The sequence below is a fragment of the Hevea brasiliensis genome, chromosome 16 (genome assembly GCF_030052815.1).
Source record: "Hevea brasiliensis isolate MT/VB/25A 57/8 chromosome 16, ASM3005281v1, whole genome shotgun sequence".
Taxonomy (NCBI): domain Eukaryota; kingdom Viridiplantae; phylum Streptophyta; class Magnoliopsida; order Malpighiales; family Euphorbiaceae; genus Hevea; species Hevea brasiliensis.
The window spans coordinates 70,921,429-70,991,041 of NC_079508.1; the positions used below are offsets into that span (position 1 = coordinate 70,921,429).

The 69,613-nt window shown below is 31.8% G+C and overlaps 3 protein-coding genes across 3 annotated transcripts in view; all 3 read left to right on the forward strand.

Moving 5' to 3' along the window:
- Positions 1–4,534: 4,534 nt before the first annotated feature.
- Positions 4,535–6,947, forward strand: LOC110649796 (cellulose synthase-like protein G3). The gene is made up of 5 exons (XM_058137526.1): positions 4,535–4,702; positions 5,059–5,184; positions 5,272–5,715; positions 5,790–6,137; positions 6,278–6,947. Exons 1-5 carry the CDS (start codon positions 4,553–4,555, stop codon positions 6,821–6,823), a joined length of 1,614 nt encoding a protein of 537 aa, XP_057993509.1. The 5' UTR covers positions 4,535–4,552; the 3' UTR covers positions 6,824–6,947.
- A 25,002-nt stretch (positions 6,948–31,949) lies between these two features.
- Positions 31,950–45,496, forward strand: LOC131174468 (cellulose synthase-like protein G3). The gene is made up of 6 exons (XM_058137921.1): positions 31,950–32,082; positions 43,087–43,210; positions 43,604–43,729; positions 43,821–44,264; positions 44,339–44,686; positions 44,827–45,496. Exons 3-6 carry the CDS (start codon positions 43,649–43,651, stop codon positions 45,370–45,372), a joined length of 1,419 nt encoding a protein of 472 aa, XP_057993904.1. The 5' UTR covers positions 31,950–32,082; positions 43,087–43,210; positions 43,604–43,648; the 3' UTR covers positions 45,373–45,496.
- Positions 45,497–61,509: 16,013 nt separating this feature from the next.
- The window catches only part of LOC110664800 (cellulose synthase-like protein G3), an 8,753-nt gene continuing 649 nt past the window's right edge, over positions 61,510–69,613 (forward strand). Inside the window, exons 1-7 of the mRNA XM_058138511.1 lie at positions 61,510–61,522; positions 61,920–62,575; positions 67,715–67,864; positions 68,259–68,384; positions 68,474–68,917; positions 68,992–69,339; positions 69,480–69,613. The exon at positions 69,480–69,613 is cut by the window's right edge and continues 649 nt beyond it. Of these exons, the coding sequence (XP_057994494.1) occupies positions 61,510–61,522; positions 61,920–62,575; positions 67,715–67,864; positions 68,259–68,384; positions 68,474–68,917; positions 68,992–69,339; positions 69,480–69,613 (1,871 nt within the window). The remainder of the gene's footprint in view (positions 61,523–61,919; positions 62,576–67,714; positions 67,865–68,258; positions 68,385–68,473; positions 68,918–68,991; positions 69,340–69,479) is intronic.

Consider the following 69,613-nt stretch of genomic DNA (forward strand, 5'->3'; position numbering starts at 1 on the left):
AAACCATACCTTGTGATCTACCCCTACATCTCAAGAAAAGTCACCAGACCATCTATACTTTCTCCTAGGCCTGTGCTAAGAAAAAACTTCATCCCTTTCTTCATAGTAGCCACCTTTAGATCCATCTAGTTTTTATAGATCCCAACAACTTGAAAATCAAACACTAGTGGAACTGAACCATCTAGTTGTAATGCAAGTACCTCCTCTTCAAAATTGATCAAAATGTCTAAAGGACCCTCATCATAGCTAGAATTATCACAAATGTCAACAACCATTATAGACTGAGGTTCATTGGGCTTTTGGATGGGTTGGATAGGTTCACTGGGCTTTTGGATGGGTTGGATAAGTTCATTGGGCTTTTGGATGGATTGGATAAAGTTAATAATTCTGTTAGGGTTATTTGGGGTGATGGAGATCATGTAGAGACCTGGTATAGGTGGAAATTTTGGCTAGGCATGGGCCTTTTGGGTTGATCTTCTGGGTCAATTATCCTTTTGGCATCAATTAGGTCTTAGATATAATGCTTAAGTTGAAAGAATCAGTCAGGATCATGACTGTGGGCATGGTAGGACCGGCAACATTGGTTGATATCATAGCTAGGTGAGAGTGAATTTGGTAATGGTCTGGGTGCTAAGAGTTGTAGGAGGTCTTGAGCTTTAAGACGCTCTAAAACTTTGGATAAGGGTTGGCTGAATTGGAAAAATCCCCTTGGGGTGTGACACAATTTGAACCTCAATAACTTTAATACCATTTAATTGGCCTACCTAGGGGCCTCTTTCTATAGTTGACCACAATTTTCTCTTCTAGCTCAAACATCTTGGTGTTCAATATTTCATCAAGCACAACTATAGTTTCTTCCATCTTAAGTAGTGCAGGTGAAATCCTTACTAATCTTTTCCCTTGCATAACCTAAGTGACCTGATAGGAAGTCTTTTTGGTGTGTTTCGAGGCTATGTTTTCTCAAAAAAATAGGATTTTAGGGTTAACCTAAACATGCTATGTACATGAGTGCAAGGCATGAATGGACCATTTTTTCTTTTTTTCTTTTTTTTTTTCTTTTTTTTTTCCATTAATTTTACAAAATCAAAACCGAACCATACCAATATAACCAAAATTGAACCAAAACTAGACCATATAAACTGAACTAAAATCGGACCAAAAACTGAATCAAAACCGAAAAAAAAAAAATCTCCAGAACTGAATCTTCGCCCCCTTATACCTTCAACTCTCACGTGCAGGAAGAAAAAATTCTATCCTAGGCTATGGTACACTGGACACACCAACAAGGGGTGGTCCAGGGCGATCCTTCCCTCACAAACAAAGGATTTATATCCTTAAAGTTTAACCATAAGTAAGCATCCTCTTGCTTAACATGGGTTTTGAAATGGACTTGGGCCTATACACACATTGAGTTTATGCATAGGCCTAGGTTCATCTCAACTACCACTAGAACTTATGGTTTGAACAATAAGGATACGAATCCAGCACAACAAAAATCTACGGGGTACCTAGGGTTGAAATCTATGGCTCATGGGCTTTATTGGGTAGGAAAAGGGTCACCCATGCAAGAGCTTGTCCATTAAGCACAACGGTCGGAGCTGTGGCTCTTTTATATACTCAAGGGTACGGGCATGGGGTGCTAGTATTCACCAATTCGTCATTGCTCAAGTAGAACCATGGTCTCCTTGGCTAGTACTAACGGGCTAAAAGGGTAAGGGTGATCCGTGTGATAGTGTAGTGCAATGCAAAAAAGTTTAACAGAGGAATAATATTAGACTAATAGAAACATGTTGGAGTAACTATCCATTTAGTCCCCAGTGGAGTCGCCAAACTATAGGGCAAGAGGGAGCGTGAGGTGAAATATCATCCATTAGAATTACATAAAATGCACCAGGTAATGCCCAGGAAAGATGGTGGAGTCACAATGGTCTCACTTAAGTACCACCTCCTTAGACAACATTTCCTAGACATGCACTTCATACAATCCTAATAGAATCAAACCACTGGTAAGTACCGTCTTCTCATAACACTATCACGGTACTAAGGATTTATGCCACGAAGGCATAGATAGACAGAGTCGCCACCCGGGTAATAACCGGGACATATTCAGTGTTTCTTCCAAGGGTCATGGATGGCAACTTACTCCTTGCAGAGTTTCCACAACTGTCATTACCATAGCCCAATGTCTAGGTTCGGGATAGTGGGTACGTAAGGGGAAGGTGTTAGGCACCCCTTACGCCTGGTCTAACCTCGTTAATTCGAGTGCCAGTCCTCTACTAATGTTTCTAGAAGTCTTGTTTATTATTCCTTTATTAAACTTTATCCTAAAAAATGCAATTCTAATCCTACACACGCAAGTAATTCATAAAAGGGTTGTTGTTTACACACAATTTTCATGCAAAAGTAATTCCTATCTATGGGGTTGCTAATTATTTAAATGATATTTACCAGATGACTAAAATTAATTTATTATTGGGAATTTAATTTACAAACAAATTCAATTTCAAATAACCCTACGTTTTTATTTAACCTAATTAATTAATTTTCACTAAGTTACCCTAAGGATAATTGAACTAAGTTAATTATGTACATGTGTAATTTATTCTAATATCACATAAGGCCCAAACAATCACAACCTAATAAAGATTTCTAACATGCAAATTTATTTTACAATTACCAAGTATTAAATTAAATTTATTTACATGCCAATGTTAGTTTAATTTACAAACAAGATTAATTTTAATTTATAAAGTATTTATTTAAATTAATTACATGCAAAAGTTAGTTAAATTAAAAACAAAGTTAATTTTAATTTACCAAATAAAAGTTCTATTATTACTACAATTTCATGCCAATGGTTATTCGATAAGTTTAGAGTTACTTACCTATTGGTAAATGCACATTGCCATTAGCAAGCTACCCTTAAAAAAGGGTCTTCTCTTCTAGTATGGCAATGATATCCCTGGCTTACTCCCGTTTAGCTCCATATAAGCTTCGCGCAAATGCCCTCTTTGGTACTTACCTTAGGGCTACTTACCAATTTTTATTTGTAATAAAAAATAAAGAAAACAAAGAAAAATAATAAAAGTACGAGAGACAGAAACTAAATATGTGCAGAGTTGTGTATCCCCTCAAATTAAACATGATTATATAATCTATATGAACATATAAAATAAATTGAAGACAAAGAGCATAGAATTAAAATATTGTGTGGCATAGATCTTGAAAAGAAAACAATAAAAACTGACCTTTCAGAAATCTTGTATGAAAATCTTCTTGAAGAAAAGAAAAAATATGGAAAACTCAAAGAGTCTTGAATATCTCTAAATTTCCTATATCTCTAAATTTTCTCTTCCTCTTTCCTCCCATCCTTTTCTTCCCTTCTCTAGTAGGGTATTTATAGGGTTTTGGAAGAGAGTTGTGATAGAGTTTGGAGTCTTAGGGTGATAGAGTTTAGATGACTTAAACAACTATGATTGCAGAATTCGAATAAGACTGGGATATGGGTGAGGTGTTTCAACCAATAGTAAGACAGGAAAAAATGGAAGGCACCAATAGGGAGTGACGAAGATGTGTGGTAGGGTTTAGAGTCCTAGTTTGATAAAGTTCAGATAACTTAAATGACTGGGATTGATGAATTTGGATGAGACTGGAATATAGGTGAGGTGTTCTAACCAATAGGAAGAGAGGAAAATGGGATGACACCAATAGGGAGTGAGGAAGAAAGTGGGGCCAAGGAGGAGAGAGATATTTTGTTATTTTAATTTTCAGAAAATAATTAAATGGGTCCCATTTAAAATTCCTAACTAGGTTTTCTTAGGCCCATGGAGCCCAATTAAACTTAATTAGATCCATTTAAGAACTACCCATATTAAATTTAAACAAAATAAAATTTTATTTAAATTTAATTAAATTAATTTCCTCAAAACTTTATTATTATTATTATTATTATTTTTCAAGATCATGCCACGAAATTAATAATTCAGCTCCATACCTCCAATTACATCTTACAGTCATATAATTTTTCATCATCGAGTTTCCCACAGCCTCAATACACATACTCATCACAAAATAAGGGTCTATATATATATATATATATATATATATATATATATATATATATATATATATATATATATATATATATTGTTATGAAAATATTAATTTAACACAATGAATGAGATAGAAATAAATAAATAGTCTAATTAAAAAAATATTTTATATAAAAAAATCTGATTGTTACATAAAAATATTAATTAGAGAGTATTAGGAATTAATTAAAAGTTAAATTAGCAATAAAAAATTTAAAACAGTTAAACAACTTTATCTAAACTACTTTTTTTCTAATACTTTTCTAAAAACCACTTTTTCTAGCCTCCAACTACAATTCCAAATAGGTCTTAAATGAGTTTGGGAATGAATATTTTATATAGTATTACATATTTAATAGTGAGTCGTTAATGTTTTTTCCCTTTGCATTGAATAAAAAAAAAATTGGTATTTTGAGTTAGCATGTAGATGATAAAAAAAGAGGATTTTTCTCACATCACAGATGATGTATGAGAGCATGAAAATCAGAGTGGAGCATGTTATGGAGAAAGGAAAGATAGGCGGTGAGTATATCACTAGCGATGAAGAGCGCCAAGCTTTCAATCAATGGACTCATAACTTCACGAGCCAAGATCATCCTACTGTTATTCAGGTTCGTATTTTCTCCACTATCAATATTCTTGCTCATAATTAGTCATGGTCACCGATTTATTCTGTGTCTATTTTAGATTTAAATCAATGTTTTAGTTTAATGTTTCAAGAAAATTAGAATCAAACTGTAAGATATCATCAACTATTAAATTTAATAATTAAAATTTTTTAATTTTTTAGTGAAAAAAAATGACTTTAAATTCAAAATCGATTTAAAGCGATTTCTATCTGACTTTAATTTTAGATTAAATCTACTTGATTTTGAGTCAATAACGGTCTGTTTTCATGACTACTTGTCACTATGATTTATTTGAATAATTTTAAATACACTAACAATTACATTATTCTTAAGCACAGGTTTTATTGGCAAATAACAGGAGCAAGGACGTTACCGGAAATTTTATGCCTAATCTTATTTATGTTTCTAGAGAGAAAAGCAGCACTTCACATCATCACTTCAAGGCTGGTGCCTTGAATGTTTTGGTATGCTATCCCACATTTTCAATTAGATTTAAAAAAAAAAAATTGGACTTGATAATTTAATATTATTTTGATTATATTATTTTGAAGCTACGAGTATCAGCTGTGATGACCAATGCACCCATAATCTTGACACTAGACTGTGACATGTATTCCAACGATCCACAGACACTTCTTCGAGTTTTGTGTTACTATTCGGATCCTGAAATTCGTTCCAAATATTCATATGTTCAATTTCCTCAGCATTTTCATGGGATCAACAAAAATGACATATATGCTTGTCAATTTAAACGATTGTTCGTAATTCAACCTATGGGGTTTGATGGGCTAGGGGGTTCCAATAATGTTGGAACCAACTTATTCTTCTCCAGGAGAGCATTCTTTGGTAGCCCATCCAATTTTATATCACCAGAAATTCCTGAGTTGAGCCCAGATCATTTGGTAGACAAGCCCATACAGTCCCCAGAAGTCTTGGCATTGGCTTATCATGTGGCAGGTTGCAATTATGAGAACCAAACTCCCTGGGGCTACAGGGTAAGTTTATTACCCGAGTTATTTGGTTTTCGAACCCAAAAATAAATCTTTGCCTAATTTAATTGTGGATGTAGATGGGCTTTCGATATGGTTCGTTGATTGAGGACTATTTTACGGGTTATCAACTACGTTGTGAGGGTTGGAGATCCATGTTTTGCAATCCAGATAGGCCAGCGTTTCTGGGGAATGCCCCCATAAGCTTGGTGGATTTGTTGACTCAACAGAAGCGGTGGGCTGTTGGCGACTTTGACGTGGCCTTCTCAAAATACAGCCCAATGATATATGGCATCAGACGTTTGGGTCTTCTCATGACGCTACTTTATTCACAGTATGCATTCTGGCCTATTTGGTCAATTCCGATAACCACATACGCTTTTCTCCCCCAGCTAGCTCTCATCAATCAAGTTCGCGTCTTCCCAAAGGTAGGCAACGTTTAAAATCATTAGGAAAAGTTCCAGAGCATATTTAATCGAAAAGAACATCTCCAAATGTCAAATTAAACACAATTTCATTGATTTAACCCTTCTGCAAGTTTCTTAGGGAATTGAAAAATGCATTGCAGGTCTCAGAACCATGGTTTCTGCTGTATCCATTTCTTTTCCTGGGGGCCTATTGGCAGGATTATTTCGACTTTGTCTCGGCTAATGGAACATTCCAAATGTGGTGGAATGATCAAAGGATTTGGACCATAAGAGGACTCACAAGTTTATGGTTTGGATCACTTGAATTCTTGCTCAAATCCTTGGGCATTTTGACACATGACTTCAGTTTGACCAGCAAAGTGGTTGATGATGAGCAAAGTAAAAGATACGACCAAGGGATCTTTGATTTTGGGGTTCCATCGCCCATGTTTGTGCCCCTAACAATGGCAGCATTGATAAACTTAGTGTCATTTATTATGGGGCTGGCAGAAGTTGTCAAAAGCAGCAATTTGGAGGGACTTCTAATCCAAATGTTCATAGCGGGATTTGGGGTTGTGAATTGTTGGCCAATCTATGAAGCAATGGTCTTCAGAAAGGATAAAGGAAAATTGCCTACCAAGATCACTCTCACTGCAGCATTTCTGACTTTGGCTCTTTACATTGCAGCTTCTTTCATTTTTAAGTAACAAAGGTTTGCTAATGTGATTTGCATATTTCCTTAATGATTCTGCTTTGTATTGCATCAGAAAGACAAATAAGATGGTAAAAAGCATACTGTCACTAGCTAATATATCCTTTTTGAAAACGAAATTAGTTCAAGTGCTTGTATTTGTAAAATCTAAGACGTATATTATCTGTATTAAAAAAAATCTTTATTTGATAATTTTAAAAAATAATAGAAGCATATATAAAAATAAATATATTTTTTTTTATTTGACTCTCTATTAAATTTTATTAAAATGAAAACTTTTTTTTTATTACTTGTTGAGTTTTAGAAAATTTGATAGTATTGAAATTATTTTTAGCAGTATATGATCTCAATTGAAACTAAATGAATTTAAAATATTATATTTTATAAAAAAAATTTTTAATCACTCTCTATTGTATGTATGTCTAATTATTATTGGGTTGTTATTTTATGTCAAATATTAATATGAAATAACTGATTTATTATATAATTTTTTTTTACCCTTAATTACAAGTTATTAAAGTTAATTAATCTGACAAGCTAATGATTAACTTATAATAAAAGCGTCTTTTTCTACCCCTTACAAGTAGGGATGGCAACGAATCGGATTTTTGTAGGTACCCGATTCGATCGAACCCTAATAGAATGAGTTTGGATAGTATATAATCGGGTTTGAGACGGGTCCAAATTTGAAATTTAATACCCGTGACGGATTGGGATTTGAAATTTAATACCCGTGACGGGTTCGAGTTTTATATATTGGGTATCCGTTACCTAAACCCGTTTATATAAATTTTTAATTAAAGAAAAAATATATTTTTTAATAATATTTATAAATATTTATATTTTATATTTTATATAAAAATAAAATTGAAATATTTTATGAAATTATTAAAATTTTAAAATATAAATTACTAATAAAAATAATATTTTATATAAAATATTAATTAAATATATAAAATTAAATGGATTCAAGTATTTTTAGGGTAATAAAATTTAGTAATCTTTATCGTGATTCTTGTCCTTCTCCAGCACCTCATCAGGGCGAACCATATTTTTTTAAAGAGTTAAAATTTAAATATATTATTATTTTAAAAATAAAATTACATATTCAATGATGGATTCACTTATTTGTGAAAAATATATTTTTTTAAAATTGAATTAAATTTAAACATGTTAAAACTTATTTAAAATTATAAGTTGATCATTAATAAACTTATATTAATCTTATATATATTATTAATAAAATTACACATACAAATAACTTATATTATTTCATAAATTAATCATTTAATATTTATTTAAATAATAAATAATCAATTAAATATTTAACTTTATCTAATAAATTAAATCATACAATAATAATAATAATAATAATAATAATAATAATAATAATGATAATAATAATAACAACAACAACGTGAATAAATTAGAAAAAAAAAAAGTTATGCGAAACGGAGCCCACCTTTGCATTCCTAAAATAATTGTAAAATTAATATTAAAATTAACTATTTAATTAATATAACTATAAAAATATTATTATTAGAATATTAACTATTTAATTAAATAAAAAATTTATATAAATATCTATATAAAATTTTAATTTTTTTTCACGGGTAATTATTTTATTTGTTATAAATTTATAGCATTTTTTTAAACAATTTTAGGAATGAATAAACTTTGATTAAATATTAAAGTAACAAATACTTTATTGGTTATAGTTTTATAACTATTTGTTTTAAATTATTGATATTGATAAAAGTATAGAATTAATCATTTTTTATATATAAACAAATTTTCACTTATTTTATTTTTATTAAAAAATAAAATATTTTTATATTTTATTTTCATATATAACAAATTAAAAATATATATTTATGAAAAAAATTAATAAAATTATTAAAATTGTAACACCCTTAATTTTTAAATTTATTATTTTATGGGTAACTATTAATATTTTATTTTATTTAAAATTTGAAAAAATTATTTGAAATTTTTTGAATTTTTAAAATTGGGTTCAATTTTTCAAAAATATAAAACTTTGGTGATTTTTAAAAATTAATTTAAAAACCACGTGGCAAAACTAAAAATATATTTAGATCCTACAAATTTTTTTGAGTTTTCTAAAATTTTTCAAAATTTTTAGGCCTCATTTTTTGTTACAAGGCAGAGTAAAAATTCAATTTCGGGTATTCTGAATCAAAACTTTCGAATCAAACCAAACCAAATCAGACCGATTGAATCGAACCGGTCCCTTCTTCCTTTTCTTCCCCGCTCTTCTCTCTCCTCGATGCCTCTCTTCCCTCTCTCGTTTCTCTCTCCTCCCTCCCTCCGCACCGGCCATCGCTCTCCCACCCCTCCCCGTGCCGTCGCCGACTTTCTCCACCACTCTCCCGCTGCCGGCTGGCCTCCATGCCACAGGAAAACCACGCGGAAGTTTCCTCCATGTGCGCAAGCAGCTTCGACTTCCCAGGCCGATTCCGACCAATCCGGCTACCAATCGGATCGGGTCTTATTCCAAAACACATTTACACCTCGAAAGCTTTCTATAGACACAAAGAACACAAAAATCTATGGAGCGGTTTATCTAATTTTTGCTCGAAAATTTTTAGCCTATTTTGACTTTTAGCTAGATTTTTCGAAAATCGTAAACCCCACTAAAAATCCGAGATTACCGGAGTGCTCCACTCGATAAGAGCTCGCGGCAATACCCATTTTGAATTTTTTCGACACCGTTTTTCGATTGGTACAACGAAACTTCACAGTATTTTTTCGAGCATTAAATGAATTTAAAAAATTCTGTAAAAATTATATACTAACGCCCTTTTTGTGGGCTTCGCGTAGGTATATTCAATTCGCAAAAATTTGACAGTTACTCGGGTCTGTAATTTTGGGCCGGACAGGCAGACTACTGAGAAAGCTTCAAAACCGGGTTGAGAGTATAGGCTACCCCACCTATCACTAGGGGTGTGCAAATGGTCGGTTCGATTTCGAATAGAACTGAACTGATAAAACCGAAAATCGAAAATAAAAAATTTTAAAAACCGAACCAAACTGATTCATAAGAGAAAATCGAATCGAATCGAATCGAACCGATAAATATCGATTCAATTTGATTTTAAACCAATCAAACCTAAATTTATAAAATTTCATATTTTTAACATTAAATCTAAATATAAAACATAAAAACAAAAAAAATTAGAAATCAAAAGTAAAAAATCTTAAGGTTCAATTCAGTTTTCTTTGATTTTGGTTTGGTTCGATTCGGTTTGATTCGATTTTCTTTCATTTCCTATATATATTAATAATTTTGGTTCGGTTCGTTTTTTTTTTATTTTTATGAAAATAATCGAACCGAATCGATTAATCAAAATTATGAAAATTATAAACCGAACCGAACTGATTGAATTTTAAAACCAAACCGATTGAACCGAATTGAATCAGTTCGGTTCGGTTTTTCAGTTTAAACCGAAAACTGCTCTCCCCTACCTATCACACCTTGCCCTTCTTTAAGGCATAACATGATCCTGTAATATACCTAATAAATTACCGAACTTCACCTATCGATAACTCATTAAATACAGTACAAGGGATTCTAATAGGGTATGATTTCTCCTTTCAGATACACCATTTAGCTGTGTTGTTCCTGGAGGAGTCAGCTAGGAAACAATGTCATGCTCTTTCAAGTATTCATCAAATTCAATACTCAAGTATTCACCTCCACGATCTGATCAAAGAGCTTTAATACTTTTTTCTGTTTAATTTTCTACTTCAGATTTAAATTCTTTGAACTTTTCAAAGGATTCATATTTGTATTTCAACAAATACGAATACCCAAACCTTGATTTATCATCAGTAAAGGTAATAAAATAATGAAAACTGCCTCCAGCTATTTCTTTAAATGGGCTACATACATCACTATGTATTAGTTCCTAAATATTTTCAGCTCTTAGTCCTTGTCCAACAAGGGTGATCTAGTCATTTTGCCCTGAAGGCAGGATTCACAGGTTGGAGTAGGCTCAGAGCCCAATGAGGATAAAATCCCCATTTTATCCAGTTTTGTAATCCTATCTTCTGCAATATGACCTAATGTTAAGTGTCAAATATATTTTGAACTCTAGTTGATTTTCACCATGGCATTGCATTCTTTTAGATTGCTTACATTAGATTTGTATTTAACTTTATTATCTAAATAATAAAATCCGTCATGCATATAACGCGAATCAATATATTTATTTTGAAAATAAATATTATAAACATCATTTATGAACTGAAATTCATAACCACCTCTAGTCAAACTAGATATAGAAATGATGTTCTTAAAAATATCAGGTACATGCAAAACCTTATTTAAATACAAAACATGTCCACACATGTATAAAGATTTAGATCATATGGCTAAGGCTTCAACAGTTGAGCCATTGCCAATCCGGAGTCTAATATCTCGTTACTGCAAGCTTCTATTATTGGCTACACTCTGGGCAGTTCCTATTCCAGTGCTCATCATTCTGGCAGTAGAAACACTTTCCTTTGCCTTTGTCAGCTTTGGTATTTGTTTTTTCTATTTGGCTATCTTCTTGGAAGATCCTGGAACTTGAGGTTTCTTTTCTAATTGTTCTTCTTCTTGTTGGACTTTCCAACAGAAGAAGATGCAATCAAAGCTACCTCTTTTCCTTTATTACTCGGCATTTTCTTTTGGGCAATAACCAGCATGTTGAGTAAACTAGCCAAGGTGCATTCCTGTTTGGTCATATGGAAATTTATCACAAAATTCCCAAAAGACTCAGGAAGGGACTGAAGGATCAAATCCGTCTGCGGTTGGAAATCCATGTTAAAGTCAAAATGTTCTAACTGCTCAATCAGCCAAATCATCTTGTGGACATGATCCCCAATATTCTGTCCTTCAGACATTCTCATGCAGAATAGCTATCTAGATATCTCATACCTAGCATTCCTGTTGTGCTCACCGTACAACTCTTGTAGGTGAAGGAGGATCTCACTCGCACTCTGTATGTTCTCATATTGCTTCTGTAACTCATTACTCATAGAGGCAAGCATGTAACACTTGGCTCTCATATCGTGCTCCTTCCACTTGTCCAAAGTTTCATGTTCCTCTTGTGTGGCCTCTGGAGGTAAGGGACTAGGAACCTGTGAGTCTATAACATATCCTATATGTTCAAGGTTCAGGATAAGTTTCAAATTTCTTAGCCAATCAGATAGATTAAGTCCTGTCAACCTATTGCGATCAAGTATGCTTACAAGGATATTGGATGGTGGTGGTTGTTCTGTGTTCATTATTATTAGAAAATTAACTGCAAAAAATAACCAGATTAATTAGTAAATGTATTATATATTTAACCAAAATGATTATGGTCTTTTAATCAAAATTGTCCTACCACTAACTTAGCGAATCCTACACTTCCAAAGTAGAAAACGGAAATCCTAGTTGGATGGATTTCCAGTGGGTGATTGAATTCTTATAATCCTATTGATCTTCCTCAGGCACATCCATTATTGGAATTACAATAAATTATAAGTGAGCAACTCCTTGCCCATCACATCTCATGTGAGGTTCAATCCTTTACCTAGCCCCTAATGCTCAAAATCTTAGGCACATCCATTATTGACTTATCTTGCATTAGTTAAGTTGATCCCATTGACCCAGTAAAGATGCAAATAATTTTAATGTCCTCAAGCACATCCATTATTGGCCACCAAACCATTTACATATTTACAACATCTCATGCTTAACAATTATTCTTAAGAAAATCTCTTAAATTAATTGCATCATATGCAACTATTTAAAATTTCTTAAAATAATTGCCCCAATGGAGGGCCCATGTTATAATTACTTTAATTATAGCATATCCAACTTAATCATTTATTTGAAAGATTTTGTGGTCGTTCTAATTACTATTATGGTCTCACTTTACACATTATCCATTTAGCATGCATATATCATATACTTGCATAAATTCTCATACATCTCATGCATTCGTGGATAAACAGTAAATATGGTATGATCATGGACTTTCTAAGGGATTCAATTCTGAGCCACCAAGAATTGAATCAAGGCATTCCTAGGGGCATTTCATTCATTCAATTTTACAAAAGTTACTGAAGGAGTACATAATCGACACTTGATCTTGAATTCCTCCCACTGGTCCCACCAATGCTCTTGACCTCCTTGATCTTCTTGCAATCCAATTACATAGTAATACTTAGCATACCAAGGCGAATTTACAAGAACTAAATAAATGAAATTACAACCCAAAATTATTACAACCTTAATAATACATGCCCAAAAATAAATTAAAATAAATTAATTAATTTACAACCCAAAGAAACATAAAAGAAATAAATCCAATCACATTGGTCTTTTATAGTCCATGATCATCCATCATGCATATCACTATTTAACAATTAAATAAAACATACATACTTAAATTAAATTGAATATCTCATATTCAACTTAAAAATCCAGATTTGAATATGATTCAAACAAATTTAAAAATTCAGATTTGAATCTCATTCAAACAAATTTAAAAATCCAGATTTGAATCATATTCAAACAAATTTAAAAATTCAGATTTGAATAACATTCAAACAAATTTAAAAAATTTGGATTTGAATCATATTCAAACAACTTTAAAAATTCAGATTTGAATCACATTCAAACAACTTTAAAAATTCAGGTTTGAATCACAATCAAACAACTTTTAAAATTCAGATATGAATCAAAATTTAATTGTGTGATTAAAACTCTAATTAAAAAATTTAATTAGACATAGGATGAGCTTTTATATCATACAACAATTGTAAATTAAAAACCCAAACCTTGCGCACACCATTGGTGACCACAAAGTGTGCGCACCAATTGTGTTCATCACCAAGCTGCCACTTTTCCTTTGTAACCAGCAATGGATCTATCATCTCATGATCAAACCACACAATTAAATCATATAATCAACAATCTAAATGACAAATATAGTGGCTTTGATACCAATTGAACGAACGAAAGAGTGAAAAATCACAAGTTTAGATAATTGAAATTCAAAATTTTTCATCTAGGGTCACATGTATTATGCAAGATTCATTTTTATCTATTTGATTTCAATGATAAATAGCATATTAAAACTCTTTTAATATATTTTTGAATCTATATTTGCCATTTAAGATTTTAGAATTAACAGATTAATTCATTAGAACCCTAGATTAGATCAAGAACAAGTGCACTAACCTTTTTGATGCATTGCAGTGTGTTTGACACCTTTGGGATGCGTCTATAGGACACCAGATATTGTCCCTCTAGCTTGTCCACACCAAAATCACCTATGGCAGCTCTTGAACAGCTTCTAAAGCTTTTTCTATGAATTAGAAAATCAAGTTTTGCCTTTTAAGAGATTACAGATGTAAACAGGACACTAGAAATAATTTCTAATATTTTTAATTCAAGAGATTGTTTAGTAATCTCTTTGAATTGATGAGAGATGAAGAAGAAGAGAAGGGAGAGCAGCCAAGGGTTGCAGCACAAAGAGATGAATGGCAGCTTGTGTTTTTGTTCTTTCATCCTTACACTTATATAGCTAGGTGACCACTTAAAACCCTTGTCACATGTCACCCTCTGATTGGTTCTAGGTTTAATTGACCCAATCACATTGTGCCAAGTGTCAAACTATATTTAATATTGACTTTGATCATCTTACATGAAATTGACCCAATCACATTATGCCAAGTGTCAAACATATATTTAATCTTGACTTTGATCATCTTACATGATTAAAAGACATTTGGCAAGCTTATGTGTAGTGCCATGTGTCACCATCTCATGGTGCCACATGTCATCCTGTGAAATGACCAAAATACCCCTGTGTCTTAATTTTGAGTTCTCAATCCAAAATAATTATTTCTCTTCTTCTAATCAATTTATATCAAATATAAATTAATTAATTAATCTTTATTAATTAATTCCTCATTAATTAAATTCATATTTAAACACTTTAAAAATAAATTTAACTTATATTATACATCCAATAACCTATATTTGGTTTCAAGACATGTTAGGGACTTTGCAATCTAATTACAAACCAAACCTATTTAATTAATCAATTAAACTCTTTAATTAATTAATTAATTAATTAATATTTAATTTGGTAATTACTTGTGTATGTGTGACTTACTAGGCTCATCACTAATTGGCAATGAGACATGATATCAACTCTTAATATCATCAGAATTCTTTCTTACCATAAATGATTTCTCTAAGTCATTTTATGCACCTCATAGACCATAGTTAATACCTAGCATAGCATGCCATGGTCACCCAATTAGTAATAAGGTTTATCTTAAATGAACCTATAATCATATATTACCATACACTAAAATCTCTCTGTTACAAAATTCTAATTCGAGCTGGAGTCATAGTTTATGTCAAACCCTATTCACTATGAATATTATATTCTCATCAGAAACTCTTTTTTGAATAAATTTATCTGTCTTGGCCTGGAACTTGAAACATCAAGAACAATTAAATGAACATAGGATTTTATCCCTATTTACTTAGAGGAACAGATTCTATCTTGATCAACACCTACCTCTATATATAACTAGTAGGAGCTAACACATGCCCATATACCCATACACAGTACAAGTATGAAAGTAGTATCAAACTCAAACCACCTATATACAAGATAACTGTGCTATCTCAGGTCTAAAGATTATATGTATTGATATGATTTATGACAATATATTGACAAGAGTAAACTCCATGTGCTTGTCATAAATGTCATTGGTTCGGCCTACATATCATGTATAAGTACCTATCATGTTTGTTATATGGCATAAGACTCACCATTCTATCTTATTTACATCTCATATAAATAACTTGAGAACAAATATGATTACAATCTTTCTAAATAAGTCATGTCCTTATTATGAAGTATCCTCGATTGTGAACCTATTTATGATACTTTGTGCTAGAAATACTGTCACTCATATTCTTAACAACTTAAAAATAGAATTTCTAACAAAATATCAATGGACATTTTCTATTACATATAAATATATTATGTAAACAGAAAAGTGAAAATGACTTTTATTAATAAAACATGTACAAGATACATACTAAATGATATGCTCTAGGGCATACTACTAACATAAAATTAGGTAAAATTTTTTACCATTTTTATTTTTCCGCAATTTTTGTAAAAATTTCGGTAGAGTGCCGGTTGTAAATGAGAAAAAATAAAAATTTTGACGTGTAGAAAAGTACTTCCTATAATTCACTTCATCAAAATCAACTACCATCACAACTCAAATCAACACAATTTTTCTCAAACTCCACATTTCAAGTCAATTCTCAACTCAATTATGTTCAAAACTAATACTAAAGAATTTCATTCATCGATCTAAATTTACATTAGAAAATCCAAAATAATATTATTACAAATTCTGTACAACTGCTCAAAACCAATTTACAACATGTACATACAATCATATACATCAAAATAAATATTTACAGTAAGGGTATAATGTTATACCTGACAAAATCTCAAAGGCAGTGCTGTAGTCCTCATCAGCTCACTCGGCTGCTCTAATAGTCTCTCTACCAGCAATAGCAATAAAAAAGCCATCGCTGAGTAAATGACTCAGTGGTGCACGACATACTAAAAATACTAATTTATGCATAAATTAAATCACACTTATCCAAATATAGTACTGAAAATAGTACACAGATACAAAACATAATTTAAAATTTTAGACAAATAATTTTTTCACTTCAAAAATCACAAAACAAATTTTTATAAAAATACACTGTCATATCATGCCATTAATATATTATTCATCTCAATAGCCAGAGGCTTATGAGGAATACCAAGGCTAGCTAGCTCAAATCTATTTGTACCCATTCAAATTTCTTTCTTTACTAGCACATACCTTAACACTTCAGCCAGAGAGGGAATACAAAACTAATTCCTTTCACTAGTCAAGCTAGTAAGGCATTCAGATATGTGGCCATGACACTGTAGTTTCAAAACTATCTTAACAATTTCTAAACATTACTTTACAATTTAAACACACACAATTTATTTTTCTAACAGTTTAGATCAAAAGCATATTGTTCCTTTCAATAATCATTTCAATACAAATAAGTCACAATTTAATATCACAATTCATTCAAAAAAATTTACAGAAGAAAATTTATAGAAATTTCTATGTTGTGCACAAACCTCATGCGAGTCGCCTCTAAGCCTTGACTCGATGTTTCCTTTCCTTTCTCCATATTTTTCTCAACTGAAATACACAATTTACAATATTTCAGTATCATAACTTAAAATAAATCCAATAAATAAATTTATGTCTACTTAATTCTAATCTTAATATGCTTGAAATCATGTTCTTAAAAATTTGTATTTCAGGGTTACTATTTATGGCACTATTCAAGTCAAAATGTTGACTTTCTCATGCTTAATAGGTATGTGAATTCCAATTGCACCCACATACCACATTTTGGGTGCCTAATTTGTTGGTTTTGGTTGCCCCTTCAATTTTTAGGTCTCCAAAGAGAATTCTCAATTTTTCAGTTTTGGTCCCCCATTTTGCACTGTTCCATTGGTCTGGTTATTGTGGAAATTTGGCTAAGTGTTCTTTATCAAAGTTATTTCTTATTGTCTTATCTTTAATGAATCACTCTATTTGGAGTTTTGTAGCCCAAGATATGGTCATTTTTCTAAAGCTGGGCGGATTGGTGTTACCCAGAATTTTTGGGCACCTAATTGGTTTTAGCAGTTTTGGACCACTAAATTTGGGTGACAATTTCACTTGGTTATAGGCAAAATTTGGGTTGGTGTTCTTCATAAAAGTTGTAGTGCTATGTCATAGCTTTCCAATGCCATAAAAATCAGGTCATTTGGGCTTGTTTAGACCAAGTTATGACCAAATGAATAAATACTATTCATTTTATCATTTTGGTACAGTGACAGTGCACAATATCTGGGTTTGACCTAATTATTCACTATCTAAATGTCATTTTCTGGGCATGGTTTCTAAATGAAAAATGTGTCATTATATGTCTATTTTCATTCCCAATTGGCCTCACACTAATTGGGTTAGCAAAATTTTAGTTTTGGTCCCTGAAAGAGAGGTAGGTCAAACTGCCAAATTGGGACCCCTAACCAATCCGAATTATATTTTGTTTCCACTCATTCCAACACATCACAATTGGTCCCAATTGACCATTTTTAACCTCAATTAGGGTCAATTGCATCAATTGACTATTTTCTACAATTTTTCTCTCAATTTAAGCATTCAAGAACCCTAATTTACACAATTTATTCAACAGATAAAATTAAAATGCATTGCCAACATCTACACACTTAATTACACTTCTACATCACTTTAATTTCATCAAACTCAAACAATTTTAGTCCCCCTATAAGCTCTCCAAATTCCATAATTAGTCCTCACACTTGATTTGTTTCCATTTTCATTTTAACTAAGTTAATTTAACCAGAAACACAAGTATTTAACTAAAAATTTTAAGTTTACATCACTAACCTTACTTTGGATCCCAATTCTTCAATTGCTTCTCTTTTCTTCCTTTCTTTTCTTCTTCAATCTTCTTGTCCAATTGCAAAAGTAAGGTTTATGGGAGAAAGTTGGGAAATTTAGGGTTAATGGAGTGATTTATCAAGCTTGAAACCAAGCTTTACTAGAGGATTGTAAGAAAGATGAGAGAGAGAGAGGAAGTGGACAAATTTTTTCTTTTAATTTTAGTATTTATCTTTATTTAGGCAATAATTGACTTGGTCAAATTTAATTAATTAAAATTTTCCTTTATTGCATCATGCATGATGTAAGGTGATGATATAATAATTCACTTTTTCTTTTCTTTTTCTATTTCCTTAGTTTTTCCATTCTTCTTTAATTTAATTCTATATTCTAAAATTTTCATTTCTTCGATTTTATTGGACAGTTAGGTCAGGAGTCACCTCTAGGGGTGAATTGACTAATTTGCCCCTCGCTAGTCTGACTCGATTTGCAAATAATTCGATATTTCTTCCGGATCCCTGACCTAATTATTTGACCAACTTATTAACTCTTTTATGTGATTTTCTCTTTTCCACTCAGTCCGCAATAGTCCTTAGGACCGCGGCGTCACATTTTCAAGTTCAAAAGTAGGGTTAAGACTGACCTCGTAGTCACTTTCCGATAAGGTTACCCATCGCTATGACCCTTAGCTCATTTAACTTTTTATACTCTGTTTTTCTTATTTATACTTAACTATCTAGCAATCAATATTTATTTTCATTCAGGGTTTTTCTAAGTGTCTTAAATGTGGTTCTAATCTCCTTAATTATTCGGACCAACACCAGTTACCGAAACAGTGGAATATACCAGGCTATGCAAATAGGAGTGTTACACCATTGTTTTCAGACGTCCCAGACGATCTCCAAGGTCAGAATTGGCATAGGTAAACCCGAACCCTCATTTTTCTTAATTATCTTATGCCTGACTTCGATTAAAAATCTATAAAATATTCGTGGTAGATTAGAAAAATATAATTCCTTTTGAATTAGCTTAATAATATTGCTAAGGACCACGGGGCAAAGTTTTAGAATTTTTAGAGTTCATTTAGGTAGTTTTTGTAAAAAGGTTAGTTATATCTAAACTATAATTTTTTAAATTGTGGTTGTTGACTGTTTGGATAGGCCCAGGAGGGGCCATGTGATGTGATTGAGTTATGGATGTGTGACTTGTGGATATAGAAGTGCATTTTGAGCCCTTTTACAGGTTGGGTAGGTCCTACGTATAGGGGAGACTCTGCCAGATCTTCGACACCACTTAGGGTATCTTTGGACTTTTCTAAACTTGTATTGAGTCAAATATATTAAACAATTGCAATGAAATTATCAGGTGAGTCGGGACAACCTTCTTTCTCTGCCCAGCCACTGCAGTGACATTGGTTTAAGTCTGTGAGTAAAATATTAGTTTTAATTATGATTTTAATATTATTATATGTTCAAGCATGCCCATGCATCACTTATATATATATATATATATATATATATATATATATATATATATATATATATATATAGTTAAACACTAGGCAAGTTTTATATTGCATTCTTAATTGATGAAGTGCCATGGATATTGTTTGTGGTAGTTTAGAGCAGTGAGTGTATGGTGTGGTAATGGATATGGATAGGACAGGTAGACGCGGCTTGAGAGACACTCACTGGAACCCGGTTCTTTATGGATAAGTCGGAGTAGGCACGGCTTGAGATGATCTCGCTGGCCCCCGCATTTGGTTTATTAAGCGAAATTCTGGCTTGAGAAACACTCGTTGGCAGAGGTTAGATTAAGAGAGCTGTATAGGGGATCAGCTCCCATATATATATTGTTTGAACATTATTGGGTGTGTGAGTGCTCCAAATTGCCTTTTTGCTATTATGATGTGATGTGTATGAAAATTTTGATGGTGTTCCATTCCACTCCTTAGGATACATTAGCTCTAGGTAGCTATAGAAATTATAGTTAAAATTGGTATTTTACTTTTTGAGTCGAACGCTCACTCCTGTTCACCTTATTTTTCTAGGATATAGGAGATCTCTTGTTGAGTTCTAACCTGCTTCTCTCCCTCGCGGGTCATCTGTTTATATTTGTGATATTTTGTATAATTTTGCTAACTTTTAAAATTTCGCATGTGTTAGAAATACTTGCTTGATTTGAGATCTGTATTATAATTGCCATGTTGGACCTGTAAATGTATTAAATGCATATATGATTGGACTGGATGAGGGAGCTGATCCCCTATACAGCTCTCTTAATCCAAACTCTGCCAGCGAGTGTCTCTCAAGCCGGACTTTCGCACGATAAACCAAAAGCAAGGGCCAGCGAGATCATCTTGAGCCGTGCCTACCTCGACTTATCCATAAAGGACCGAGTCCCAGCGATTGTCTCTCAAGCTGCATCTACCCGTCCTATCCATATCCAATACCACACCACACGCACACGACTCCAAATTACCACAAACAACATCTATGGCACTTCATCAATTAAGAATGCAATATAAAACGTGCCTAATATTTAACTACATAGATACATATTTATAAGTGATGCATGAGTATGCTTAAACATATAATAATATTGAAATTATAATTAAAATTAATATTTTACTCACAGACTTAAACTAAGGTCACTGCGGCGGCTAGGTGGAAGAGAAAGGTTGTCTCGGCTCACCTGACAAATTTTATTACAATTATTTAATATATTTGAGTTAATACAAGTTTGAAAAAGACCAAAGACACCCTAAGTCGTGTCAAAAATCCAGCAGAGTCTCCCCTATACCTAGGACCTACCCAATCTGCAAAAGGGCTCAAATGCACTTCTATATACACAAGTCACACATCCATAACTCAATCACATCACATGGCCCCTCCTGAGCCCATCCAAACAGTCAACAACCATAATTTGAAAATTTATAATTTAGTCCCTATAATTACCCCTTTTGTAAAAATTACCCAAATAAGCTCTAAAAATTCTAAAAATTCTAAAACTTTGCCCCGTGGTCTTTAGCAATACTATTAAGCTAATGCAAAATGAATTATATTTTTCTAACCTACCACAAATATTTTATAAATTTTTTATCCAAAATCAGGCACTAGATAATTAAGAAAAAGTAGGGTTTCGGTTTACCTATGCCAATTCCAACCTTGGGGACGCGTCCAAAATGTTTGAAAATGGTGGGTTAGCCTATAATTTTGACCCAATTCTGAAACTTTTTCAGTAGCCTGCCTACCTGACCCGAAATTACAGACCTAAGCAACTGTTGAATTTCCATAAATTGAAGGTACCTACGCGAAGTCCAAAACACGGAGGTAAGTATATAATTTTTATGAAATTTTCTAAATTCATTTAATGATCAGAAAAATACTGCCAAGTTTTGCGGAACCTACAGAAAAACGGTGCCAAAAAAATTTGAAATGGATATTGCTGCGAAGCTCTCGTCGAGTGGAGCACTCTGGTACTCTCAGATTTTTGATGGGGTTTACGATTTTCGAGAAATCTAGCCCAAAAATCAAAATGGGCTAAAACTTCATGAGCAAAAATTGGACAAACTGCTTAATAGATTTTTTTTGTTCTTAGTGTTTATGAAAAGCTCTCGAGGTGTAGATGTATTTTGGGATAAAATCCGGTCCGATTGGTGGCCGGATTGGCCGGAATCGGCCCAGAAAGATGAAGAGTCACGCGTGCATGGGTAGGAGTTTGGCGCTATTTTCTTGCAGCCTGAAGGCATGCCGGGGGAGGTCTTCGGCGCTGCCGGAAGGGGAGAGGAGGTGATGGCGGGCGCAGAGGGAGAGGGAGGAGAGAGAAACGAGAAGAAAAAAGGAAAAAGAAAGGACCGGTTCGATTTGATCAGTCCGATCCGATTCAGTTCGATTCGGCCAGTTCGATTCAGAATACATGAAATTGAATTTTTACTCTGCTTTGGGATCGAAAACGAGGCCCAAAAATTCCGAAAAAAATTCTAGAAAACTCAAAAAAAATCGTAGGGTTTAAATATATTTTTAGTTTTATCACATGGTCTTTAAATTAATTTTTAAAAATTACCAAAGTTTTACATTTTTGAAAAATTGAACATGATTTCAAAAATTCGAAAAATTTCAAATAATTTTTCAAAATTTAAATAACATAAAATATTAATAGCTACCTATAAAATAATTAATTTAAAAATTATGGGTGTTATAATTCGACTTGAATTCTATACAAGTTGAGCTTGAACTTGGCTCAAACTTCAAAAATTTTGACGAATTAAACTTAAATTCAGCTCGTCTCGGTTTATTTACACCTCGAACTTCAACAGTATAATTTGAAAGCAAACCATGAGCTCCACATAAATGTAAAACACCGTACCATTTCCCTTTATGGATAGTAGGCTACTACCACTGAAAAATATGATTATTTAGGATTATAAGGTGTAAATGATATAGTTAGGTAAATTACACACATATACACTGAGTTTTATGTTTTTGTTTTCATCTGTGTACAATGAGTTTTGATGCACATCCATGCAGATATACGGTAAACAGATAATGTCAAAAGGCTCATCTGTGTACCTCTGGTGTGGGACTAGCTCTTAAAACTCAAATCAACTCAACTAAGCCTTTATCTCAAAAATTTGGGGTCGTGTGGGACTAGCTCTTGTTGTTCATAAATGCAATCACATGTGTCAAGTGTCAAGTCCACAATGAAAGTTTTGGAAGCTTTTATTGATTTGCTAAGACAAGATAAATAATTTACATTGCAACTGGGGACCAATTACTTTGTTTTATTTTTCTATAGTCTATCTAATATGATTAAAATAAAATTCTGCTGCATCACGCAATTATCAGCCGGTTACCATATAATTTCTAGGGTAACATCGCTCAGGAAGAGTGCAAAAGCATCTTTTTATACCCTTTACAAGCTAATAATTAATTAATTAATTTATAAAAAAATCTTTGACTAGTGCTTGCACGTGTCTTGTTCGCTAGCAAGTTGCTCGTAGCTATATAGGAATGAGCACCCATCATCTTCTACCTCATATTTCAATCAGAAAACATGGAGGGTCCAAGGCCAAAAGGCTGCACCACTGCCCAAACCATCCATATTCCTCCACTGCATACCGTTCAACGTCTCCCTATCGTGCCCTTCAACCGTATATTTGCCTTAGTTTACTTGTGTGCCGTTCTAGCTTTATTTTATCACCATTTACAAACACTCCTCTGTTATAAATAGCTTGTATGTTAGATAGTATAGAGAGAAAGAATTTCTATATTGTTAAAATATAAGAAAGTGAAGGAATGGTAAGAGTAAAATATGTATAGAATTATATATATATAATTCAATATATATTATTCTATTATGGCACTTAACAAGTAGATGTGTCTGTTAATAGACAGACATATCAATTCTATACAAACAGTCACAACTGTTTGTATAGGTATCTGTTAATAAACAGACATGTCTATTCTCTACAAATAGTCACAACTATTTGTATAGGTATCTTTTAATAAACAGACATGTCTATTACATAAACAGTTGTATCTATTGGAGATAGACAGATGTGTCTATCTAGTAAAGGTGCCATGACTTTTCATTCTTTATAAATATGGATGAGTTTTTTCAATCCATATATACTACTTCTACTTCTTCTTTTCTTCTAGTCTCTCTAAATTCAGTTCATATCAAGAGTTCTTAAGGGAAATCTTCAGGAATTCTTTGTCACAGATTTCAGGCTTTGTTGTATCCTGGAGGTATATTGCCATAACCTTGCAGCAATCTAGTGGGGGCAATTAATACCTTAAAGATAGTGATTCATCACGCCTCAAAGCCTATTCTACACCCACTGCCTCAACAATTTTAAGGTATTAATTACAATGGAGTTTAAGGCTGTTTCCGTGATGAATCAAGGGTTCGTGAAACTTGATCATATTAAGGAACAAATTATGTTCACTGAGAAGGTGAAAGCAGATCAGGAAAAGAAGATGAATTGCCATGCAGAGGTCATATTCTCAATAACTCATCAGATATGATATAAGATTTGTTTACCTCTGTCAAATCTCCAAAGGAAATCTGGAATTCGTTAGAATTCGAATATAATACAGAAAAAAAAGGTACGGATAAATTTCTCATTATGAAATATTTTGAATTCTAAATACTTAATAATATGCCTGTTATGGATAAGTCCATGAGTTGCATATTTTTGTTTCAAAGTTTAAAGATTTGAAATTGGTAGTTCCTAAATCATTGCATTTCTGAGGAATAAGAGCACATCATACTTCTAGTTTGAATGATTATAGGAAAAAATTATTGTATGCCACATACGACTTTTCTTTTAAATAGATTCAGAAATATATACACATTAAAAGTTTTTTATGTGATAATTTATTTTATGTTGATGACATGCTTATAATTAGAAGAAATATAAGGTTATATTATGATGCTAAAGCTCATGGTGAATGTGTTAAAGAAGATAATAAGATTTATGTGCAAAAGTCAAAAAAACACTTTTTATATGCATAAATCCTAATTCATAATAATTGTGTCTATCATTAACTAGGTAGGGATATTGTTAAAATATTAGTGATAGAAAAATTTGTCTCATTTCAAAAGAGTTATATCTGTTCATTAAAAGATATCAAAATGAACTATTTATTACCGATAATTATATTTGTTTTAAAAGATGTAAATGAACAAATATAATTATTCTAAGATATACAAAGTGAACGGTTGTATCTATTATAAAAGGTATAATATTCCATAACTACTCAAAATGAACATAACTACTCGAGAGTTATGATCATAAGCACATGTGCTGATTAGGATTTAGAATATTCCATTAAATTTACTAATGATGGGAACCCTACTTTATAGTATTATTACTAAATAAAGTTTAAAGGGTAACAACAAGTCATTAGTAAATAGTGTAATTAAAGTACTTAATGTACTAAGTTAATGGAATGAGGATGAGTGTTTATACTCTTAATGAAGTTTAAAATTATTACAAAGGAAACTTCACCTATATGAACATAGGAAGTGGTGCCGCTTCAACAAAAGTGAGAATAACTTTTGTAAATGTTCATGAAAACAGGAGGTAGCACAAGGCCATATTCGTGCTAAAATTTTGGTGAACTTTTTAAGTTGAACTAATTGATTCGTGTGTGTAGTATTTCCGGTTCTATTTGATAGGAATCTAGGTTTAAGCGAACGCCACCATGATTTCTTTAGAACTTTGAAATACTTACACTAAGGAAAAGTTTAAATCGAAAGATACTTTTCATTATGCATGAAACAATGGGATCTAACAATACAAGCTAAGTGGGGGATTGTTATAAATAGCTTGTATGTTAGATAGTATAGAGAGAAAGAATTTCTATATTGTTAAAATATAAGAAAGTGAAGGAATGGTAAGAGTGAAATATGTATAGAATTATATATATATAATTCAATATATATTATTCTATTATGGCACTTAACAAGTAGATGTGTCTGTTAATAGACAGACATATCAATTCTATACAAACAGTCATAACTGTTTGTATAGGTATCTGTTAATAAACAGACATGTCTATTCTCTACAAATAGTCACAACTATTTGTATAGGTATCTTTTAATAAACAGACATGTCTATTACATAAACAGTTGTATCTATTGGAGATAGACAGATGTGTCTATCTAGTAAAGGTGCCATGACTTTTTATTCTTTATAAATATGGATGAGTTTTTTCAATCCATATATACTACTTCTACTTCTTCTTTTCTTCTAGTCTCTCTAAATTCAGTTCATATCAAGAGTTCTTAAGGGAAATCTTCAGGAATTGCTGTCTGCAGATTTCAGGCTTTGTTGCATCTTGGAGGTATATTGCCATAACCTTGCAGCAATCTAGTGGGGGCAATTAATACCTTAAAGATAGTGATTCATCACGCCTCAAAGCCTATTCTACACCCACTGCCTCAACAATGCATGAAACAATGGGATCTAACAATACAAGCTATTTATAACAGCCTTAGCTTAAACCTAGATTCCTATCAAATAGAACCGGAAATACTACACACACGAATCAATTAGTTCAACTTAAAAAGTTCACCAAAATTTTAGCACGAATATGGCCTTATGCTACCTCCTGTTTTCATGAACATTTACAAAAGTTATTCTCACTTTTGTTGAAGCGGCACCACTTCCTATGTTCATATAGGTGAAGTTTCCTTTGTAATAATTTTAAACTTCATTAAGAGTATAAACACTCATCCTCATTCCATTAACTTAGTACATTAAGTACTTAATTACACTATTTACTAATGACTTGTTGTTACCCTTTAAACTTTATTTAGTAATAATACTATAAAGTAGGGTTCCCATCATTAGTAAATTTAATGGAATATTCTAAATCCTAATCAGCACATGTGCTTATGATCATAACTCTCGAGAGCCCTTTTATTAAAGGATTTGCTAGATTATTATAGGATTTAACATAACCATGGTAATAACTCCATTAGAGACTAATTGTCTTACATTTTCATGTCTTAAGCTTATATATATATACTTTCAATTGTATATTTTACTATAAGCTTTAACCATCATGATTTGACTATCACAATATAAAGAAATAGATAGCACAGGTTGTGGCCACAACTTAATATCCGATAACAAGTTTCTCAGCCATTCTACTTCTTTACCTACATTCGCCAAAGTTATAAATTCAGATTCTACCGTAGAATAAGTTATACAAGTTTGTTTCTTTGATGCCCAAGAAACAAAACCTCCACCTAAAGTGGACACCCAACCAAAAGTTGACTTATTATCCTTAGTAATACATATCCAATTGGTATTTATAACACTTTAGGATCTCCAACCATATTTGTTTCACTAGTCAACCATATAATCACATGTTTATAACATGAACTGCATAAATAATTCACAGTCTAGGTTTGTACCTTATTTGCAGAAATAAATTACTCCATAACTTGTTTAAAATGAGAGTATCCAACAATAAAGAACCAAGCTAAACTTGCACACACACACAAATGCATACTCATTTGTTCTTTTGTCACTTCTTACAAATGACTTGTAAGGCTCTTATTTTTACTACTCAAAATGTACCAACCTTTTGGCCAATTAGTTCATAAGCACATGTGCAAAAGTCAAAAAAACACTTTTTATATGCATAAATCCTAATTCATAATAATTGTGTCTATCATTAACTAGGTAGGGATATTGTTAAAATATTAGTGATAGAAAAATTTGTCTCATTTCAAAAGAGTTATATCTGTTCATTAAAAGATATCAAAATGAACTATTTATTACCGATAATTATATTTGTTTTAAAAGATGTAAATGAACAAATATAATTATTCTAAGATATACAAAGTGAACGGTTGTATCTATTATAAAAGGTATAAGTAAACAAATATAATTGTTCTAAGAGATACAAAGTGAATGGTTGTATTTGTTCTAAAAGGTATAAGTGAATGGTTGTATCTGTTCTAAGAGGTATAAGTGAACGGTTGTATATGTTCTAAGAGGTATAAGTGAACAGATGTAATTATTCTAAAAGATACAAAGTGAACAGTTGTATCTGTTGTAAAAGGCATAAGTGAACAGATGTAATTATTCTAAGAGATACAAAGTGAACGATTGTATCTGTTGTAAAAGGTATAAGAGAATAGATGTAATTATTATAAGAGATACAAAGTGAACTGTTGTATCTATTCTAAAAGGTGTAAGTGAATAGATATAACTATTCTAATAGATACAAAGTGAACTATTGTATATGTTTGAAGAGATGCAAATGCTTTATAAATAGCAGTTTGGAACAAAAATCTATTAACTTTTCTTTTTTGTCTCTTCTCTTCATTTTTACCTACAATCAATATTATTATTCTTTAATTTATTCTTGAGAGAATTTTAAAATTACTGTCTAGATTTATATTTTGGTTATTATCCTTAAGGGATCTGCCTAAACTACCTAGCTGTAACATAGTGGGGATTTACTCTTTGTCAATTTCATTATATTGAGGAAAGCAAATACTCCATATGATATTTATTGCAAATTGACTGGAAATTTTGGTAGAATAATTACTCAAATTGAGTATACTAATATTATTGATAGCTTAATATATGCTATGTATTGCACTAGACCTGATATTGCTTTCGCAGTATTTAAAGTATCAAGTTGTACTAATAATATTAGTATGAAAAAAAAAAGAGTTATAAACTATAGATTATTCTGTGATAAATTTCCAAATGTGCTAAAACCATATAAAGAGTTGTATTCATGCAAAGAGTTGTGTCTCTTGACCAAAAGATGTAACTAAATAAAAAGATGCAATTCTTCTTAATAGTTACATGTATAAAGAGATGAATTTATTGGTCAAAAGGTTGATACATTTTGAGTAGTAAATATAAGAGCCTTACAAGTCATTTGTAAGAAGTGACAAAAGGATAAATGAGTATGCATTTGTGTGTATGTACAAGTTTAGCTTATGGAGCAATTTATTTCTGCAAATAAGGTACATATCTAGACTGTGAATTATTTATGTAGTTCATGTTATAAACATGTGGTTATATGGTTGACTAGTGAAACAAATATGGTGGAGATCCTAGGGTTATACAAATGCCAATTGGATAAGTAGTACTAAGGATACTAAGTTAACCTTTGGTTGGGTGTCCACTTTAAGTGGAGGTTTTGTTTCTTGGGCATCAAAAAAACAAACTTGTACAACTCATTATACGGTGGAATCCGAATTTATAATTTTAGCGAATGTTGGTAAAGAAATAGAATGGAAGGCTCTTATTTTTACTACTCAAAATGTACCAACCTTTTGGCCAATTAGTGAATCTCTTCATGCATGTAACTATTTAGAAGAATTGCATCTTTTCATTTAGTTACATCTTTTGGCCAAGGGACATAACTCTTTGCATAGATATAATTCTTTATATGGTTTTTATACAATTGAAAACTTATCACAGAATAATCTATAGTTTATAATTCATTTTTTAAATATCCAAAAACCCTTGAAATTTCTTTTCAATATTCCACACTAGGATTATTAGTATATCTTGACAATTTATACATTGCAAAAGCAATATCAGGAGTAGTGCAATGCATAACATACATTAAGCTACCAATAGCACTAGCACACTCAATTTGAATAATTATTCTACCAAAATTTTCAGTCAATTTGTAATAAATATCATATGGAGTATTTACTTCCCTCAATATAATGAAATTGAAAAAGAGTAAAACCCCCACTATGTTATAGCTGGGTAGTTTTAGGCAGATCCCTCAAGGATAATAACCAAAATATAAATCTAGACAGCAATTTTAAAATTCTCCCAAGAATAAATTAAAGAATAATAATGTTGATTGTCGGTAAAAATGAAGAGAAGAGACAAAAAAGAAAAGTTAATAGATTTTTGTTCCAAACTACTATTTATAAAGCATTTGCATCTCTTCAAACATATACAATAGTTCACTTTGTATCTATTAGAATAATTGCATCTGTTCACTTACACCTTTTAGAATAAATACAATCGTTTGCTTTGTATCTCTTAGAACAATTACATCTGTTCACTTATACCTTTTACAACAGATACAACCGTTCACTTTGTATCTCTTAGAACAATTACATATGTTCTCTTATGCATTTTAGAACAGATACAACTGCTCATTTATACCTCTTAGAACAGATACAACCATTCATTTATACCTCTTAGAACAGATACAACCATTCACTTTGTATCTCTTAGCATAATTATATTTATTCACTTATACCTCTTAGAACATATACAACTGTTCACTTATACCTCTTAGAACAGATACAACTGTTCACTTATACATCTTAGAATAGATACAACTATTCACCTATACCTCTTAGAACAGATACAACCATTCATTTATACCTCTTAGAACAGATACAACCATTCACTTTGTATCTCTTAGCATAATTATATTTATTCACTTATACCTCTTAGAACATATCATTTGTTCACTTATACCTCTTAGAACAGATACAACTGTTCACTTATACATCTTAGAATAGATACAACTATTCACTTATACCTCTTAGAACAGATACACCTATTCACTTTGTATCTTTTAGAACAATTATATTTGTTCATTTACACCTTTTAAAATAGATATAGCTATCGGTAATGAATAGTTCATTTTGATGCCTTTTAATGAACATACATAACTCTTTCAAAATGAGATAAATTTTATTATCACTAATATTTTTAACAATATCCCCACCTAGTTAGTGATAGACACAATTAATATGAATTAGGATTTATGCATATAAAAGTGTTTTTCGACTTATGCACATAAATCTTATTACCTTCTTTATTACATTCACCATGAGCTTTAGCATCATAATATAACCTTATATTTCTTCAGACATATTATCAAGTATTTAGAATTCAAAATATTTCATAATGAGAAATTTATCCATACCTTTTTTTTCTGTATTATATTCGAATTCTAACGAATTCCAAATTTCTTTTGGAGACTTGACAGAGGTAAACAAATCTTATAGCCTATCTAATGAGTTAATGAGAATATGACCTCTGCATTGCAATTCATCTTCTTTTCCTGATCTGCTTTTACCTCCTCAGTGAACATAATTTGTTCCTTAAAATGATCAAGTTTCATGAACTCTTGATTCATCATGGAAACAGCCTTAGACTCTATTGCGATTAATACCTTAAAATTGTTGAGGCAGTGGGTGTAGAATAGGCTTTGAGGCGTGATGAATCACTATCTTTAAGGTATTAATTGCCCCCACTAGATTGCTGCAAGGTTATGGCAATATACCTCCAGGATACAACAAAGCACAAATCTGCAGACAAAGAATTCCTGAAGATTTCCCTTAAGAACTCTTGATATGAACTGAATTTAGAGAGACTAGAAGAAAAGAAGAAGTAGAAGTAGTATATATGGATTGAAAAAACTCATCCATATTTATAAAGAATGAAAAGTCATGGCACCTTTACTAGATAGACACATCTGTCTATCTCCAATAGATACAACTGTTTATGTAATAGACATGTCTGTTTATTAAAAGATACCTATACAAATAGTTGTGACTATTTGTAGAGAATAGACATGTATGTTTATTAACAGATACCTATACAAAAAGTTGTGACTGTTTGTATAGAATTGATATGTCTGTCTATTAACAGACACATCTACTTGTTAAGTGCCATAATAGAATAATATATATTAAATTATATATATATAATTCTATAGAAATTCTTTCTGCTCCACAAAACTGGTCTCTTTCTTCATAAACCTCATCTTATTTATCTCCGATCTTGTTCTTGCCTTCATGTGGTCCACTGCTCAGGCTTCTCGCCTATATCCAATCCAACGCAAAGAATTGCCGGAAAACCTCGATAAGGTTGTTAAAAGAAGTGACTACCCAGCCGTTGATGTGATTATATGCACTGCGGATCCGACAAGAGAACCACCCATGAGCGTAGTGAACACTGCTTTATCAGTGATGGCTTACGATTATCCAACGGAGAAGCTTTCGGTGTATGTATCGGATGATGGAGGATCTGCACTGACTCTTTTTGCTTTCATGGAGGCTGCTAAGTTTGCTGCGCACTGGTTACCATTTTGCAGAGAGAACAATATTGTGCAGAGGAACCCCGAATCCTATTTTGAATCAAATTATTCTTCTTCCTCTGAGGCTGTCGAGATTATTAAGGTAATTAAATCCTCAATCTTTCTTTTGCAATATTCTATCGTGCTATCTGCCATAGTGAATATATACTTCTCTCATCATACATCATCTTAAATACCTTACTATCTTGGAAGTTCCATGGATTTGTAAGTGCTAATACAGCCGAATTGAATATATTTTATTGACTAAGATATTATATTTAATTTAAAATTTTTATTGATTAATATTTAATTAGTATATTTAAAATAATATTTTTAATAACAATTTAAATGAAACACTTTTTGTTGATAATTTTGATATGCATTTTGTTTGCTTTATAATTAAAAAAAAAAAAAAAGTGCATGCTTTACATCATCATCTTGTGTAATTATTATTATATAGATCAAAGATCTACTTTCATAATTTATTTTCATGTCAGTCAAATTAATTATACTAAAAAAATAAAAATAAAATAAAATAATTTTTTTTTTATTTCAATTCAGAGTTAAATAAATTTAAAACTAAGTTTAAATTAAATAATAATTAAATTTTTTAATTTAGGTCAAATACACCTTGACTTTATAAAATATTATTTTTTTAACAATAAAAGTATTATTTTTTTAATTTTTAAATATTAAAAATTATTTAATGTTTTTAATTAAAATAAAATAAAAAAATTAAAAAACATGATAAATAATATTTATTTAATATTAAATTATTATTATTAACATTTTATTATTAAAAATAAAAAATAATTTAATTTTAAGAAAATACATCCTTATTTAATCTTCTTCTATTAAAAATGCAATAGTTTATTTAATTTTTTTTTTCTAAAATAGAAACAATAACCTTATATACTTTCCTTATACTACTTTTTATAATTATTAAACTCGAATTGAATCGATCGGTACGTCAAACTAGTTAATTGATAAATAGGCCTTCAAATTAGTCTGAATTTATAATAAAACTAAATAAGAAAGCGACCTAACATGACCTGATTGATCCAATGATTGAATCGGTGTACTGGTGTGACCAATTAAACCGATTGGTTCAATTATTTAATTGAATCTCTTTTTTTTTTAATTTTTTTACTTTTAGTATAAAAATTTAAACTTAAAATTCCATAAAAAGTAAAATCAAAATCAATTCAGTTTGTTTAATAGCTATATATTTTTTATTTTAATATATTTTTTTAATATATATTTAATGTTTCATAAATATTATAAAAAAAATTATACATTTATGCATTATATTACTTAATACTTTTATATAAAATTTAAGAACACTATTAAAATTTATTAAATATAACTTAATAAAAATTAAAAATTTTATTTTAAATAATTAAAATTTAATTAATTATATTTATTTATATTAATAAGTATCATATTTAATTAATTTTAATTAATTTATATATTTAATTAATTTTTAATAATTTATAATTAAAATTATTAATATACTAACTCAACCACTAACGGAGTCACTCGATGAACCGTTAAATAACACTCGACTTTCACGATATATATAATGAAGGGAACAAAAAAAACGATGGCCACATATATAATAATTACTTATTTGAACAAACATTAGATAAGTGGTTACCTGCCCTGTAGGGCTGTGTTTATGCTTTTAGCAAGTCAAAAAATAAAAAATAAAAAATAAAAAGCTGTTTCTGAGATTAAACTGACAGGCTAATGTTTGCAGAATCTATGAAGCAAAATCACAAGCAAAAACAAGATATTTTGCTGCTATGCATATTAATAGTAATGCAATCAGGTGAAGGATGATGAATACTGTAGTTGGACCACCCCAGAATGGGATGCAATAATTATATTGGTGGGTTGAAAGAGGGTTTTTTTTTTTTTTTTTAAAGGTAGATATTCATTGCCATAAATGGTACGAGGCCCATTATAAATATTAATGGTTCAACTAAGATCACAAACAAATAAGCAAGACAGATGAACATGTCACAGAAAAATTTAGGGAAGAACTAAATAATTACAGCCATTAAAATTATTTCCATCGAAAATATCCTCAAAAGAGTAGCCATAAGGTGCCAAAGAAAATTAAAGAGATGGTATGAGTGAATTTGAACGCAAGGGAAAGTAATAGACTGGGAGGTAGAGTTTATATTGAGAGTCTGAATATTTCATGAGTGACATCAATAATGACCCAAAAAAATACATTGCTACTAAAAACCAATAACCCATTGATTTTGGCTACCGGCTTCACGGTAGCAAGGGATCAACGCTGAAGAAGCAATAACCTTATATAAACACAACAAAACCCAAACAAGGAAGAAAATAGGATAGAACAATCATATGCATGTCTTTAAAAATATAGCTCCTTCACATTAGCACCAACCTGGTCAAAACCTACAAAAAGTTATATACAACTCAATCTTGAAGACTGAGAGGGGAGACCCACTCTCTAGAACTAGGTGGAGGCCATCTGAGCAGGAGAAAGCTAACATGACATCAACAAGAAGCACAAGGAGCGAAAAAAATAAAGGGGAAAAGGGGAGCCCACCTTCTCTCTCTTTAGTGGGTTGAAAGAGTGTTTTCAAAAGAGTTATGAATGACATGTAAGACAAAGAAGCATTAGAGGTAGGGTTAAGCATTTGTTTAATCAAATCAAATTAAATTTTTAACTAATTGAATTATTAATCGATTTTAAAAATATTAATCGAATCAAATTAAAATTGAGAGAAAATCAAAATTTATCAAAATTGAAAATATTCGGTCGGTTATCGGTTATAACCGAATTAATCGAAAAAAAATAAAATATATATTTTATATCATTAATTATTTAATAAAGTATTAATAAAAATATATTTATATTCTTTTTATTTATTAAAAATAATAAATATAATTTAATATTAATAAGATAATAATTATAAGTTAAATATTGTTATAAAATCATAAAAAATTAATTATAAATAATATAATATTAATAAAATTATAATTAATATATTAATTAATTAATTAATTAAAATTCGGTTATTTCAGTAAGTTCGATTAACAACTCAAAGGTAAACGAATCGATAACCAAAAACTAAAAATTTTTATTATTACTAATTGAAAATCAAACATAATCAGATTTACTCTTATTGAAATAACCGAATTTCATTGGTTCGATTTAGTTATTTGGTTATAACTAAATAATGCACACCCCTAATTAGAGGGACAAATAGATTTTCCCTACTTAGTACTCTAATTTCTAAATTATTAATAAGTGGTGGGGAGTGAATAAATAAGAACAAAGTTCTATTTGATATTATTATTAGAGCTGCTGTTGAGAAAAACACATTCTTAAAAAGTCACGACTTGACTCCACAGGTCAAACCGGCATTAAGATTTGGGCCAGTTTAAAACCCCCGAAACTAGTAGTAAGCCTCACTATACCCAAATCCATAACCAAAACCAAAATCAAGGCCTAACATATAGACAAAATAAAATAAAATATTATAAATTTATTTAGACCAACCTAACCTGATAGTTATAAAAAATCCTTTACTAGGAAAGTCTAGCTCAACCCTAAAACACAGCATGTATAAACCATTTAATATCATTAATACAATATATTCATAAACTAATGTTACAGCGGAGTTCTGATAATTAGACAAATAGATAAATAAATAAATAAATAAATAGACGCAATAAAAACTATTAAATTAAGAAGTACCACAACCTACAGAGAAAAATGCAAGTTAGACCAAAACATAAACTCGCTCATCCTGCAATTGGAAAAAATATTTAAATAGGAATGAGCATTCGACTCAGATAACAAGATATTAATTTTAAATATAATTTCTATAATTATGAAAATTTAATGCATTCCCATGTATGAAATGTAACACGTTCACATAGTTTAAACAATTCAACCAATATTCACACAAAAGATAATTTGGAGCACACACGCACCTATGTGTCACATTAATACATATATGGGAGCTGATCTCCTATGCAGCTCTCTTAATTCAATACCTGCCAGTGAAGTCAACTCAAGCCAGATTTTCGCTTAATAATTCAAGTGCGAGGGCCAGCGAGATCAACTCAAAGCCGTGCTTACCCTGACTTATCCATCTATAAGGATCAAGTCCCAGTGAGTCAAGCTCTAGCCACGACTACCCGTCCTACCTATATCCATATCCACACCATATTCATACCAACACACACACACTTACAGAGCTCCAAGTTATCTTAAGGTGACATCCATAAACAAATTCAATAACATATGCAGCAAATGAGTGTGCTTAGCATTTAACTAATCATATACATACGTATAAGAGAATGCATGAGCATGCCTTAAATATAAATTAATAATATTGAAATTACAAATAAAATCAATATCCAACTCATAGACTGGTTGATCCAATTGCAGATGGTCCAGCTAGAGAGAAGAAAGGCTAGCTGACACTAATCACCTATTCGGACACACTGACCTCTATCAATTTACTAATAAAATTAACCAATTAATTTAATTAAAGAAGTAAGAATAGTTCCTAAGGTCTTACCGAAATTTTGACAGAGTCTCCTTTATAACTAGACCTAACCTCCCTGCAAGAAAAACATAACAACAATAACATACAGGGTCTCAAGCCTACAACAATAATTATAATGCCTATCCGGGGGCCTACAAGAATCTTAATTTAGGTCAAATCCTCCAAACTCCAGCTCAAGTTTCTAACTCCTCTACAGTTTAAATAATTATTTTTAACACTTTAAAAATTATAAAAATATTTTTGAAGGTCATCTACATAGTTCTTATATTAATTAAAATCATTTTACTTAATTTTACTAAGCCAGGAATATTTTATATATTAATTAGCTAGTTTAATCCTAGGTAAAAAAATCACATAGCTTGAGTTAGGGACTACCTTTGAAATTTCTACTACCTGGAATACGTCTGGAACGTCTGAAAATGCTAGAAACGACTATAAACATGACCCTTTTTTGGGACAACCTGTCGGACACCTAGACAGGGCCGAATACTCAGTCTCGAGTCCGGTGAGCCGTTATCGATCCGATTGTACCTAAAAGAAGCCCACAAATTATTAATAATTTTTATATACTTATTTTTAATTTATGGGCATTGAAAAACTCAAAAATCTCACCAAGCAAACTGAACCATCTGATGATCGCCTTTTTCCAAAAGGTGTCCGATCGGAGCGGGGTCAGTCCCATCGCGAAGGTTTCATTGCGCTGAATCCAATGGTGTTATCAAATTTTTAATCCAGCGGTTAGATGGGCTGGAATCTCACTAGAAAGTGGCAAAACCCATTTTTTCTCTCCCCTTGTTTTTTGTGAATCCAGTGACTGCTGGCGGTGGCGGTGGCATTGGTTGAAAAGCTTCCCCAGGCAGAGGAGAGTCGATTGGGACTGGTGGTATCACCGAGTAGGGGTGGCCACTGTTCAGGAATCGCCAGTTACGATTCCTGAATCGCTGGTTCAGTTTCAATGAAATCATGAACCTGAACCAAACCGCCATGGGACGGTTTGGAAGACAGTTCCTGAACCTCCTGTCACGACCCAACCTATGGGCCGAACCGGCACTAGGACCTAGGCCAGCATAAAGCCCCCGAGGCCCATAGTAAGCCTAACTATTCCTCAACCCAACTCTAAGGCCCATTTGGGCCTAATTTCAAGAATTCAACTGGACAGAGTTCGACCATAAAATGGACCATATAATGGGGAGTTTTTGACTCACCCAACCTGTAAACATAATATATAATCATCTGGGGAGCTCAGCTCACCCTCCACATAATCATGATGCCATAAATATCAATGGGAGCTCGGCTCCCTCATCCAATCCAACATACATGCTTTTAATAAGTTTACAGGTCCAACATGGCAATTATATTACAGACCCAAATCAAATAAATATTTCTAACACATGCGGAATTCTAGGAGTTAACATAATTATACAAACACTACAGACATTAATAGACGACCTGCGAGGGAGAGAGGCAGGTTAGAACTCAATAAGAAATCTCTTGTTACTTGGAAAAATAGATGAACAGGAATGAGCGTTCGACTCAGAGAGTAAAATATCAATTTTAACCATAATCTCTATAGCTATCTAAAGCTAATGCACCCTGTGAAGTGAAATGCAACATCATCATAAATTTTATACAAATCACATCAAAAAGGCAATTTGGAGCACTCACACACCCGATAATGTCAAAGAATACATATATGGGAGCTGATCCCCTATACAACCCTCTTAATCCAACCTCTGCAAGTGAAGATCTCAAGCCGGACTTTTGCTTAATAAACCAAACACGGGGTCCCAATGAAGATCTCAAGCCGTGTCTACCTAGAAGGACTGGGTCCCAGTGAAGATCTCAAGCCGTGTCTACCCGTCCTGTCCATATCCAACACTATACCATACACATGCTAACACACACACACTGCTCCAAATTACCACAAACAATATTCATGGCACTTCAACATTTATGAAAGCAATGTAAAATGTGCCTAGTGTTTAACTACATAGATACATACATATAAGTGATGCATGGCATGCTTGAATATATAATAATATCGAAATTACAATTAAAATTAATATTTTACTCACAGACTTAACCGCAGTCACTGTGGCGGCTGGGAGGAGGAGGAAGGCTGTCTCGGGTTACCTAACAATTTTATTACAATTATTTAATACATTTTACTCAATACAAACTAAGAAAAAGACTAAAGATGTCCTAAGTCGTGCCGAAAATCCTGCAGAGTCTTCCCTATACCTAGGATCTACCCAACCTGCAAAAGGGCTTAAAACGTACTTCTATATCCACAAACCATACACCCACAACTCAATCACATCACACAGCCCCTCCTGGGCCCATCCAAACAATCATCAATTACAATATGTAAAATTACAGTTTAGTCTTTATAATTGACCCTTTTGCAAAAACTATCCAAATAAGCTCTAAAAATTCTAAAACTTTGCCCCGCGGTCCTTAGCAATATTACTAAACTAATGCAAAATGAATTATAATTTTCTAAGCTACCACGAATATTTTATGGATTTTTAATTCCATTCAAGCATTAGATAATTAAAAAAAAAGTAAGGTTCGGGTTTACCTATGCCGATTTCGACCCCGGAGACGCACTCGGGACGTCTGACAACGATGGGGTAACCAAAATCTTGACCCAATTCCAATACTTTTTCGGTAGCCTGTCTATCTGGCCCGAAACATACAGACCTGGGCAACCGTTGAATTTCCCTGAATTGAAGATACCTACACGAAGCCCACAACATGGGGGTTAGTACATAATTTTTACCGAATTTTCTAAGCTCATTTAGTACTCGAAAAAATATTGCGAAGTTTCGTAGGACCCACCGAAAAATGGTGTTGGAAAATTTTGAAATTTATATTGCCGCAAAGCTCTCGACGAGTGGAACGCTCTTGTACTCTAGGTTTTCTCGTGGGTCCATGGTTTGCGAGAAATCTAGCCCAAAAGTCAAAATGGGTTAAAACTTTTCAGACAAAAATTGGGCAAACCGCTCGATGGATTTTGATGTTCTTGGTGTCTATGGAAAACTCTCGAGGTGAAGATGAAGTTTGACACAAGACCCAGTCCGATCGGTGGTCGGATCTGCAAGATTTTAGCTTAGAAGCCGAAACGGCGCCCGCGCGCAAGGGGAGCTTTGCGCGTCATTTTCGGCTGCCTGGAGTGTCGGCCGGCGGTGGGGAAGGGCTGGGGCAGCGCACTGACGAGGTGAGGAGGCTGGGGTGTCAACGGCACGGCGTGGGGAATAAAATAATTTCCAAATAATTTCTTAAAATTTAAATAAAATAAAATATTGATATTTACTCACCAAATAATCAATTTAAAAATTTAGGGTGTTACATTCTTCTCCCCTTACAGAAAATTCGTTCTCGAATTTTACACAAGGTAGAATAAAGTATAGAATTATACATTGAATAGATAAAGGTACTTATTACGCATGTCCCGCTCTGACTCCCAGGTGAACTTTTCCATTGATTGGCTCCTCCACAAAACCTTAACCATAGGGATCAGTTTTGATCTTAGCTGCCTCACTTGGTAGTCCACTATGGCTACTGGTTACTCCTCAAACGTCAGGTCTTCTTTCAGCTCTACTACATCTGGCTGTAACACATAAGAAGGATCAGGAATGTATTTCCTGAGCATGGAGATGTGAAATACAGGATGAACATGAGAAAGGTTGGGTGGTAACTCCAACCGATAGGCAATTGCTCTAACTCTATCAGTAACCTCAAAAGGTCCAATATACCAAGGTGCCAACTTGCCCTTCTTCCCAAATCTCATGACTCCCTTCATCGGAGAAACCTTCAAGAATACGTAATCGCCTACTGCAAACTCCACATCCTTCCGTCTAGGATCTGCATAACTCTTCTGCCTATTGAAAGATGTTTTCAATCGTTCCCTGATTAAAGGAACTATCTCTGAAGTGTACTACACTAGGTCTATATCATGCACCTTCGTTTCTCCCATTTTCGTCCAACACAGAGGAGACCTACACTTTCTGCCATATAGTGCCTCATAGAGCGCTATCCCTATGCTGGAATGATAACTGTTGTTGTAGGCAAACTCCACCAAGGGTAGCTGATCATTCCATTGACCCCCAAAATCCAAAACACACATGCGAAGCATGTCTTCCAATGTTTGGATTGTCCTTTCGGACTGTTCGTCTGTCTGAGGGTGGAAAGCGGCGGCGTGGGGAGGAGGGAGGAGAGAGAAAATAGGAGAGAGAGGAAGAGCGACGGGAACGCGCAGGGAGAGAAAAAAATAAGAAGAAGAAGAAGGCCGATCCGATTCTACCGGTCCGATCCGATCCAATTCGATTCGGCCGATCTAATTCAAGATACAAAATTTTAAATTTTTACTCTGCCTTGGGACCGAAATGAGGCCCAAAAATTTTGAAAAAATTCTAAAAAACTCAGAAAAATATTCGTAGAGTCCAAATATATTTTTAGTTTTATCACGTGATCTTTAAATAAATTTTTAAAAATCATCAAAGTTTTATATTTTCGAAAAATCGAATCCGATTTCTAAAATCTGAAAAATTTCAAATAATTTCATAAAATTTAAATAAAATAAGATATTAATATTTACTCACCAAATAATAAATTTAAAAATTTGGAGTGTTACACCGCCGATTTCAGTTCGATCCCTGGTTTAAAACAGTTTGAAGGACAGTTTGAAAAAAGATACTTCAAGACGGTTTGGGGACGATTTAAGAGCAACTTAGATGAAAAAATTAGAGAAAATTTTTATTGATTTAGAATTTAAGTTATATTTGTAAAAATATTTTAAATTTTCTTAAAAATATTTCAATCAAAATAAAATAAGAAAAAAAAGAATGAAAATAACTTATTTTTAAGAAAAAATTAATAAGTAAAGAGTTGAACTTATTAAAAACTATATATGAAATTATTTTTTTTTAAATTAGAACAAGGTGCATGAACTTAATTTTGCCTATGTATCCCTTTAGGATTTAGAGGAATCAAAATTTCCAGTTATATTACTTGCCCTTTTTTTAAAAATTATATGATAATTGATAATTAAAAAGTATAAAAGAAAAAAAATTAAAATAGAGGGTATTGAAAATTTTATTGAAGATATAAAATAATAACAGAGTAATTAAGATAGTATTCAAAATTTCAGTGAGCATATAAAATAATAAAGTAGGAGAATTATGAGAGTACTGAGAATTAAAAGGAGTGTAGAAAATAATTATTTAGAAATTTGAGAGAAATTAAATGAGTGTTAAGAATCAAGGAGGGCGTAAAAAATAATTGTGTAGAGAACTAATGATATATATATATATATATATATATATATATAAATGAATTAGGAGTGGAGTGAGGTATTTATTAAATTCTTTTGTATTTAAATCGCCAATTTGGTTTGGTTCTATATCGTCTGTTTAATTCGGTTCAAAATCGTCGATTCATGATTTCTAAAAAATATAAACCTGAACTAAACCGTAAAAGGATAATTTTGGTCTGGTTCAAAGTCGATTTTAGTTTTGACCAATTTCAGTTCGGTTTTGACCGAATCGATTTCGATTCGGTTCTGATTTGAAACCGAACCGTGGCCACCCTTATCACCAGGCAATGGCCAGAACGATCGAAACGCAGCTCACCCTCTCTCTCTCTCTCTCTCTTTCTCTCTCTCCACGATTGTTGGTGTTTTCCACCTGCTTCCATGGCTGCCAGAGGTCGATCGACGTCTTTAGGGTAGTTGGGGAACCTCACCGGCGCTACTAGTTGAACAGAGAAGAAGAAATGGGGGAGAGGTGGTTGGGCGATGAAGAAAGAATGAAGAGGGGGGGCGCCGGGGGGTGCGGGGGGTGCGGCTCTATTTGCTGTTTTGAAATTTTATTTTTTAAAAAACTTTTAATTACATCTTAGGTCCCTGAACTTTTCTAGCTTATTTGCTTATGTCCTTTTTCTCTCTTCAAATAGGTCCAAATTACTTTTACTATATTTAATTTAAATAAAAATTTAGAAATAATAATAACAATAATACAAACAACAATTTAAAATAATAATAGTAATGATAATACATGTAAAATAATATTCATAAAATTATATATATATATATATATATATATATATATATATATATATATATATATTGTTATGAAAATATTAATTTAACACAATGAATAAAATAGAAATAAATAAATAGTCTAATTAAAAAAATATTTTATATAAAAAAAATATGGTTGTTGCATAAAAATATTAATTAGAGAGTATTAGGAATTTATTAAAAATTAAATTAACAATAAAAAATTTAAAACAATTAAATAACTTTATCTAAACTACTTTTTTTAATAGTGTTTAAAAGGATACTTTTCTAAAAACCACTTTTTCTAGCCTCCAACTACAATTCCAAATAGGTCTTAAATGAGCTTGGGAATGAATATTTTATATAATATTACATATTTAACAGTGAGTTGTTAATATTTTTTCCCTTTGCATTGAATAAAAAAAATGGTATTTTGAATTAGCATGTAGCTTACGTCACAGATGATGTATGAGAGCATGAAAATGAGAGTGGAGCATGTTGTGGAGAAAGGAAAGATAGGCGATGAGTATATCACTAGCGATGAAGAGCGCCAAGCTTTCAATCAATGGACACATAACTTCACGAGCCAAGATCATCCTACTGTTATTCAGGTTCGTATTTTCTTCATTATCAATATTCTTACTCATAATTAGTCATGGTCACCAATTTATTCTGTATCTATTTTAGATTTAAATCAATATTTCAATTTAATGTTTCACGAAAATTAGAATCCAACTGAAACATATCATAAATTATTAAATTTAATAATTAATTTTTTTATTATTTTTTAGTAGAAAAAATGATATAAATTCAAAATCAGATAAGAAATCGAATAATTTAAGTTTAATTCAAAATTAATTTTATCAAGTCAATTTAAAGCAATTTCTATCTGACTTTGATTTCAGATTAAATCTACCAGTACTAGTATGTTTCCATGACTGCTTGCAACTATGATTTATTTGAATAATTTTCAAAACACTAACAATTACATTAATCTTGAGCAGGTTTTATTGGCAAATAACAGGAGCAAGGACGTTACCGGAAATTTTATGCCTAATCTTATTTATGCTTCTAGAGAGAAAAGTAGCACTTCACATCATCACTTCAAGGCTGGTGCCTTGAATGTTTTGGTATGCTATCCCACATTTTCAATTAGATTTTTAAAAAAAAAAATTTTTGGACTTGATAATTTAATATTATTTTGATTATATTCTTTTGAAGCTACGAGTATCAGCTGTGATGACCAATGCACCCATAATCTTGACACTAGACTGTGACATGTATTCCAACGATCCGCAGACACTTCTTCGAGTTTTGTGTTATTATTCGGACCCTGAAATTCGTTCCAAATATTCGTATGTTCAATTTCCTCAGCATTTTCATGGGATCAACAAAAATGACATATATGCTTGTCAATTCAAACGATTGTTTGTAATTCAACCTATGGGGTTTGATGGGCTAGGGGGTTCCAATAATGTTGGAACCAACTTATTCTTCTCCAGGAGAGCATTCTTTGGTAGCCCATCCAATTTTATATCACCAGAAATTCCTGAGTTGAGCCCAGATCATTTGGTAGACAAGCCCATACAGTCCCCAGAAGTCTTGGCATTGGCTTGTCATGTGGCAGGTTGCAATTATGAGAACCAAAGTGCCTGGGGCTACAAGGCAAGTTTATTACCCTAGTTATTTGGTTTTCGAACCCATAAATAAATCTTTGCCTAATTTAATCCTGGATGTAGATGGGCTTTCGATATGGTTCGTTGGTTGAGGACTTTTTTACGGGTTATCAACTATGTTGTGAGGGTTGGAGATCCATGTTTTGCAATCCAGATAGGCCAGCGTTTCTGGGGAATGCTCTCATAAGCTTGGTGGATTTGTTGAGTCAACTGAAGCGGTGGGCTGTTGGTGGCTTTGAGGTGGGCTTCTCAAAATACAGCCCAATGATATATGGCATCAGACGTTTGGGTCTTCTCATGACGCTACTTTATTCACAGTATGCATTCTGGCCTATTTGGTCAATTCCGATAACCACATACGCTTTTCTCCCCCAGCTAGCTCTCATCAATCAAGTTCGCGTCTTCCCAAAGGTAGGCAACGTTTAAAATCATTAGGAAAAGTTCCAGAGCATATTTAATCGAAAAGAACATCTCCAAATGTCAAATTAAACACAATTTCATTGATTTAACCCTTCTGCAAGTTTCTTAGGGAATTGAAAAATGCATTGCAGGTCTCAGAACCATGGTTTCTGCTGTATCCATTTCTTTTCCTGGGGGCCTATTGGCAGGATTATTTCGACTTTGTCTCGGCTAATGGAACATTCCAAATGTGGTGGAATGATCAAAGGATTTGGACCATAAGAGGACTCACAAGTTTATGGTTTGGATCACTTGAATTCTTGCTCAAATCCTTGGGCATTTTGACACATGACTTCAGTTTGACCAGCAAAGTGATTGATGATGAGCAAAGTAAAAGATACGACCAAGGGATCTTTGATTTTGGGGTTCCATCGCCCATGTTTGTGCCCCTAACAATGGCAGCATTGATAAACTTAGTGTCATTTATTATGGGGCTGGCAGAAGTTGTCAAAAGCAGCAATTTGGAGGGACTTCTAATCCAAATGTTCATAGCGGGATTTGGGGTTGTGAATTGTTGGCCAATCTACGAAGCAATGGTCTTCAGAAAGGATAAAGGAAAATTGCCTACCAAGATCACTCTCACTGCAGCATTTCTGACTTGGGCCCTTTACATTGCAGCTTCTTTCATTTTTAAGTAACAAAGGTTCGCTAATGTGATTTGCATATTTCCTTAATGATTCTGCTTTGTATTGCATCAGAAAGACAAATAAGATGGTAAAAAGCATACTGTCACTAGCTAATATATCCTTTTTGAAAACGAAATTAGTTCAAGTGCTTGTATTTGTAAAATCAAGACGTATATTATCTGTGTTAAAAAAAATCTTTATTTGATAATTTTAAAAAATAATAGAAGCATATATAAAAATAAATATATATATTTTTTATTTCACTCTCTATTAAATTTTATTAAAATGAAAACTTTTTTTTTATTACTTGTTGAGTTTTAGAAAATTTGATAGTATTGAAATTATTTTTAGCAGTATATGATCTCAATTGAAACTAAATGAATTTAAAATATTATATTTTATAAAAAATATTTTTTTAATCACTCTCTATTGTATGTATGTCTAATTATTATTGGGTTATTATTTTATGTCAAATATTAATATGAAATAACTGATTTATTATATAATTTTTTTTACCCTTAATTACAAGTTATTAAAGTTAATTAATCTGACAAGCTAATGATTAACTTACAATGAAAGCGTCTTTTTCTACCCCTTACAAGTAGAGATGGCAACGAATCGGATTTTTATAGGTATCCGATCCGATCGAACCCTAATAGAATGAGTTTGGATCGTATATAATTGGGTTTGAGACGGGTTCAAATTTGAAATTTAATACCCGTGACGGGTTCGAATTTGAAATTTAATATCCGTGACGGGTTTTGATCGGGTTTGAGTTTTATATATTGGGTATCCGTTACCCAAACCCGTTTATATAAATATTTAATTAAATAAAAAAATATATATATTTTTAATAATATTTATAAATATTTATATTTTTTATTTTATATAAAAATAAAATTAAAATATTTTATGAAATTATTAAATTTTTAAAATATAAATTACTAATAAAAATAATTTTTTATATAAAATATTAATTAAATATATAAAATTAAACGAATTCGAGTATTTTTCGGGTAATAAAATTTAGTAATCTTTATCGTGATTCTTGTCCTTCTCCAGCACCTCACCAGGGCGAACCATATTTTTTTAAGGAGTTAAAATTTAAATATATTATTATTTTAAAAATAAAATTACATATTCAATGATCGATTCACTTATTTGTGGAAATTATATTTTTTAAAAATTGAATTAAATTTAAACATGTTAAAACTTATTTAAAATTATAAGTTGATCATTAATAAACTTATATTAATCTTATATATATTATTAATAAAATTACACATAAAAATAACTTATATTATTTCATAAATTAATCATTTAATATTTATTTAAATAATAAATAATCAATTAAATATTTAACTTTATCTAATAAATTAAATCATACAACAATAATAATAATAATAATAATAATAATAATAATAATAATAATAATAATAATAATAACGTGAATAAATTAGAAAAAAATATGTTATGCGAAACGGAGCCCACCTTTGCATTCCTAAAATAATTGTAAAATTAATATTAAAATTAACTATTTAATTAACATAACTATAAAAATATTATTATTAGAAAATTAACTATTTAATTAAATAAAAAATTTATATAAATATCTATATAAAATTTTAATTTTTTTTCACGGGTAATTATTTTATTTGTTATAAATTTATAGCATTTTTTTTTCAAATTTTAGGAATGAATAAACTTTGATTAAATATTAAAGTAACAAATACTTTATTGGTTATAGTTTTATAACTATTTGTTTTAAATTATTGATATTGATAAAAGTATAGAATTAATCATTTTTTTTTATATATAAACAAATTTTCACTTATTTTATTTTTATTAAAAAATAAAATATTTTTATATTTTATTTTCATATATAACAAATTAAAAATATATATTTATGAAAAAAATTAATAAAATTATTAAAATTGTAACACCCTTAATTTTTAAATTTATTATTTTATGGGTAACTATTAATATTTTATTTTATTTAAAATATGGAAAAATTATTTGAAATTTTTCGAATTTTTAAAATTGGGTTCAATTTTTCAAAAATATAAAACTTTGGTGATTTTTAAAAATTAATTTAAAGACCACGTGGCAAAACTAAAAATATATTTAGACCCTACAAATTTTTTTGAGTTTTCTAAAATTTTTCAAAATTTTTAGGCCTCATTTTTTGTTACAAGGCAGAGTAAAAATTGAATTTTGGGTATTCTGAATCGAAACTTTCGAATCAAACCAAACCAAATCAGACCTATTGAATCGAACCGATCCCTTCTTCCTTTTCTTCCCCGCTCTTCTCTCTCCTCGATGCCTCTCTTCCCTCTCTCGTTTCTCTCTCCTCCCTCCCTCCCTCCGCACCGGCCACCGCTCCCCCACCCCTTCCCGTGCCGTCGCCGACTTTCTCCACCACTCTCCCGCTGCCAGCTGGCCTCCAGGCCGCAGGAAAACCACGCGGAAGTTTCCTCCATGTGCGCGAGCAGCTTCGACTTCCCAGGCCGATTCCGATCAATCTGGCCACCAATCGGATCGTGTCTTATTCAAAAACACATTTACACCTCGAAAGCTTTCTATAGACACAAAGAACACAAAAATCTATGGAGCGGTTTGTCTAATTTTTGCTCTAAAATTTTTACCCCATTTTGACTTTTGGCTAGATTTTTCGAAAACTGTAAACCCCACTAAAAATCCGAGAGTACCATAGTGCTCCACTTGATAAGAGCTCGTGGCAATACCCATTTTGAATTTTTTCGACACCGTTTTTCGATTTGTACCACGAAACTTCATAGTATTTTTTCGAGCATTAAATGAATTTAAAAAATTCTGTAAAAATTATATACTAATGCCCTTTTTGTGGGCTCGCGTAGGTATATTCAATTCGCAAAAATTTGACAGTTACTCGGATCTGTAATTTTGGGCCCGGCAGGCAGACTACTGAGAAAGCTTCAAAACCGGATTGAGAGTATAGGCTACCCCACCTATCACTAGGGGTGTGCAAACGGTCGGTTCGGTTTCGAATAGAACCAAACTGATAAAACCGAAAATCGAAAATAAAAAATTTTAAAAACCAAACCAAACCAATTCATAAGAGAAAATCAAATCAAATCGAACCGATAAATATCGGTTCGATTCGATTTTAAACCAATCAAACCTAAATTTATAAAATTTCATATTTTTAACATTAAATCTAAATATAAAAACATAAAAACATAAAAAATAGAAATCAAAAGTAAAAAATCTTAAGGTTTGGTTCAGTTTTCTTTGATGCCGATTCGGTTCGATTCGGTTTGATTCGATTTTCTTTTATTTCCTATATATATTAATAATTTTGGTTCGGTTCGATTTTTTATTTTTATGAAAATAATTGAACCAAACCGATTAACTAAAATTATTAAAATTATAAACCAAACCGAACCGATTGAATTTAAAACCAAACCGATTAAACCGAATTGAATCAGTTCGGTTCGGTTTTTCAGTTTAAACCAAAAACTGCTCTCCCCTACCTATCACACCTTGCCCTTCTTTAAGGCATAACATGATCCCGTAATATACCTAATAAATTACCGAACTTCACCTACCGATAACTCATTAAATACACTATAAGGGATTCTAATAGGGTATGATTTCTCCTTTCAGATACACCATTCAGCTGTGGTGTTCCTGGAGGAGTCAACTAGGAAACAATGTCATGCTCTTTCAAGTATTCATCAAATTCAATACTCAAGTATTCACCTCCACGATCTGATCGAAGAGTTTTAATACTTTTTTCTGTTCGATTTTCTACTTCAGATTTAAATTCTTTGAACTTTTCAAAGGATTCATGTTTGTATTTCAACAAATACAAATACCCAAACCTTGATTTATCATCAGTAAAGGTAATAAAATAATGAAAACTGCCTCCAGCCATTTCTTTAAATGGGCCACATACATCACTATGTATTAGTTCCTAAATATTTTCAGCTCTTAGTCCTTGTCCAAAAAGGGTGATCTAGTCATTTTGCCCTGAAGGCAGGATTCACAGGTTGGAGTAGGCTCAGAGCCCAATGAGGATAAAATCCCCATTTTCTCCAGTTTTGTAATCCTATCTTCTGCAACATGACCTAATGTTAAGTGTCAAATATATTTTGAACTCTAGTTGATTTTCACCATGGCATTGCATTCTTTTAGATTGCTTACATTAGATTTGTATTTAACTTTATTATCTAAATAATAAAGTCCGTCATGCATATAACGCGAATCAATATATTTATTTTGAAAATAAATATTACAAACATCATTTATGAACTGAAATTCATAACCACCTCTAGTCAAACTAGATATAGAAATGATGTTTTTAAAAACATCAGGTACATGTAAAACCTTATTTAAATACAAAACATGTTCACACATGTATAAAGATTTAGATCATATGGCTAAGGCTTCAACAGTTGAGCCATTGCCAATCCAGAGTCTAATATCTCGTTACTGCAAGCTTCTATTATTGACTACACTCTGGGCAGTTCCTATTCCAGTGCCCATCATTCTGGCAGTGGAAACACTTTCCTTTGCCTTTGTCAGCTTTGGTATTTATTTTTTCTGTTTGGCTATCTTCTTGGAAGATCCTGGAACTTGAGGTTTCTTTTCTAATTGTTCTTCTTCTTGTTGGACTTTCCAGCAGAAGAAGATGTAATCAAAGCTACCTCTTTTCCTTTATTACCCGGCATTTTCTTTTGGGCAATAACCAGCATGTTGAGTAAACTAGCCAAGGTGCATTCTTGTTTGGTCATATGGAAATTTGTCACAAAATTCCCAAAAGACTCAGGAAGGGACTGAAGGATCAAATCCGTCTGCAGTTGGAAATCCATGTTAAAGTCAAGATGTTCTAACTGCTCAATCAGCCAAATCATCTTGTGGACATGATCTCCAATATTCTGTCCTTCAGACATTCTCATGCAGAATAGCTGTCTAGATATCTCCTACCTAGCATTCCTGCTGTGCTCACCGTACAACTCTTGTAGGTGAAGGAGGATCTCACTCGCACTCTGCATGTTCTCATATTGCTTCTGTAACTCATTACTCATAGAAGCAAGCATATAACAATTGGCTCTCATATCATGCTCCTTCCACTTGTCCAAAGTTTCATGTTCCTCTTGTGTGGCCTTTGGAGGTAAGGGACTAGGAACCTGTGAGTCTATAACATATCCTATATGTTCAAGGTTCAGAACAAGTTTCAAATTTCTTAGCCAATCAGATAGATTAAGTCCTGTCAACCTATTGCGATCAAGTATGCTTACAAGGATATTAGATGGTGGTGGTTGTTCTGTGCTCATTATTATCAGAAAATTAACTGCAAAAAATAATCAGATTAATTAGTAAATATATTATGTATTTAACCAAAATGATTATGGTCTTTTAATCAAATTGGTCCTACCACTAACTTAGCGAATCCTACACTTCCAAAGTAGAAAACGGAAATCCTAGTTGGATGGATTTCCAGTGGGTGATTGAATTCTTAAAATCATATTAATCTTCCTCAGGCACATCCATTATTGGAATTACAATAAATTATAAGTGAGCAACTCCTTGCCCATCACATCTCATGTGAGGTTCAATCCTTTACCTAGCCCCTAATGCTCAAAATCTTAGGCACATCCATTATTGACTTATCTTGCATTAGTTAAGTTGATCCCATTGACCCAGTAAATATGCAAATAATTTTAATGTCCTCAAGCACATCCATTATTGGCCACCAAACCATTTACATATTTACAACATCTCATGCTTAACAATTATTCTTAAGAAAATCTCTTAAATTAATTGTATTATATGCAACTATTTAAAATTTCTTAAAATAATTGCCTCAATGGAGGGCCCATGTTATAATTACTTTAATTATAGCATATCCAACTTAATCATTTATTTGAAAGATTTTGTGGTCGTCCTAATTACTATTATGGTCTCACTTTACACATTATCCATTTAGCATGCATATATCATATACTTGCATAAATTCCCATACATCTCATGCATTCGTGGATAAATAGTAAATATGGTATGATCATGGACTTTCTAAGGGATTCAATTTTGAGCCACCAAGAATTGAATCAGGGCATTCCTAGGTGCATTTCATTCATTCAATTTTACAAGAGTTGCTGAAGGAGTACATAATCAACACTTGATCTTGAATTCCTCCCACTGGTCCCACCAATGCTCTTGACCTCCTTGATCTTCTTGCAATCCAATTACATAGTAATCCTTGGCATACCAAGGCGAATTTACAAGAACTAAATAAATGAAATTACAATCCAAAATTATTACAACCTTAATAATACATGCCCAAAAATAAATTAAAATTAATTAATTAATTTACAACCCAAAGAAACATAAAAGAAATAAATCCAATCACATTGGTCTTTTATAGTCCATGATCATCCATCATGCATATCACTATTTAATAATTAAATAAAACATACCTACGTAAATTAAATTGAATATCTCATATTCAACTTAAAAATCCAGATTTGAATATGATTCAAACAAATTTAAAAATTCAGATTTGAATCTCATTCAAACAAATTTAAAAATCCAGATTTGAATCATATTCAAACAAATTTACAAATTCATATTTAAATAACATTCAAACAAATTTAAAAAATTCAGATTTGAATCATATTCAAACAACTTTTAAAATTTAGATTTGAATCACATTCAAACAACTTTAAAAATTCAGGTTTGAATCACATTCAAATAACTTTTAAAATTCAGATCTGAATCAAAATTTAATTGTGTGATTAAAACTCTAATTAAAAATTTTAATTAGACATAGGATGAGCTTTTATATCATACAACAATTGTAAATTAAAAACCCAAACCTTGCGCACACCATTGGTGACCACAAAGTGTGCGCACCAATGGTGTTCATCACCAAGCCGCCACTTTTCCTTTGTAACCAGCAATGGATCTATCATCTCATGATCAAACCACACAATTAAATCATATAATCAACAATTTAAATGGAAAATATAGTGGCTTTGATACCAATTGAAGGAACGAAAGAGTAAAAAATCACAAGTTTAGATAATTGAAATTCAAAATTTTTCATCTAGGGTCACATGTATTATACAAGATTCATTTTTGTCTATTTGATTTCAATGATAAATAACATATTAAAACTCTTTTAATATAGTTTTGAATCTATATTTGCCATTTAAGATTTTAGAATTAACAGATTAATTCATTAGAACCCTAGATTAGATCAAGAACAAGTGCACTAATCTTTTTGATGCACTGCAGTGTGTTTGACACCTTTGAGATGCGTCTATAGGACACCAGATGTTGTCCCTCTAGCTTGTCCACATCAAGATCACCTATGGTAGCTCTTGAACAGCTTCTAAAGCTTTTTCTATGAATTAGAAAATCAAGTTTTGCCTTTTAAGAGATTACAGATGTAAACAGGACACTAGAAATAATTTCTAGTATTTTTAATTCAAGAGATTGTTTAGTAATCTCTTTGAATTGATGAGAGATGAAGAAGAAGAGAAGGGAGAGCAACCAAGGGTGGCAGTACAAAGAGATGAATGGCAGCTTGTGTTTTTGTTCTTTCATCCTTACACTTATATAGCTAGGTGATCACTTAAAACCCTTGCTACATGTCACCCTCTGATTGGTTCTAGGTTTAATTGACCTAATCACATTGTGCCAAGTGTCAAACTATATTTAATATTGACTTTGATCATCTTACATGAAATTGATCCAATCACATTATGCCAAGTGTCAAACATATATTTAATCTTGACTTTGATCATCTTACATGATTAAAAGACATTTGGCAAGCTTATGTGTAGTGCCATGTGTCACCATCTCATGGTGTCACATGTCACCCTGTGAAATGACCAAAATACTCCTGTGTCTTAATTTTGAGTTCTCAACCCAAAATAATTATTTCTCTTCTTCTAATCAATTTATATCAAATATAAATTAATTAATTAATCTTTATTAATTAATTCCCCATTAATTAAATTCATATTTAAACACTTTAAATATAAATTTAACTTATATTATACATCCAATAACCTAGATTTGGTTTCAAGCCATGCTAGGGACTTTGCAATCTAATTACAAACCAAACCTATTTAATTAATCAATTAAACTCTTTAATTAATTAATATTTAATTTGGTAATTACTTGTGTATGTGTGACTTACTAGGCTCATCACTAATTGGCAATGAGACATGATATCAACTCTTAATATCATCAGAACTCTTTCTTACCATAAATGATTTCTCTAAATCATTTTATGCACCTCATAGACCATAGTTAACACTTAGCATAGCATGCCATGGTCACCTAATTAGTAATAAGGTTTACCTTAAATGAACCTATAATCATATATTACCATACACTAAAATCTCTTTGTTACAAAATTCTAATTTGAGCTGGAGTCATGGTTTATGTCAAACCCTATTTACTATGAATATTATATTCTCTTTTAATTCCAATTCTTGATTAAAAAGATTTTTCTCATCAGAAACTCTTTTCTGAATAAATCTATCTGTCTTGGCCAGGAACTTGAAACATCAAGAACAATTAAATGAACATAGGATTTTATCCCTATTTACTTAGAGGAACAGATTCCATCTTGATCAACACCTACCTCTATATATAACTAGTAGGAGCTAACACATGCCCATATACCCATACACAGTACAAGTATGAAAGTAATATCAAACTCAAACCACCTATATACAAGATAACTGTGCTATCTCAGGTCTAAAGATTATATGTATTGATATGATTTATGACAATGTATTGACAAGAGTAAACTCCATGTGCTTATCATAAATGTCATTGGTTCGGCCTACTTATCATGTATAAGTACCTATCATGTTTGTTATATGGCATAAGACTCACCATTCCATCTTATTTACATCTCATATAAATAACTTGGGAACAAATATGATTACAATCTTTCTGGATAAGTCATGTCCTTATTATGAAGTATCCTCGATTGTGAACCTATTTATGATACTTTGTGCTAGAAATACTATCACTCATATTCTTAACAACTTAAGAATAGAATTTTTAACAAAATATCAATGGACCTTTTCTATTACACATAAATATATTATGTAAATGGAAAAGTAAAAATGCCTTTTATTAATAAAATATGTACAAGATACATACTAAATGATATGCTCTAGGGCATACTACTAACATAAAGTTAGGTAAAATTTTTTACCATTTTTATTTTTCCTCAATTTTTGTAAAAATTTCGGTAGAGTACCGGTTGTAAATGAGAAAAAATAAAAATTTTGACGTGTAGAAAAGCACTTCCTATAATTCACTTCATCAAAATCAACCACCATCACAACTCAAATCAACACAATTTTTCTCAAACTCCATATTTCAAGTCAATTCTCAACTCAATTATGTTCAAAACTAATATTAAAGAATTTCATTCATCGATCTAAATTTACATCAGAAAATCCAAATAATATTATTACAAATTCTGTACAACTGCTCAAAACCAATTTACAACATGTACATACAATCATATACATCAAAATAAATATTTACAGTAAGGATATAATGTTATACCTGACAAAATCTCAAAGGCAGTGCTGTAGTCCTCATCAGCTCACTCGACTGCTCTAATAGTCTCTCTACCTGCAATAGCAATGAAAAAGTCATCGCTGAGTACAATGACTCAGTGGTGCACAATATACTAAAAATACTAATTTATGCATAAATTAAATCACACTTATCCAAATATAGTACTGAAAATAGTACACAGATACAAAACACAATTTAAAATTTTAGTCAAATAAATTTTTCACTTCAAAAATCACAAAACAAATTTTATAAAAATACACTGTCATATCATGCCATTAATATATTATTCATCTCAATAGCCAGAGGCTTATGAGGAATACCAATGCTAGCTAGCTCAAATCTATTGGTACCCATTCAAATTTCTTTCTTTACTGGCGCACACTTTAACACTTCAACCAGAAAGGGAATACAAAACTAATTCCTTCCACTAGTCAAGCTAGTGAGGCATTCAGATATGTGGTCATGACACTGTAGTTTCAAAACTATCTTAACAATTTTCTAAACATTACTTTACAATTCAAACACACACAATTTATTTTTCTAACAGTTTAGATCAAAAGCATATTGTTCCTTTCAATAATCATTTCAATACAAATAAGTCACAGTTTAATATCACAATTCATTCAAAAAAATTTACAGAAGAAAATTTATAGAAATTTCTATGTTTTGCACAAATCTCATGCGAGTCGCCTCTAAGCCTTGACTCGATGTTTCCTTTCCTTTCTCCATATTTTTCTCAACTGAAATACACAATTTGCAATGTTTCAGTATCATAACTTAAAATAAATCCAATAAATAAATTTATGTCTACTTAATTCTAATCTTAATATGCTTAAAATCATGTTCTTAAAAATTTGCATTTCAGGGTTACTATTTATGGCACTATTCAAGTCAAAATGTTGACTTTCTCATGCTTAATAGGTATATGAATTCCAATTGCACCCACATACCACATTTTGGGTGCCTAATTTGTTGGTTGTGGTTGCCCCTTCAATTTTTAGGTCTCCAAAGAAAATTCTCAATTTTTCAGTTTTGGTTCCCCATTTTGCACTGTTCCATTGGTCTGGTTACTGTAGAAATTTAGCTAAGTGTTTTTTATCAAAGTTATTCCTTATTGTCTTATCTTTAATGAATCATTCTATTTGGAGTTTTGTAGCCCAAGATATGGTCATTTTTCTAAAGCTGGCCGGATTGATGTTACCCAGAATTTCTGGGCACCTAATTGGTTCTGGCAGTTTTGGACCACTAACTTTGGGTGACAATTTCACTTGGTTATAAGCAGAATTTGAGTTAGTGTTCTTCATAAAAGTTGTAGTGCTATGTCATAGCTTTCCAATGCCATAAAAATCAGGTCATTTGGGCCTGTCTAGACCAAGTTATGGCCAAATGAATAAACACTGTTTATTTTATCATTTTGGTACAGTGATAGTGCACAATATCTGGGTTTGACCTAATTATTCACTATCTAAATGTCATTTTCTGGGCATGGTTTCTAAATGAAAAATGTGTCATTATATGTCTATTTTCATTCCCAATTGGCCTCACACTAATTGGGTTAGCAAAATTTTAGTTTTGGTCCCTGAAAGAGACCTAGGTCAAACTGCCAAATTGGGACCCCTAACCAATCCGAATTGTATTTTGTTTCTACTCATTCCAACACATCACAATTGGTCCCAATTGACCATTTTTAACCTCAATTAGGGTCAATTGCATCAATTGACTATTTTCTACAATTTTTCTCCCAATTTAAGCATTCAAGAACCCTAATTTACACAATTTATTCAACAGATAAAATTAAAATACATTGCCAACATCTACACACTTAATTACACTTCTACATCGCTTTAATTTCATCAAACTCAAACAATTTCAGTCCCCCTATAAGCTCTCCGAATCCATAATTAATCCTCACACTTGATTTGTTTCCATTTTCATTTTAATTCTAAGTTAATTTAACCAGAAACACAAGCATTTAACTAAAAATTTTAAGTTTACATCACTAACCTTACTTTGGATCCCAATTCTTCAATTGCTTCTCTTTTCTTCCATTCTTTTCTTCTTCAATCTTCTTGTCCAATTGCAAAAGTAAGGTTTATGGGAGAAATTTGGGAAATTTAGGGTTAATGGAGTGATTTATCAAGCTTGAAACCAAGCTTTAATAGAGGATTTTAAGAAAGATGAGAGAGAGAGAGGAAGTGGACAAATTTTTTCTTTTAATTTTAGTATTTATCTTTATTTAGGCAATAATTGACTTGGTCAAATTTAATTAATTAAAATTTTCCTTTATTGCATCATGCATGATGTAAGGTGATGATATAATAATTCACTTTTTCTTTTCTTTTTCTATTTCCTTAGTTTTTCCATTCTTCTTTAATTTAATTCTATATTCTAAAATTTTCATTTCTTTAATTTTATTAGACAGTTAGGTCAGGAGTCACCTCTATGGGTGAATTGACCAATTTGCCCCTCGCCAGTCTGACTCAATTTGCAAATAATTTGATATTTCTTCCGGATCCTTGACCTAATTATTTGACTGACTTATCAACTCTTTTATGTGATTTTCTCTTTTCCACTCGGTCCGCAATAGTCCTTAGGACCGCGGCGTCACATTTTCAAGTTCAAAAGTAGGGTTAAGACTGACCTCGTAGTCACTTTCCGATAAGGTTACCCATCGCTATGACCCTCGGCTCATTTAACTTTTTATACTATGTTTTTCTTATTTATACTTAACTATCTGGCAATCAATATTTATTTTCATTCAGGGTTTTTCTAAGTGTCTTAAATATGGTTCTAATCTCCTTAATTATTCGGACCAACACCAGTTACCGAAACAGTGGAATATACCAGGCTATGCAAATAGGGGTGTTACACCATTGTCTTTGGACGTCCCAGAAGCGTCTCCAAGGTCAGAATTGGCATAGGTAAACCCGAACCCTCATTTTTCTTAATTATCTTATGCCTGACTTCGATTAAAAATCCATAAAATATTCGTGGTAGATTAGACAAATATAATTCCTTTTGAATTAGCTTAATAATATTGCTAAGGACCGCGGGGCAAAGTTTTAGAATTTTTAGAGTTCATTTAGGTAGTTTTTGTAAAAAGGTTAGTTATAGGGACTAAACTATAATTTTTCAAATTGTGGTTGTTGACTGTTTGGATGGGCACAGGAGGGGCCATGTGATGTGATTGAGTTATGGATGTGTGACTTGTGGATATAGAAGTGCATTTTGAGCCCTTTTGTAGGTTGGCTAGGTCTTACGTATAGGGGAGACTCTGCCAGATCTTCGGCACCACTTAGGGTATCTTTGGACTTTTCTAAACTTGTATTGAGTCAAATATATTAAACAATTGCAATGAAATTGTCAGGTGAGCTGGGACAACCTTCTTCCTCTGCCCAGCCACTGCAGTGACATTGGTTTAAGTCTGTGAGTAAAATATTAGTTTTAATTATGATTTCAATATTATTATATGTTCAAGCCACTGCAGTGACATTGGTTTAAGTCTGTGAGTAAAATATTAGTTTTAATTATGATTTCAATATTATTATATGTTCAAGCATGCCTATGCATCACTTATAAATATGTATATATATAGTTAAACACCAGGCAAGTTTTATATTGCATTCTTAATTGATAAAGTGCCATGGATATTGTTTGTGGTAGTTTAGAGCAGTGTGTGTGTGGTGTGGTAATGGATATGGATAGGACAGGTAAACGCGGCTTGAGAGACACTCGCTGGAACCCGGTTCTTTATGGATAAGTCAGAGTAAGCACGGCTCGAGATGATCTCGCTGGCCCCCGCATTTGGCTTATTAAGCGAAAGTCCGGCTTGAGAAACACTCATTGGCAGAGGTTAGATTAAGAGAGCTGTATTGGGGATCAGCTCCCGTATATATATTGTTTGAACATTATTGGGTGTGTGAGTGTTCCAAATTACCTTTTTGCTATTATGATGTGATGTGTATGAAAATTTTGATGGTGTTCCATTCCACTCCTTAGGATGCATTAGCTCTAGGTAGCTATAGAAATTATAGTTAAAATTGGTATTTTACTCTTTATGTCGAACGCTCACTCCTGTTTACCTTATTTTTCTAGGATATAGGAGATCTCTTATTGAGTTCTAACCTACTTCTCTCCCTCGCGGGTCATCTGTTTATATTTGTGATATTTTGTATAATTTTGCTAACTTTTAAAATTTCGCATGTGTTAGAAATACTTGCTTGATTTGAGATCTGTATTATAATTGCCATGTTGGACCTGTAAATGTATTAAATGCATATATGATTGGACTAGATGAGAGAGCTGATCCCCTATACAGCTCTCTTAATCCAAACTCTGCCAGCGAGTGTCTCTCAAGCCGGACTTTCGCACGATAAACCAAAAGCAAGGGCCAGCGAGATCATCTTGAGCCGTGCCTACCTCGACTTATCCATAAAGGACCGAGTCCCAACGAGTGTCTTTCAAGCTGCATCTACCCGTCCTATCCATATCCAATACCACACCACACGCACACCAACACACGCACACGACTCCAAATTACCACAAACCACATCTATGGCACTTCATCAATTAAGAATGCAATATAAAACGTGCCTAATATTTAACTACATAGATACATATTTATAAGTGATGCATGGGTATGCTTAAACATATAATAATATTGAAATTATAATTAAAATTAATATTTTACTCACAGACTTAAACTGAGGTCACTGCTGCGACTGGGCGGAGGAGAAAGGTTGTCTCGGCTCACCTGACAAATTTTATTACAATTATTTAATATATTTGAGTCAATACAAGTTTGAAAAAGACCAAAGACACCCTCAGTCGTGTCAAAAATCCAGCAGAGTCTCCCCTATACCTAGGACCTACCCAACCTGCAAAAGGGCTCAAAATGTATTTCTATATCCACAAGTCACACATTCACAACTCAATCACATCACATGGCCCCTCCTGAGCCCATCTAAACAGTCAACAATCATAATTTGAAAAATTATAATTTAGTCCCTACAATTACCCCTTTTGTAAAAACTACCCAAATAAGCTCTAAAAATTCTAAAACTTTGTCCCGTGGTCTTTAGCAATATTATTAATCTAATGCAAAATGAATTATATTTTTCTAACCTACCACAAATATTTTATAGATTTTTTATCCAAAATCAGGCACTAGATAATTAAGAAAAAGTAGGGTTCGGGTTTACCTATGCTAATTCCAACCTTGGGGACGCGTCCAAAATGTTTGAAAATGGTGGGTTAGCCTATAATTTCGACCCAATTCTGAAACTTTTTCAGTAGCCTGCCTGCCTGGCCCGAAATTACAAACCTAAGCAACTGTTGAATTTCCATAAATTGAAGGTACCTACGCAAAGCCCACAACACGGGGGTAAGTATATAATTTTTATGAAATTTTCTAAATTTATTTAATGATCAGAAAAATACTGCCAAGTTTTGCGAAACCTACAGAAAAACGGTGCCGGAAAAATTTGAAATGGGTATTGTTGCGAAACTCTCGTCGAGTGGAGCACTCTGGTACTTTCGGATTTTTGATAGGGTTTACGATTTTCGATAAATCTAGCCCAAAAATCAAAATGGGCTAAAACTTCCTGAGCAAAAATTGGACAAACTGCTAAATAGATTTTTGTGTTCTTAGTGTCTATAAAAAGCTCTCGAGGTGTAGATGTGTTTTGGGATAAAATCCGGTCCGATTGGTGGCCGGATTGGCCGGAATCGGCCCAGAAAGATGAAGAGTCACGCGCGCATGGGGAGGAGTTTGGCGCTATTTTCTTGCAGCCTGAAGGCCTGCCGGGGGAGGTCATCGGCGCTGCTGGGAGGGGAGAGGAGGTGATGGCGGGCGGAGATGGAGAGGGAGGAGAGAGAAACAAGAGGAAAAAAGGAAAAAGAAAGGACCGGTTCATTTCGATTCGGCCGGTTCGATTCAAAATACATGAAATTGAATTTTTACTCTGCTTTGGGATCGAAAACGAGGCCCAAAAATTCTGAAAAAATTTCTAGAAAACTAAAAAAAAATCGTAGGGTTTAAATATATTTTTAGTTTTACCACATGGTCTTTAAATTAATTTTTAAAAATTACTAAAGTTTTACATTTTCAAAAAATCGAACCTGATTTCAAAAATTCGAAAAATTTCAAATAATTTTTTAAAATTTAAATAACATAAAATATTAATAGCTACCTATAAAATAATTAATTTAAAAATTATGGGTGTTATAATTCGAATTGAATTCTATACAAGTTGAGCTTGAACTTGGCTCAAACTTGAAAAATTTTGACGAATTAAATTTAAATTCAGCTCATCTCGGTTTATTTACACCCCGAACTTCAACAGTATAATTTGAAAGCAAACCATGAGCTCCACGCAAATGTAAAACACCGTACCATTTCCCTTTATGGATAGTAGGCTACTACCATTGAAAAATATGATTATTTAGGATTATAAGGTGTAAATGATATAGTTAGGTAAATTACACACATATACACTGAGTTTTATGTTTTTGTTTTCAGGTGCGTACAATGAGTTTTGATGCACATCCATGCAGATATACGGTAAATAGATAATGTCAAAAGGCTCATCTGTGTACCTCTGGTGTGGGACTAGCTCTTATTGTTCATAAATGCAATCACATGTGTCAAGTGTCAAGTCCACATTATTGATTTGCTAAGACAAGATAAATAATTTACATTGCTACTGGGGACCAATTACTTTGTTTTATTTTTCTATACTCTATCTAATATAATTAAAATAAAATTCTGCTGCATCACGCAATTATCAGCCGGTTACCATATAATTTCTAGGGTAACATCGCTCAGGAAGAGTGCAAAAGCGTCTTTTTATACCCCTTACAAGCTAATAATTAATTAATTAATTTACAAAAAAATCTTTGACTAGTGCTTGCACGTGTCTTGTTCCCTAGCAAGTTGCTCGTAGCTATATAGGAATGAGCACCCATCATCTTCTACCTCATATTTCAATCAGAAAACATGGAGGGTCCAAGGCCAAAAGGCTGCACCACTGCCCAAACCATCCATATTCCTCCACTGCATACCGTTCAACTTCTCCCTATCGTGCCCTTCAACCGTATATTTGCCCTAGTTTACTTGTGTGCCGTTCTAGCTTTATTTTATCACCATTTACAAACACTCCTCTGCTCCACAACACTGGTCTCTTTCTTCATAAACCTCATCTTATTTATCTCCGATCTTGTTCTTGCCTTCATGTGGTCCACTGCTCAGGCTTCTCGCCTATATCCAATCCAACGCAAAGAATTCCCGGAAAACCTCGATAATGTTGTTAAAAGAAGTGATTACCCAGCCGTTGATGTGATTATATGCACTGCGGATCCGACAAGAGAACCACCCATGAGCGTAGTGAACACTGCTTTATCAGTGATGGCTTACGATTATCCAACGGAGAAGCTTTCGGTGTATGTATCGGATGATGGAGGATCTGCACTGACTCTTTTTGCTTTCATGGAGGCTGCTAAGTTTGCTGCGCACTGGTTACCATTTTGCAGAGAGAACAATATTGTGCAGAGGAACCCCGAATCCTATTTTGAATCAAATTATTCTTCTTCCTCCGAGGCTGTCGAGATTATTAAGGTAATTAAATCCTCAATCTTTCTTTTGCAATATTCTATCGTGCTATCTGCCATAGTGAATATATACTTCTCTCATCATACATCATCTTAAATACCTTACTATCTTGGAAGTTCCATGGATTTGTAGGTGCTAATACAGCCGAATTGAATATATTTTATTGACTAAGATATTATATTTAATTTAAAATTTTTATTGATTAATATTTAATTAGTATATTTAAAATAATATTTTTAATAACAATTTAAATGAAACACTTTTTGTAGATAATTTTGATATGCATTTTGTTTGCTTTATAATTTAAAAAAAAAAAAAAATAGTGCATGCTTTACATCATCATCTTGTGTAATTATTATTATATAGATCAAAGATCTACTTTCATAATTTATTTTCATGTCAGTCAAATTAATTATACTAAAAAAATAAAAATAAAATAAAATAATTTTTTTTTATTTCAATTCAGAGTTAAATAAATTTAAAACTAAGTTTAAATTAAATAATAATTAAATTTTTTAATTTAGGTCAAATACACCTTTACTTTATAAAATATTATTTTTTTAACAATAAAAGTATTATTTTTTTAATTTTTAAATATTAAAAATTATTTAATGTTTTTAATTAAAATAAAATAAAAAAATTAAAAAACATGATAAATAATATTTATTTAATATTAAATTATTATTTTTAACATTTTATTATTAAAAATAAAAAATAATTTAATTTTAAGAAAATACATCCTTATTTAATCTTCTTCTATTAAAAATGCAATAGTTTATTTTTTTTTTTCTAAAATAGAAACAATAACCTTATATACTTTCCTTATACTACTTTTTATAATTATTAAACTCGAATTGAATCGATCGGTCAAACTAGTTAATTGATAAATAGGCCTTCAAATTAGTCTGAATTTATAATTAAACTAAATAAGAAAGCGACCTAACATGACCTGATCGATCCAATGATTGAATCGGTGTACTGGTGTGACCAATTAAACCGATTGGTTCAATTATTTAATTGAATCTCTTTTTTTTTTATTTTTTTTACTTTTAGTATAAAAATTTAAACTTAAAATTCCATAAAAAGTAAAATCAAAATCAATTCAGTTTGTTTAATAGCTATATATTTTTTATTTTAATATATTTTTTTAATATATACTTAATATTTCATAAATATTATAAAAAAATTATACATTTATACATTATATTACTTAATACTTTTATATAAAATTTAAGAACACTATTAAAATTTATTAAATATAACTTAATAAAAATTAAAAATTTTATTTTAAATAATTAAAATTTAATTAATTATATTTATTTATATTAATAAGTATTATATTTAATTAATTTTAATTAATTTATATATTTAATTAATTTTTAATAATTTATAATTAAAATTATTAATATACTAACTCAACCACTAACGGAGTCACTCGATGAACCGTTAAATAACACTCGACTTTCACGATATATATAATGAAGGGAACAAAAAAAACGATGGCCACATATATAATAATTACTTATTTGAACAAACATTAGATAAGTGGTTACCTGCCCTGTAGGGCTGTGTTTATGCTTTTAGCAAGTCAAAAAATAAAAAATAAAAAATAAAAAGCTGTTTCTGAGATTAAACTGACAGGCTAATGTTTGCAGAATCTATGAAGCAAAATCACAAGTAAAAACAAGATATTTTGCTGCTATGCATATTAATAGTAATGCAATCAAGTGAATGATGATGACTACTGTAGTTGGACCACCCCAGAATGGGATGCAATAATTATATTGGTGGGTTGAAAGAGGATTTTTTTTTTTTTTAAAGGTAGATATTCATTGCCAAAAATGGTATGAGGCCCATTACAAATATTAATGGTTCAACTAAGATCCCAAACAAATAAGCAAGACAGATGAACATGTCACAGAAAAATTTAGGGAAGAACTAAATAATTATAGCCATTAAAATTATTTCCATCGAAAATATCCTCAAAAGAGTAGCCATAAGGTGCCAAAGAAAATTAAAGAGATGGTATTAGTGAATTTGAACGCAAGGGAAAGTAATAGACTGGGAGGTAGAGTTTATATTGAGAGTCTGAATATTTCATGAGTGACATCAATAATGACCCAAAAAAATACATTGCTACTAAAAACCAATAACCCATTGATTTTGGCTACCGGCTTCACGGTAGCAAGGGATCAACGCTGAAGAAGCAATAACCTTATATAAACACAACAAAACCCAAACAAGAAAGAAAATAGGATAGAACAATCATATGCATGTCTTTAAAAATATAGCTCCTTCACATTAGCACCAACCTGGTCAAAACCTACAAAAAGTTATATACAACTCAATCTTGAAGACTGAGAGGGGAGACCCACTCTCTAGAACTAGGGGGAGACCATCTGAGTAGGAGAAAGCTGACATGACATCAACAAGAAGCACAAGGAGCGAAAAAAATAAAGGGGAAAAGGGGAGCCCACCTTCTCTCTCTTTAGTGGGTTGAAAGAGTGTTTTCAAAAGAGTTATGAATGATATGTAAGACAAACAAAGAAGCATTAGAAGTAGGGATGAGCATTTAGTTAACCAAATCAAACTAAATTTTTAACTAATTGAGTTATTAATTGATTTTAAAAATATTAATTGACCTCTATCAATTTACTAACAAAATTAACTAATTAATTTAATTAAAGAAATAAGAATAATTTCTAAGGTCTTACCGAAATTTTGACAGAGTCTTCCTTATAACTAGACCTAACCTCCCTGCAAGAAAAACATAACAACAATAACATACAAGGCCTCACAAGGTTGGGTGGTAACTCCAACCGATAGGCAACTGCTCCAACTCTATCAGTAACCTCAAAAGGTCCAATATACCAAGGTGCCAACTTGCCCTTCTTCCCAAATCTCATGACTCCCTTCATCGGAGAAACCTTCAGGAATACGTAATCGCCTACTGCAAACTCCACATCCTTCCGTCTAGGATTTGTATAACTCTTCTGCCTACTAAAAGCTGTTTTCAATCGTTCCCTGATTAAAAGAACTATCTCTGAAGTGTACTACACTAGGTTTATATCATGCACCTTCGCTTCTCCGATCCGGTCCAGTTCGATTTGGCCAATCTGATTCAAGATACAAAATTTTGAATTTTTACTCTGTCTTGGGATCGAAAACGAGACCCAAAAATTTTGAAAAAATTCTAAAAAACTCAGAAAAATATTCGTAAAGTCCAAATATATTTTTAGTTTTGTCACGTGATCTTTAAATAAATTTTTAAAAATCATCAAAGTTTTATATTTTCAAAAAATCGAACCCGATTTCTAAAATCCGATAAATTCTAAATAATTTCATAAAATTTAAATAAAATAAAATATTAATATTTACTCACCAAATAATAAATTTAAAAATTTAGGGTGTTACACCGCCGATTCTGGTTCGATCCTTAGTTTAAAACAGTTTGAATGACAGTTCGAAAAAGGATACTTCAAGACGGTTTGGGGGCGATTTAAGAGCAACTTAGATGAAAAAATTAGAGAAAAATTTTATTAATTTAGAATTTAAGTTATATTTGTAAAAATATTTTAAATTTTCTTAAAAATCTTTCAATCAAAATAAAATAAGAAAAAAAAGAATGAAAATAGCTTATTTTTAAGAAAAATTTAATAAGTAAAGAGTTGAACTTATTAAAAACTAGATATGAAATTTTTTTTTTTTAATTATAACAAGGTGCATGAACTTAATTTTTCCTATATATCCCTTTAGGATTTAGAGGAATCAAAATTTTCAGTTATATTACTTGCTCTTTTTTAAAAAATTATATGATAATTGATAATTAAAAAGTATAAAAGAAAAAAAAATTAAAATAGAGGGTATTGAAAATTTTATTGAAGATATAAAATAATAACAGAGTAATTAAGATAGTATTAAAATTTCAGTGAGTATATAAAATAATAAAGTAGGAGAATTATAGAGTACTGAGAATTAAAATGAGTGTAGAAAATAATTATTTAGAAAATTTGAGATAAATTGAAAGAGTATTAAGAATTAAGGAGGGTGTAAAAAATAATTGTGTAGAGAATTAATGATATATATATATAAATGAATTAGGAGTGGAGTGGGATATTTATTGAATTCTTTTGTATTTAAATCGCCAGTTTGGTTCGGTTCGATATCGTCAGTTTAATCCGGTTCAAAATCGTCGATTCACGATTTTTAAAAACCTGAACCAAATCGTAGAAGGATAATTTTGGTCTGGTTCGAAGTCGATTTTGGTTTTGACCAATTTTAGTTCGGTTTTGACCGAATCGATTTCGATTCGGTTCTGATTTGAAATCGAACCGTGGCCACCCCTATCACCGGGCAATGGCCGGAACAATCGAACGCAGCTCACCCTCTCTCTCTCTCTCTCTCTCTCTCTCCACGATTGTTTGTGTTTTCCACCTGCTTCCATGGCTGCCAGAGGTCGATCGACGTCTTTAGGGTAGTTGGGGAACCTCGCTGGTCCCTGAACTTTTCTAGCTTATTCTCTTAGGTCCTTTTTCTCTCTTCAAATAGGTCCAAACTACTTTTAATATATTTAATTTAAATAAAACTTTAGAAATAATAATAACAATAATACAAATAACAATTTAAAATAATAATAGTAATGATAATACATGTAAAATAATATTCACAAAATTATATATATATATATATATATATATATATATATATATATATATATATATTGTTATGAAAATATTAATTTAACACAATGAATAAAATAGAAATAAATAAATAGTCTAATTAAAAAAATATTTTATATAAAAAAAATATGGTTGTTACATAAAAATAGTAATTAGAGAGTATTAGGAATTTATTAAAAATTAAATTAGCAATAAAAAATTTAAAACAATTAAACAACTTTATCTAAACTACTTTTTTTTAACAGTGTTTAAAATGATACTTTTCTAAAAGCCACTTTTTCTTGCCTCCGACTACAATTCCAAATAGGTCTTAAATGAGCTTGAGAATGAATATTTTATATAGTATTACATATTTAATAGTGAGTCGTTAATGTTTTTTCCCTTTGCATTGAATTAAAAAAAAAAAAATTGGTATTTTGAGTTAGCATGTAGATGAGAAAAAAAGAGGATTTTTCTCATGTCACAGATAATGTATGAGAACATGAAAATGAGAGTGGAGCATGTTGTGGAGAAAGGAAAGATAGGCGATGAATATATCACTAGCGATGAAGAGCGCCAAGCTTTCAATCAATGGACACATAACTTCACGAGTCAAAATCATCCTACTGTTATTCAGGTTCGTATTTTCTTTATTATCAATATTCTTGCTCATAATTAGTCATGGCCATCAATTTATTCTGTGTCTATTTTAGATTTAAATCAATATTTCAGTTTAATGTTTCAAGAAAATTAGAATCCAACTGCAACATATCATCAATTATTAAATTTAATAATTAAATTTTATTTGTTTTTTAGTAGAAAAAAAATGATTTAAATTCAAAATCAGATAAAAAATCGAATGATTTAAGTTTAATTCAAAATTAATTTTATCAAGTCAATTTAAAGCGATTTTTATCTGACTTTGATTTTAGATTAAATCTACCAGGACTAGTCTGTTTCCATGACTGCTTGCAACTGTGATTTATTTGAATAATTTTCAATACACTAACAATTACATTAATCTTGAGCAGGTTTTATTGGCAAATAACAGGAGCAAGGACGTTACCGGAAATTTTATGCCTAATCTTATTTATGTTTCTAGAGAGAAAAGCAGCACTTCACATCATCACTTCAAGGCTGGTGCCTTGAATGTTTTGGTATGCTATCCCACATTTTCAATTAGATTTAAAAAAAAAAAAAATTGGACTTGATAATTTAATATTATTTTGATTATATTATTTTGAAGCTACGAGTATCAGCTGTGATGACCAATGCACCCATAATCTTGACACTAGACTGTGACATGTATTCCAACGATCCGCAGACACTTCTTCGAGTTTTGTGTTATTATTCGGATCCTGAAATTCGTTCCAAATATTCATATGTTCAATTTCCTCAGCATTTTCATGGGATCAACAAAAATGACATATATGCTTGTCAATTTAAACGATTGTTTGCAATTCAACCTATGGGGTTTGATGGGCTAGGGGGTTCCAATAATGTTGGAACCAACGTATTCTTCTCCAGGAGAGCATTCTTTGGTGGCCCATCCAATTTTATATCACCAGAAATTCCTGAGTTGAGCCCAGATCATCTGGTAGACAAGCCCATACAGTCCCCAGAAGTCTTGGCATTGGCTTGTCATGTGGCAGGTTGCAATTATGAGAATCAATGTGCCTGGGGCTACAAGGCAAGTTTATTACCCTAGTTATTTGGTTTTCGAACCCATAAATAAATCTTTGCCTAATTTAATCCTGGATGTAGATGGGCTTTCGATATGGTTCGTTGGTTGAGGACTTTTTTACGGGTTATCAACTACGTTGTGAGGGTTGGAGATCCATGTTTTGCAATCCAGATAGGCCAGCGTTTCTGGGGAATGCTCCCATAAGCTTGGTGGATTTGTTGAATCAACTGAAGCGGTGGGCTGTTGGTGTCTTTGAGGTGGGCTTCTCAAAATACAGCCCAATGATATATGGCATCAGACGTTTGGGTCTTCTCATGACCCTACTTTATTCACAGTATGCATTCTGGCCTATTTGGTCAATTCCGATAACCACATACGCTTTTCTCCCCCAGCTAGCTCTCATCAATCAAGTTCGCGTCTTCCCCAAGGTAGGCAACGTTTAAAATCATTAGGAAAAGTTCCAGAGCATATTTAATCGAAAAGAACATCTCCAAATGTCAAATTAAACACAATTTCATTGATTTAATCCTTCTGCAAGTTTCTTAGGGAATTGAAAAATGCATTGCAGGTCTCAGAACCATGGTTTCTGCTGTATCCATTTCTGTTCCTGGGAGCCTATTGGCAGGATTATTTCGACTTTGTCTCGGCTAATGGAACATTCCAAATGTGGTGGAATGATCAAAGGATTTGGACCATAAGAGG

What these genes read in the sequence shown, in the direction of transcription:
- LOC110649796 (XM_058137526.1), top strand. Translation starts at nt 4,553, where the DNA reads ATGATGTATGAGAGCATGAAAATCAGAGTGGAGCATGTTATGGAGAAA. An exon ending in CTGGTGCCTTGAATGTTTTG is followed by an intron (nt 5,185 to 5,271) that starts GTATGCTATCCC and finishes ATTATTTTGAAG; the next exon opens with CTACGAGTATCAGCTGTGAT. An exon ending in AAGTTCGCGTCTTCCCAAAG is followed by an intron (nt 6,138 to 6,277) that starts GTAGGCAACGTT and finishes AATGCATTGCAG; the next exon opens with GTCTCAGAACCATGGTTTCT.
- LOC131174468 (XM_058137921.1), top strand. Translation starts at nt 43,649, where the DNA reads ATGCCTAATCTTATTTATGCTTCTAGAGAGAAAAGTAGCACTTCACAT. An exon ending in CTGGTGCCTTGAATGTTTTG is followed by an intron (nt 43,730 to 43,820) that starts GTATGCTATCCC and finishes ATTCTTTTGAAG; the next exon opens with CTACGAGTATCAGCTGTGAT. An exon ending in AAAGTGCCTGGGGCTACAAG is followed by an intron (nt 44,265 to 44,338) that starts GCAAGTTTATTA and finishes TCCTGGATGTAG; the next exon opens with ATGGGCTTTCGATATGGTTC.